Below are 72,089 nucleotides of genomic sequence, written 5' to 3'. Positions count from 1 at the left end.
TGTTCTATAATTAATTGTGGTGGTAATTAGGACCTTTTAGTAATTGTTATTGTACAGGTTCGGCACCTGTCAAAACCAACACCACGTGAGATGCATGCGATGCATGCCAGAATCTAGGGGCATTTTAGTTCAAGCTGTCATCCATTCAGTAAAAAGGAATACAAATCAGTTTAACTTAATTGTTGCCTTTTACCATTCTCTCTCCCTCTACCGCAAGTGGTTAGAAGCTCCTGCATTTCGTCGACCATCAGCACCAGTGCACATCTCTTGAAGCTTCCGTTGGGAAATTACAGGTATCCAACCGAATCCTCTTTCCCGTAAATGAGCTGCGTAGAGAAACTAATCAAGGATAGTTGTGTGTTAGGCATCGGTTGTAGTTTGATTAGCAATCATCCTCCTAGCAGCAGCTATATATTGATTCAAACATGTGAATTGGTAGTCCCTTTACGATTTGAAGTGCCTGACTGGGTTCTCCACTTCACGCTGTGAAAAGCAAATGATTTTCATCTCTTTTGAAGATCAAATACTATATCAGATACTTGCGAGATCCTCCCTTTTTCTCCTTTTTTTTTTGGGGTGGGTTCCAATTAGTTGTCTATTGCACCACCACGCTGTAAAAATGCACTCCTGAGGCCTTTTGTCCACTCATCACTTGATAGTTTCTGGGAGTATCACAATCTCGGATGATACAGCAGATATGAACTTGATGCACCCTTCTTACCAAGGAAAATTTGGCTCAAGTGTTTATAAATGTTAATAATCAATCCCTTTCACCCAGAGTTAACCTAATGGTGGCTCTCGATGCTAAATTGGAAATTCCTTTTGGATGAGAAAACAAAGAAGAAAAAGAATCAATTATCTGCAACCAAATGGAACAAAAAACTTGACTAGAAGCTCTTCAGCTGCCATGGAGATTTTCTTCCTAAAGCTTTTTGTTGGAGAAGAAATCCCTTTTTACCGAATAGAAAACTGTTGGACAGACTAAAATGCCCTTCATATTTCAGCATACGTTTCATGGGGTGTTATTTTCCGTCAATCTTAACGACCGAACTTGACAGAAGGTCCAAAATTTTGCACTTTCAATAGATCGAGGGCCAAAGATTTACACTTAACTGTTGGGGGACCAAAAGTTCACTCGACTAACAGTTAGAGGGTTATTAAGACTTTTTTCCCATCAAAATAAAATTACACTGTAGCACTTGGAATCCTTCAAAATCCGTTTGCATCTTTTCTTCTTCGGTTTCACTTCCAGCTCCCAAACATAAAAAAAAATGCAACTTTCTCTTCTTTTTTGCTGAAATCTTAACTTCCAAATGCACTACATCTGAAAATGTGACTTGAGATTATAATGCCTAGTAATATTGGAAAACGTGACTTGATCACGTTTCAATGAAATCTGAAAATGTGACTTGAAATTATAATGCCTAGTAATATTGGAGGGTTCAGCCCACATGAGCCTCGTGAATTGCTGGTTGGCTGCTTGAGTTGGATGATTGGAGTCAAAAAACAAAGAGTCTTGTGGATTGTCACGTAGCTGCAGTTGCGAGCTCTTCGAAAATGGCCACTGCCGCAGCGTGCACTCCTCGCTGCTTTAAAATTTTTTTATTTGACTAATAATAATTCACATGCTTTGCACTTGGATATATTTTTTAAAAATATAAAACCTTTAATATATTAAATTTTTGTACAAAACTTTGATTGTTACATAATATAAATTAAAAAACTATATAATGAACAAAAGTAAGCAATTAATAATTGTACAAAATGTTTGTTATGTACAAAACAATTAAAAGTTTATTATGTATTTTACAGTTATAAAAACTCTGAAAATGAAAGATTATCATATTTAAACTAAGTTGTTGGTATAATATTGACTAAGAAACCGTATAATAAACAAAATTAAGCTATTGCTAGTTGTAGAAAATGTTTATTATATACAAAACAATTAAAAGTTTATTGAACTCAGAAGTTGCAAGATTATCACATCTAAATTAAGTTGTTGCATATTTTATTTGGATTGTGACAATAAGAAGAGGAAAATTTATGTGTTCTATCAAAATCTAAGCACAATACATTCTAAATATTATGATTTGGATACAACAAATTTTTATTAATTTCAGTAGTTGTAAACCTTTTCTGTTAATATTGACTAAGAAATCATATAATAAACAAAATTAGCAATTGCTAGTTGTAAAAAATGTTTATTATATACTGTTGGGATACATGCGTAGACCAAACGACTATTGAGGCATCAAGCATACAATAATTTAATGAGAAACAAGTTATAAGCATAAAAGATAAACACATATAATATTGAATATAATTCGACTCCATTATTGAATCTACGTCCATGTAGAAAAATCCGTTCTTTATTATGTGAGAAAAACTCTATACAAAAATATAATTTAAATCCAAATCCAACTCTTGTATATTATTTCTCATTTTTCAAGAACCCTTTTTTTTATCCTATGTATAAGGCTACATGTCACTATTTGTGTGTTACTTTGTAGTATGCCAATTTTCTCTATTTATAAACTACATTACTTGGCCAATATCCGAATAATAATAGGAAATAACTACTAACTTCTAATCTCATATGGAATAGGAAATAATTTCTAATTCTTAAATTCATACAAATAGAAAATTTTTTTGCTACAATTTCAAGTAACTAAAATCAATTAAGAAACTAGTTACTTTCACACAAAACAAAAAACATGCCTAAAAGAAATTAAACCAATTTTCTAACAAATCTCCATCTTGATGAATATTTCTTTTAGTAACCATTTGCCTTCAACTGCTAAATCTTATGGTACCGAATTACACATCCGAAACAATATAGTCCTAACATCCAATTGATTCAATTAGCAAATGAGCATGTATAGTTATCTTGAATCCATGAATCTAACTTTCAATTGATTCGCGAGAAGGTGTCTCAATTCACCATCTCTCTTCGTAGATTTCTTCTCATCTCCATTTGCAACTCAAGATTTCCTTTTCTAAGTTTTGTTTCTAACTATTGAGGTAACCAAGTGATAAAACCACCGTATTTCTTTCCATCCTTAGAACTATCTCGCCATGTGTAATTTTTAAAACTCCACTTACAATGAAAAGCTCGTAACTATCAGAGTCTTCTGGCAATTGAAAATTAGATTTCTTTGCTTCTTTGGGACATGTGTCACACCACTCAAAGAACATAATCCGAATCTAACAACCATTCGGTATTAAGTATCAATCGTTTGGAGTTGAGAGAAAGTCTCCACCAATTCATACTCAAAATCGATATTGGACTCCACCTTTTTTCTTGACTCTTGAATCACTTGCCTAAATTTATACGATCAAAGATCTCCATGCCTTTTGGTTTCCCTTTCTTCACCATCAATGTTTCTTCCTTAACCCATTTAATAAATGGATATTATTAGATGATCTATTAATAAATGAGTATTATTGGGCAATTCATTTATATCCATATCTAAAATTTTAAAATACCCATATTCATCTATTCATGAGCGGGTATAGGTAAATTTAGCTAGATAGTTTTGTTTGCCACCTATAGTTTTGCAATAACTGTTGACATTAGTTTTTTACCATGCAACCACCTACTTTTGCTAATGTAAATAATGCTTTTGTCTACGGCTCTTTGTCTGAATTTTCTATTGTATAATGACCGATTTTTGGTAATATACTAAACCATCACTTTTCCATCATCAAATTTGCACACACCCACTCGTAACTCCACATACACAACTAACAATTTCACCAAAAATTGGGTACCTTCATGTATTGCATGAGACCCGAATAAACTAGTATTGACTTAGTGTGTGAATTGTAGAAGAAACTTGGGGTTCAAATCTGGCATCAATTTTCCTTGATATGCTATATATAGTTGGTGTCTTGCATTTTTGTCATCCTAGCTTGGAAAATGATTTCAATTGATGTTAAAATGCCTCCTTTCGATAAAACGGAAGGGTGCTAATGGTCAGTATAGAGCTGCGTTTGCCTTTCTTTTATCCACGTGGAAACAAAACACAATATAGTATTTGGTCTTTCAAGAAAAACGAAAGAAAATACTATCATCAGATTGTAAATGATAGATTTCAAGTGTTGATACTTTCTATCAAATAAATGAATCCATAAGTATTCCAAGTTTAGATGTGTTGTGTTTACTATATTTTTATGTTTCTCTATCACTATAATTTTATGGATATTTCATCTTTAAAATCATTACTTAGGTGTGTTTTTGTGATTGGACGAGTAGAAAGCACTTGTGGTAAAAATAATGTAAAAAGAGATCAATTAGCAGGAATATGTTCAATCCGAGAAGTTAGCAGCTAATAGGCACTATAATGGGAGCCAAACACAACACCTGTTTGAAGTTGAAGCTGATTTTTGTCAAATTAACGGGTTAAGCTATGATGGGTTCCGTCTTACAATCTAACTCAAGACTCAATATGGTCTGCACGAACTATTCCTAATTTAAGTGGACTACTTGATTCTATCCTAAAAATCCTCATCAAGAGGCCCCTATAAACACATGAAGCAAGAGCCGTCAAGGGAAGAAGCAACAGCTTTTCTATGTAATTTTTCATTTCCTAGAATAAGCATAGTATAGTTTAGGAATTAGTTTCTTTATTCACTTATGAACATCTCTTTTGCTCTTGCAATGACAATGTCTTGCTAGTTCCTTTATTCAAACCAAGGATAGAAGTGCTGACTCCTAGTATTGTGGAACCGGTTTTAGTACTTAAAATGACAATAACGGATCACAATTTGATGAGAACATGAAGATTTGGATTCCCTTTAAGTTCAAAGAAATTTGTTTGATGGTTGATGGTGCAATCGGGCTCAAGAATCATTGAAAATCCGAACTTGTATCATGACTATTTCTTGTTATTTATTTAATTAAGTTTTTAGCAATAATTGTTAGTTAATTAGAGTTAGTCTTGAGTTATTTTTGAGTCCTTAATAAGGGGAATAAAGGCTAAGGTCATGTTGACCATAGTTAAACCAATTTGAGTTAGTTAATTGGCTATTCTAGTTGAGTTAGAGTTTTAGCAAAGTAGTTAATTACTTCTAAATTTGTTTAGAAAATTGTGTCAAGTTTAGAAGGCAAGTCAAATAAGGAAACTTGTATTGTTTCCAAGTTAGATTAGGTTTTTGAGTCTTGTAAGGCTATTAATAACCAAACTTATGATATTTTCAGTAGTAAGACAATTATGAATAAAATTTGAGAATTTTCTCTTTCTTGTTCCTTTGGGAACGTTCCTTGATACAAAGTGAATCATGTCTCTTTCGTTCAAATTTTGATTTATCAATTCAAGACCACGTTGAATTGTGGCGCCATTCTATCAACAAATCTTTGTTCGCTAATTCGTTAGGTTATGGGTTGAAATTAAAATTCAATGTTCACACCTCCAAGGTTAGAGGGGTCAAGTTTTCTCCATCTTTTGTATCTATAACCTAATCAAAATAGATCCTTCCGTTGCCTGATCGATTCGATTTCTTCTCGAGCGGTCCTTGGAGAATCGAGTTCGCATCATCTGGTATCAGAGTTTCGGCTCTTGATCTAGGTTGATATTCTTTTCTTTTCTTGTTTTCTCCTTTATTCTTCAACCAAACCCTTCCCAATTTAAAAAAAAATTGTCACCTTAGGGTTTGAATTTCCACCGATTCATTTGTGTCGTTGTTCTAGTTGATTCCTTAGTTCCTTGTTGAGTCTCCAATCGTATCTTGTTTTGTGTCGCATTTTGTTTCGTTATTTGTCAAAATTTGTTCGTAGTAACTTGTATTGAGTCGTCAAAAAAAAATTCGGGGGTACTATTTATCAGTATTGTAGCAGTACTGTTCATCCAAAATTTTTTTTCCATACCTTGTGTTTGTTTCTTATTGTTCTTGCTTCTTGTAGTTGACTTAGTAATTTCTTGAAGTTCTTGGATTGCATTGGTGAGTTCTTGAAAAAATCTTGAAATTTTGAAAACCCTAAAAGTCACCCTCTTGAATCTTGAAGTGCAGCTACCTTGTTTTCTTGAATTGGCAAATTAGAAAAAAAAAGAAGAAAGAAGGGGAAAAAAAAGGCAGCCTTGCGTTGGATTTGGAAACTAAGAGGGATTTGGAATCTTGGGCCTGTTTGGAACCTCAAGTTTTTAGCAAGTTTGTATAATACTAGTTTTTTAACAACTTTTGCTACAAGAACCCCAAAAAACTTATCAAAGTTTTTAACCTACACACTTCAAAATAATACACAAAAAACTTTCTCTTCAACTTTTCTTCTTTTTCCTTCCGAGAAAATTGCACAAATCGTCTCTCACATATTAACGATGTGAAAATTTAGTCCCTCAGAACGAAAACGAGCATTTTTAGTCTATTACAAACACAAAATGATCAATTTTAGTCCCTGTTAGCTTTTCCGTGTGAATTCTTGACGGATCCAGTCATGGGAACATCACGTGACCAACTTTTGAGGGACAAAAAGGGCAAGTCACTCAGATGTTGATCAAAATGTAGAGGACCAGTATCTTTCTTCCTTGAAAGCACACAGATTAGAAACAAAAAAATGAGGGACCAAAGATAAACCAAATGCTTTCAATCGAAACCAAATCCAATCGCAAATCCAGTAGCAAACAAAGGTGACGAAGCAAATCAGTGATCGAAGAAGATATACTTGATAATGAGTAGAGAGGACGACCATCAAATCCCGGATTATGGTGAGTATCTCTGAACCCTAGGATACGGTGTTTGTTAATCGATTGAAAAATATGTTTTAATACAGTGAATAAAGTAATAATAATCGTGATTAGTACATGTAAGAAGTGTTATTATATGTTTATTAGGGTTGCTGAAATGGTTTTTATACATGCTAGTAGCTGTGGTCCCTCATGTGTGTTGTCGTTTTTGGATCTTTTTCTGTGTTGGTTGGGTCGTTTTCTGTGTTGGGTCCTTTTCTTTATTTTGTTGGTTGATGATTGTCGCCTAAATGGTTGGCAGGCAATAGTAATCTATTTTCAATTAGGATCCACTATGGAGGCGAATTCACTGATTTGCCGACCAAAAAATATGTTGGGGGGCAAGTCAAGATTGTTGACTATTGTAATCTAGATATGTGGTCAATTTGTACTTTAAATAGGATAGCAGAAAAGTTAGGTTTTGCTGAGTTTATTACGAGTTACTATTACGTAAGGCTAAGGATGACAATGGAAGATAGGTTAATTTATGTTTTGTGTGAAGATGTTGCTCAAGATTTAGCTAGAAATGGAGTAAAATATGGGATGGTTGATGTATTTGTTGTGCACCGTAAGCTGTACTGCATTAGTGGTTGTGAACCTGATCCATATAAGGGAAGCACAGATGACGTTGCAAAAAACCAGCAAGGGTCTCATAGTGTAGAAGAAATAGTGTTGACAAATATTCCAGCTAGTCAAACTCAAGCTGAGAGTGAAGTTGTTGACAGAGATACTACAAATCTTGGAGCTGATGGGCACAAGAATGCAGCAGATCCAGGTCTAGAGAACTTGCATTGTACTGCAGAAACAACGGAAACAAACTTGGACCTGCAGAATAAAGGGACATGTGATCATGAAAATGTGGCTGAATTAGGAGGGGAGAATATAGCTTCATCTGGCAATTCAAGAAAGGAAAAAACAACGAAGGTGACAGTGGCAAGTAAAAAAACACCAACCAAAACAGCAAGTAAAAGAACACCACCAAAAGCAGCAACTAGGAAGCAAGGGACAAAGAAGAGAAGTAACAAGAACACATGTGCTGAAAATAAGGAGGAATCAAGTGAAGACGATGGGTTTATTGATAATGATTATCAATTTAGTGATGAGGAGCACATAGTGCAACAAGTCGACTCAGAAAAGCTGAGTGGGACAAAATTGAGAGAAACAGTGGATCCACTAAGGGGACAAGCAGTCAACCTGAAATGGTGGGAGCTGAATTTGATGAAGATGCTACTAAATCAGAAGATTTTGATAGTGCCTGCGATTCAGAAGAAGAGAAAATGCAGCCAAGTCAGAGGGTCAAGTATCCAAGGTTCAATTCTAATACGGACATGCAAGACCCCAAATTTCAGGTTGGTCAGACATTTACTTCAAAAAAGCTATTCATCAAGGCATGTAAGAGCCATGGGGTGGCTCATGGAAGAAAAATAAAGTTCAGCAAAAATGATGCCAGGAGAGTTACAACATATTGCAAAGACTGCAGTTGAAAAGTTTCCACTGCAATTATGCCTGACAAAATGACATTTCAAGTGAAAAGCATGCGAGTTGGACATACATGTGGGAGAACCTTCGATCATGGACTTGCAAACTCTACATTTCTAGTTGAAAGATACTAAAAGAAGCTCTCCTTTATTCCTGATATAAAGGTAAGTAATGTAAAAGATAAGGTAAAAAATGACATGACTGTTAACCTCTCTAGATGGCAAGCATATAGGACAAAGAAAAAGACAAAGAAACTGATTGAAGGAGATTAAGCAGATCAATATAATAAGCTGTGGAACTACTGTAGAGAGATCAAAAGGGCAAACCCCGGATCAAATGTGTTCATGACTGTAACTGAAGATGATAAGGGAGAGGATAGGTTTGAGAGATTATATATGTGCCTTTCAGCATGCAAGAAAGGTTTTCTAGCTAGTTGTCGGCCTATTATTGGATTAGATGGTTGTCATTTAAGAGATCCTTATAAAGGTGTTTTACTTGCAGCAGTAAGAATCGACCCAAATGATCAGTTATACCCTATTGCATTTGCTGTGGTTGAAGTTGAAAATAAGCTTACTTGGAAGTGGTTTGTAACTGAATTGGTGTCTGACCTTGACATAAAGGATGAGGACAAATGGACCTTTATGACTAATAAGCAGAAGGTGAACTACTAAGCTGATTTTTATGTGGCTATATGTTTTGTCAATTTTTTAATGCAAAGCTGTCGTTTAATAATCATGTTATGTTTTATTCTTGAAGGGGTTGATCCAAACTTTACATGAGATTCTTCCAGATGTGGAGTATAGAATGTGTGTACGACACATGTACAACAATTTCAAGAAACAACATAGTGGATTGGCACTGAAGGATAGAATTTGGTCGCTTGCAAAAGCACCCTACAAGAATCTGTTTGTTGCATTGATGGAGGCTTTAAGGGTTTTCGATGAAGGGGCCTTTAAATGGTCAGTTGCTAATACAACACCTACTCATTGGGCTAGAACATACTTCCGCACTTCTCCTAAGTGTGACATTTTGTTAAACAACCTCTACGAGAGTTTTAATTCTAGCATTTTAGAAGCATGAGAGAGGCCCATACTTGGCATGTTGGAAACTATTAGACTATATTTAATGACTAGAATGGAGACCAAAAGGGAGTGGATGAGAACGTATAGTGGAAGTGTGTGCCCAAAAATTTTAAAGAAACTTAAAAAAGTAAAAAATGCAGCAAGTAGTTGTATAGCTACACCCTCGGGTGACTGGTTTTATGAGGTGAGGTGCGTGTATGGGGATAGATACTCTGTTAATTTGGCTAGTAGGACATGTAGTTGTAGGAGGTGGGAACTTAATGGCATTCCTTGCTCCCATGCAATGAGTGCTATTGCATTGACAAATGAACCTCCAGAGAGTTTTGTGCATGAATGTTACTCCAAGGAGGCATATATGAGGGCATATGAGCCTATCATATATTCTCTTAATGGTGAGCACCTATGGAAAGATTTGAAAAAGGGGCCTGTACTACCCCCCGAGCATATCAAGCTTCCAGGTAGGCCAAAGAAAGTTCGAAGGAGAGAGCCTGATGAGCCCCCAGCTTCAACAAGTGGTCGAGGGCAACTTAAAAAGCTGTCTAGAGCTGGGTTGGAGTATAAATGCCGAAAGTGCAAAAAATTAGGCCACAACAGCAGAAAGTGTCCAGAAAATGCAGATGCAACAAATGGCAATGGAAGAGCAGTCGAAAGTACACACGTCACTGTTAATCCATATGAGCAGGAAGCTACACAACAAAGAGCTACTGCAAACACATATGAGGCAGCAAGTGGTCCACGAAATGAAGAGCTTCAGCCACAAGAAGAAGAAAGTGTATACCAGCCTCAATTTTCTACTGTTGGTACAGACGCAAGTACTTGTTTCACAACTGAAGCAATGGGTGGAACAAGTGCTTGCTTGACTGATGAGGTTCTACTTGATCTCATTAATCAAATACCTGGTCAACCGGCAAAGAGTCAGCCATCTACTCAACCACCCAAAGCCGAGACTGGCCCCTCTCCAGTTAACACTCTTTCTCTTTGTACCAATTCAGTTTGTAGATTTATTGGGTTATTAACTAATGTTAGTTGTTTTTTCCTTACTTCTTGATCATGGTTAGGTAAGAAAGTGAAGTACAGATGTGGGGTATGTCGAAAATTCGGACACACTCAAAGTAATTGTGACTCTACCCTGGATGCTCTTTATAGAAGGGCCCCTTATGAACCACGTGGTTTGGCTGTATGTTCTATTTGTTGCCTAACCTTTAAACTTCACATTTTTTATTGTATCCGGTAGTCTTTTTCTCATAGTTGATTTTTCATTTTTTATGTTCAGAGACATAAGAATGCAAGAGCTGCTGCAAAGAAGGCTTGAATTATTCTGATACAAAGAAAGCTGCTGCTGCATAATCAGGGCCCTCATGTCGTTTTGTGTCGTTCACTTTTAAGTTTTTGGGAACAATTATGTGATGGAATTATATCCTGTTTTTGGGAACAATCACAGCTGCATAACTACTTTTTAGTTTTTGGGAACAATTATGTCCTGTTTTGCTGGTTCAGTTTTTGTTATTACAGCAATGGAATGATCTCAGGAGACTAAGTTCAACTTTTGACTTGTATTTTATGAAAGACATGGATTGATGGGAAGTAATTGTTGGGTAATTATGTGACCTGTTTTGCTGGTTCAGTTTTTGCTGTATTTTATTGGGACCTGTTTTGTTGGTTCAGTTTTGTTGGGTAATTATGTGACTTGTTTTGCTGGTTCAGTTTTTGTTGTCTTTTATTGGGACTTGTTTTGCTGGTTCAGTTTTGTTATGAATTATGTGACGGTTTTTGGTTCAGTTTTGTTGGAAAATGATCTCAGGAGACTTTGTTCAATTTTTGACTTGTATTTTATGAAAGACATGGACAAATGCAAGTAATTGTTGGGTAATTATGTCACCTATTTTGCTGGCTCAGTTTTTGTTACAGCAATGGACTTGGTTTTTTAATGTTCATGCTTAGTTTTCCAATGAATTCTGAAGTAATTCTATGAGCAATTTTACTAAAGCTTGAATCCACATTATCAACATTGCATTATGTAAAGTGCTATTTTAGTTTGATTGGAAGATGTTTCAATTTAATTAGTCGATGCATTTTATTAATAAGATCTCAAATGTTGGCGACTGACCAATTGTGTTTAAAAAACACCTTTTGACATTATTAAGCTAGCCCTTTAGAAGTGCTTTATGCAATGACTAAATTGGGATTGACCAAGTTAATACAGGGAGAAAATTTTTTGTAATTGTATAACTAAAGTCCAGATTTTATGTTCAGAAATTATCTATCGATAAAAAGGACTATCTTTATAAGGCACAACAATTAGGAAATAATCACTAAAAGTCTAAAAATAATGATGACAAAGCAATAAAAGTAATCAATTTGGATAACACATGCAACATTGCAAACAAGTTCGTTCTCAGGAGATTGCTAAACACAACATTATATTCCAATTGGGATTGACCAAGTTAATACAGGGAGAAAATTTTTTGTAATTGTATAACTAAAGTCCAGATTTTATGTTCAGAAATTATCTATCAATAAAAAGGACTATCTTTATAAGGCACAACAATAAGGAAATAATCACTAATGGTCTAAAATAATGCTGATAAAGCAATAAAAGTAATCAATTTGGACAACACATGCAACATTGCAAACAAGTTCGTTCTCAGGAGATTGCTAAACACAGCATTATATTCCAATGCTACTTTAACAATACATTCGTTAGTTATCTAAATCCCTTACATTATCTTCATACATTACCTAATAGCTACTACGCCAGAGGCCCCTAATACACAACCTAGACAAACATATGCAACCAGTGCCAAATTACTCTTTCCAAAGCCATTGATACATTACAGTAACAATGGCCATGAATAGTATCAGATTCATTCTGCGCTCTTTGTGTTTTCTTTTCTCCACATCAGTCTCCAAATCTTTCACCTTCTTTGTTAACCTCCGTGTGTGCCTCATCAGTTTAGCGCACCTCTCACAGCCACTTGTTTCATGCCACTTGAAGTACCCACAGCCGCCTCTTCCATTATTATGCTGGTCATGGAGAACCATTTTGTTCAACTTAAGAGCTCAGATTCTCCAAAAAAGGAAAACAAAATATTGTGAAGCAAAGACTTACTTCATGATAGGCACATCCATAGAATTTCTTTACTAGGTTCTCAGCTGTCCACGAAGTCTTCACTGTGGCTGGTATACCGCAGCTACAGTTTGGTGGTTCTCCCATGGCAGCTTGCAAGAAATTTAGGGATTTGGAGTTGTGTGAAGGAAGAAAGATAATGGTCCTCTACATTTTGGTCAACATCTGAGTGACTTGCCCTTTTTGTCCCTCAAAAGTTGGTCACGTGATGTTCCCATGACTGGGTCCGTCAAGAATTCACACGGAAAAACTAACAGGGACCAAAATTGATCATTTTTTGTTTGTAATAGACTAAAAATGCTCATTTTCGTTCTGAGGGACTAAATTTTCACATCGTTAATATATGAGGGATGATTTGTGCAATTTTCCCTTTCCTCCCCAACCCACCCCACCACGTTCTCCATCGCTGGCCACCACCTCCACCACCGCTTCCGGCGCCAATCACTATTCCGGTTGTTATTGCCAGTCTTCCTCTTTTTTTTTTCTCTCCCTCTCCCTTACCCCCTTTCCTCATTTCCCCTCCCCGTTTGACCGATCTGTTGGTGTATGTCTCTTTTTTCCTTTTTTTTTCTTTCTCCCTCCCCCCTTCCCTCTGCCTCCCCCGCCACCTTCCCCCTCCCGCTAGTTGCGATCTGGTCGCGCAGAAAATGCCCTATGGGCGGGGGCTGCTGACTGACTGGGAGTTTACTTTCTTTTGGGCATTTTTCTAGGAGAAATCGTGAGTATCTTTTATTGATAGGGTTCCCACCCAAGCATCGAACAAAGCAGCTTCAAGTGAGAGGTGCCAGGGGAAAGGAGAGGGAAAGGGAGGGGAAGAGGGCAGAAGTGCCCGGGGAGAGGGAAGGGAGAGGTGCCAAGGGAGAGAAAAAGAGAGGCAGAGAGGGAGAGGGAGGAAAAGGCAGAGGTGCTGGGGGAGGAGGAAGGGAGAGGTGCGGAGGGAGAGAAAAAGAGGGGCAGAGGGGCAACTGATGCAGCGGGAGGAAGGAAGAAAGGTGCCAGGGGAGGGGGAAGGGAGAAGAAGAAGAAAGAAAAGAAAAGAAAAAAGTTTTTTCAACCTAAAAAAGTTTTTCAACCAAAAAATTTTTCTTACAACTTCTACAGTAATCTACAGTAAAGTTTTAGACAAACATCCAAAAAACTCACCTTTCAAACGGGGCCCTTGTTTCCAAATTCTTGATTTCTAATTCTTGTTAAGGTTGGCTCATATTATCAGCTGCCAAAATCCAAAAATACACTTAGAAAAACTTCTTAAAATAGCAATTTGTTTTCCAAAAGTGAATCCAAGACACAACCAAATTGAACTTCCAAATTCTAGCCAAGTACAATTGGGTGAAGATATTAAAGCTATTCTTTGACAAATGGAGCATATGCAATGGTTCGTGTTGATAATCAAGTTGAGTTGGTGACATGCTTCTTGGATTGCATATATCAAGACATTCTCCGAGTTACTCCTTTGTAAGCAAGTACTCGATTTGAGGACAAATCATGTTTCAAGGAGAGGGGAATGATGAGAACATGAAGATTTGGATTCCCTTCAAATTTAAGGAAATTCATTTGATGGTTGATGATGCAATAGGCTCAAGAGTCATTGAAGATCCGAACTTATGTCATAACTATTTCTTGTTATTTATTTAATTAAGTTTTCAGCAATAATTGTTAGTTAATTAGAGTTAGTCTTGAGTTATTTTTGAGTCCTTAATAAGGGGAATAAAGGCTAAGGTCATGTTGACCATAGTTAAGCCAATTTGAATTAGTTAATTTGTTATTCTAGTTGAGTTAGAGTTTTAGGAAAGTAGTTAATTGCTTCCAAATTTGTTTAGAAAATTCAAAATTGTGTCAAGTTTAGAAGCTAAGTCAAATACAGAAAGTTGTATTGTTTCCAACTTAGATTAGGTTTTTGAGTCTTGTAAGGTTATAAATGGCCAAACTTATGATATTTTCAGTAGTAAGACAATTATGAATAAAATTTGAAAGTTTTCTTTTTTTTGTTCCTTTGAGAACGTTCCTTGATACAAAGTGAGTCATGTCTTCTTTGTTCAAATTTTGGCTTATCAATTCAAGACCATGTTGAATTGTGGCGCCATTCTACCAACAAATCTTTGTTCGCTAAATCGTTAAGTTGTGGGTTTAGACTAAATTCAAGGTTCACAGCTCGGGGGTTAGAGGGCAAGATTTTTCCATGTTTTGTATCCATAACCTGATCAATATAGATCCTTCCGCTGTCTAATCGATTCGATTTTTTCTCGAGCAGTCTTTGGAGAATTGAGTTCGCATCATAATTAGTATTTTGACATGAATATGACATATATAGAGAATAATTCACGACTTACTCTACGACACATGCATAAACACAAAATAGAGATCAAGGAATTACAGATAGTTAATTAAAATTTGGAAAGATCAAATTGGTTTCACAATACTAGGATTCAACACTTCTATCCTTGCATTGAATAAAGGAACTAGCAAGACATTATCATTGCAAGTGCAAGAGAGATGTTCATCAGTGAATAAAGAAACTAGTTCCTAAACTATACTACGCTTATTCTAGGAAACAAAAAATTGCGGAGAAAAGTTTATTGCTTTTTCTCTTGACGGCTCCCTTTGATGGCTCTTGATACACTTATTTATAATGCCCCCTCAAGTAGTGTTTTTATGGTGGAATCAAGTAGTCCACTTAAAATTAGGGATAGTTTGTTTAGACCATATCAAGTCTTGAGTTGGGTTGTGAGACGGGTACCCGTCATAACTTGTTAATTTGACAAAAATCAGTTTCAAGCCTGAATGGGTCTTGTGTTTGGCCCCTATTATAGCACCCACTAGCCGTTGACTTCTCGGAATCAACATTTTTCTACTAATTAATTTCTTTTTGCATCATTTTTACCACAAGTGCCTTCTACCCTGTCCAATTACAAAAACACACCCAACCATTTTAAAGATGAAACATGCATAAATCATAGTGATAGAGGAACATAAAAATATATCAAACACAACACATCAAGCTTTCCCAAACTAAATCTTGCACGTCCTCGAGCAAACTCAATTAGAAAGTCTAAAATCAAATCCAAATGACTAACTCACTCAACTCACTCAACTCACTCAACTTAACAATCAAAGTACCAAATGCCAAAACACAACATTGAGTGGCATATCGTACAATCAAGAACCTCTTAACACAATAAATACACCTCACACAGAGTCAACCTAAGTGATAGAATGCACAAATTAAGCCTCACAACCTCAAACATATGCAATAATCACACAAAGAGGGCAAAATTTCACTCAAGTTCATTACATAAAAGTGCACTAACATAAAATTGCAAAGAATCTAATCCTTAATCTCCCTAAAACATGCATAACATGAACTATAAGGACATTAAATTTGGGTACAAGAAGTCAAAATTTAAGGTAAAATTATAGAAAATCTAATGCCAATAATCCTTAGAACTAATAGAGCATCTTAGTAATCCTCTACCAAAGATGCTCTCCCTCCCCTTTGCTGAGAAGATTGAATAAATCACTCTTTAAAACTTTTCACAACCCAACCAGCATATCCTTTCCAACATGGAATCATTCTTCCACCCTAAACCTTTTCGATTGACAACACAATACGACAACTCCAGTAACATCAAGGGAATAACAACAATGATGAAAAATTCATTTCTAATTTTTTTAATTTCCATTTTTTAATTTTTTGCCAAATTTTTTCTTTTTTCTTTTTTGGTTTTTTCATTTTTTTTGGGAATCCATATCAACTTTAAACAGAATTCCCTTGATTTAAAGCACCACAATCTTACCCATCATCTCAACATAATTTGCCTTCAATAACAAAACTCAACTTAACCAACACATCCCAAACCCTCAATGTAATAATGCTCTACCAGTTACTAAAGATATGAAAGATTAGAAAGTTAAAATTGATGAAAGGTAAACACAAATAGAGAACCAAAAGACAGGGTCACATGGCTTAACAAGTTAAATTAAGGGTCAAAACAATGAGTTGGCATATTTAATCAAGTCAAAATGGCTAAACGAAGATGGCCTTAACCACCTTCATACATGGATATTCCAAGACAACTTGGGGAAAATGCTAAGCAAGTCCTAGAACAACAAATTTATGAATGAGATCACATAACAAAAAAGAATAGATTGACAAAGAAACTCAATCTTCAGGCCCAAAAACTCACAAGGGTATCATCTATCATACTAGGCCAACTCCATACAAGAAACATCCACTGCATCAATTAATTCAATATTGCAAATACACCACCTCAATATTTTATTCAGTATTAGACATAATTACTACACTATTATGACAACTAAAACAAAACAAATAAAGAACATAAACAATGCAACTAAAGGATATAGCAAACTTCACCAAACATCCCTCTTACACCTAAAGTAAACATTGTCCTCAATGATCAAGGCAAAGAAAACGGTAACTCCCTCGAGGGAATGTGAAGAGGCATGGCCATGAGAAGATGAAGTTAGAAAACCACACCAATGAAGAAACCTAATAAAGACAAGAATAAAAACAAAGGACATAAGTAACTCCACCAGAAATTCCTTAATAAAGAAATGAAATGGAAAGAAAGATAAAAAGAAAGAAAGAAAAAAAATTCATGGTTGAGAAGGAGGCTGCCACCATTGACCCCACTCATCAAATCAAGTCTCCAAATGTTGCAGTCATGCATCAAAAGTAATTACGCGCTCCTCTAAATGATGCAAAGCTTGACTATCAGCTTGAACATCAAGACACAAATCTTGCAACATGGCTAGCATGGCATGAGTCGATGTTGAAGAAACACCAAAGTTGCTACCAAGAACATGAGATCGAGTACTAGAAGCTATTTTAGCATCATCTCTGAATTCATTAAGATCATCTGAATCAGTAGAAGAAACCCACCTAGTTGTCAATAATCATCCTAGAATGACATCCACGCTTTTATTTGGTCCTAAAGAATAGTAATTTGTATTTCTCCGAACGCAACCAACAAGTTCATAGTTGAGTTTAGCAAGTGTGGTTATAGAAACATGCTCTGCAAATAAGACATTATGTACTCTTCCCCTATGAGATCCACGTCGCATGCTCAAAAAATACAAGTAAGAACACGAGCATGATCAAATGCCCTCAATTTTTTATTAGTTCTAATAGTATCCCGCATTCCCCAAATGATGACACAAGCAAATGGAATACCATTCATAGGAGGACCAAATTTTTGCTCTATCTTATCAATGAAGTATATATCACTAAAGCAAAGGGCATTCTTGTTATTCTTCTTAGGCAAGACATTATGACAAAGGAAATAAAGAAAAAGGCATCTCTTAACATTGAGAAGCTTTGCCAAATAGACCTCACGACCAATCTTCCCAGTGTGACTAAGGCCGAGCCTAGTTCACATCATTCATAGCAAAATATCTTTTCATTGCAAAATTATGGCGAATGTTAGATACTTGCAACCAATTAGTTAAGCGATCCTAAGTAACCTCTATTCGAACACCTTTTACATAACTTACAATAGAATGAGATTCTCAAGATTGCTTGTCAATAATATTAGCATAAAACTATTGAACTAGTTGAGAATAATAAACAAAAGGCAAACCTAGAATAAGTTCCCATCCAAAGGAGTGAAAAGATTCACTAATATGGAAATTTGCCTCAACTTCATGGCCTAGAGTCTTTTCTGCCATCACTTTATTACCAATGTGGGTTTGATACCATTGTGCATATTCCACATTTGAGAATCAAAATTTGTCAAATTGAGGATCTCAATTACCCTTAACTCTCTTAGGTAGAACAGGTGTATCACTAAATTTCCTACTTCTTGGAGGCATGTTGCAAGTAAAGCTAAACAACCACAAGTGCTCAAATAAGCAAAACAAACAAATTAGATGATTGACAAATTTACTCAAATAATATCATCATCAAGTCAAACTAGGTGAAAATAATGAATTAAATCCGCTAAAACAACAATAATAGCACCATCCAGCTGGGAAGAATCACCAAAAAAAGTAGTAAAAATTTGTTCAAAAATTCTTTCAAAAAATCAACATATACTACATGAAGAACACCTAGTTGCAATTTTGTTTGAAGTAAGATACCAATGATTAAAAAGCCAAAGTTTAATGCAAACTTACTCTCCTTGATAAACCCAGCAAAAGCTCCAAATTAGTTGGTGAGATTGATGTCCATGCACAACAATTGAAGAGTTCGGGTTGGCCATTCAAAGCTTGTCTTTATCTTTCTTGCTTCTTGAAAAATTCCTAAGATGCAAGTTGGTAGTGACTTGAAAGAGAAGAGCAGCACAAAAGAGATTGAAAATTGGAGAAACGTGGAGACCCTTGGAGTTTAATCCTTAGAAAGCCTTGAAGTTTGAGGAAAGGAAAGAAAACTACTAAGTAATGTGGAGTTAGAAGTAGAATCGTGGAGTTGTATAAGAAACAAAAGCTAACAAGGAAGAGGAAAAAAAAATTAGCAAGAAGTAGGACCAAGTGATTCTTCTAAAGTTATCTATGATGGGTGCCCAACTTAAGACCCATTCCAAAGCCCATCATATACTGTTAGTCTAGACCTTTTTGTTTCATGTCAAGCACCAATCAACTAGCCAAATATAAGGCTATTTAAATACTCTAACGATTGCTTTATCCGATTTAACAACTGGCACCTGACATAGCCAAATCTTTTCAATTCTATTCCATTGATGTCCTGCAACCAAATAACATAATAAAAATATAACAATTATTAAGAGAAATGCCAAATAAATTGTCTCAAGTAAATGACTAAAACATCAAAAGTTTGAGTTGCCTCCCAACAAGTGTCTTTGGTTAATGTTGTTGGCTTGTCATGGCCATTGGTTACTCAGTCATAGTAAACTGGCTCCATCAATTGCAACTCTTCCACTATTTGCTCCTCGAACCCATCATAAAAATGTTTCAATCTATGATCATTCACTTTAAACACTTGATTTGTTTCCAACCTTTTTATTTCAGCTGCACCAAAAGGAAAAACTTTTGTAATCTCAAATAGATGAATCCAACATGAATGCAACTTACCTGGCATAAGCTTGAACCTTGAATTATATAGCAATGCTTTTTGTCCCTCCACAAAAGATTTCCTCAGAATCATTTTGTTATATAGCAATACTAGTATAAACTTGCATTACCATAAGCTTCAACTTGGATCTCCTCTAGCTCTTATAGCTTCAATTTTCTCGCTTCACCAATTCTTTGTAAATCCAAATTACATTTCCTTATTGCCCAATATGACCACATTTTTTAAAAACTAACTTATAAGGAGACATCCCTATAGGAGTCTTATAAGTTGCTCTATAGACCCATAATATATCTTTCAAACATGAACTGCAGTCCTTTCTTGTAGGGTTAACAGTCTTCTCCAAAAAATTCTTAATCTCATGGTTGGAGACTTCATCTTGTCAATTTGTCTGTGAGTGGTATGTAGTATAATTCTTGTGAAAAACTCCATTTTTCTTCACTAATGCCTCCATCATATGATTGCAAAAATGAGATCCTTGGTCACTTATTATAGCCTTGGGTACATCAAACCTAATGAAAATGTTAGATTTAAGAAAGTCTACAACCACTTTATAATCATCAGTCCTAGTGAGTTTGGCTTTCATCCCCTTCGATCCATAATTGACTATCAATAAATGTATATAAATCCAATAGACGAAGGAAAAGGACCCATAGAATCCATTCTCCAAATATCAAAAATTTCATAAACAATCATAGATGTTTGAAACATTTCATTCCTTTGGAAAAAATTTCCTATCCTTTGACAAGATCCACAACTTTTATAAAATTCATAAGCATCCCGAAATAAGGTAAGCTGAATAAAATCCATTATTTAATGCTTTCCTAGCAGTTTGTTTAGGATCAAATTGACCTCCACAAGCATATTGATGATAGAATTTAAGAATAGAACAAAATTCTAACTAAGAAATGCATCTTCTAACAACTTGATCAGAGCAACAATGCCATGAATACAGTTCATCCCACACCTAGTATCTTGACTTACTCTTAAACTTATCTCTTTGAGCTTTTTTAAAACGACATAGCACTTGATTAGTGACCAAATAATTGATCGATGTCCACATACCAGGGTCTATAACTTACATCTCAAACAATTGTTCATCAGAAAAAGACTCTTGAATTAGTATAGAATCCTCCTCCTTAATAATTCTGCTCAAATGATCAGCTATATAATTTTCTGCTCCGTTCTTATCCAATCTCCAGGTTAAACTTTTGAACGACTAGAATCCATTTGATAAGCCTTGACTTCGCTTCTTTCTTTGCTAGAAGGTATTTCAAGACTGCATAATCACAATAAACAGTCACTTTAGATCCAAGTAAATAAGATCAAATATTATCTAAAGCAAAAACTATGGCCAAGAGTTCTTTTTCAGTCTTAGTGTAATTGCACTGCTTAGATTAAGAGTCTTAGAAGTGTAATGCATAACATAAGCCTACTTTCCAACTTGTCGCCATAACACTACTCCATTGCATAATTGTTGGCATCATATATGATCTCGAATGGCAAATTCTAATTAGGCCTAAATAATTAGTGCAGAAGTCAACAAACTTTTCAACTTATCAAACGCCTCTTTACATTCATCATCAAAGTTGAATAGCACATCTTGCTATAGCAACTTACACATTGGCAACACAACCTTTGAAAAATCTTTGATGCACCTGAAATAAAACCCTGCATGGCCAAGAAAAAATGGACTTCTTCGCACATTTGCAGGGTAAGTTAAGTTCTTGACCAAATCTATTTTGACCTTATCTACTTCTATCCCCTTAGTAGATACTCCATGTCCTAACACTACACGTTACTCAACCACAAAGTGACATTATTCATAATGTAAAACTAAATTAGTTTCAATGGACCTGACAAGGACACTTGCCAATTTGTCTAAACAATGATCAAATGAATCGCTATATATTGTAAAATTGTCCATGAACACCTTAATGCACTTTTCAATAAAATCGAAAACTATGCTTATCATACACCGTTGGAAGGTAGCAGGTGCATTGCATAGCCCAAATAGCATCTGTCAATATGCAAATGTTTCAAATGGATAAATAAATGTTGTCTTCTCTTGGTCCTTTAGCATAATCACAATCTAGTTGTATCCTGAGTAGCAATCAAGAAAATAGTAAAAAGCTTTATTAACTAATCGTTCTAATAATTGATAATGAAATGTAAAGTGAAATGATCCTTCCTGTTCATAGCATTGAGTTTTCAATAATCAATGCATACCCTCCAATTATTAAGGACTCGAATTGGTATCCATTCATCATTTTGATTTTTTACCACTGTCACTCGAATTTTCTTGGGTACCGCCTATTATGGACTCATCCACTTGCTATCAAATATTGGATATATTATTCATGCACATAGCAAATTAATTATTTTCTTCTTCACTATCTCCATCATTACGGGATTAAATCTTCTCTAAGCTTCTTGAACAAGTTTTGATCCTTCTTCTAACAAAATCCTGTGCATACAAATAGAAGGGCTAATCCCTTTTATATCAGCAACTATCCATCCAATTACTATTTTATGACCCTGTAATATTCAGATCAGTTTCTCATCCTACACCCTTATCGATGTGTTAGATATAATCGCTGGCAATGTTTCACCCTCTCCCAAATAAGCAAATATAAGATGAGTTATAAGGGACTTAAGCTCTAGCACTGGTGCCTGCACCATAGAAGGTAATAATCTTGTGTAAGAATTTACGTCTATTTGCTTAAGATCATACCTATCTAACATTAGAGGCAAAGAGTACAAAGCACTAATAAACTCATCAATTTCATCGTTAAGCTGCAAACACTCACTATTGCACCGTAAACCATTATTAATAACCACTTTTAATGCATCTCTCCTACTGACATCAAAAGTTTGTTGAGTTAAGTCATCTATAATGTCAACAGAGAGAACAAAATTATAATCAACTGGATATTTTATGGTGTCAAAAATATTTAAATTTAACAATTTCACCATCAAAATTCTTGGTTAGTATACCATTGGACATATCAATTTTTGACTTGGTTATTTTCAAAAATGGTCTTCCAAGTAATATAGGTGTTGGACTTGATTTTTGTCATTCTTTATATTCACTATGTAAAAATTAGTTGAAAAAATCAACCCTTCAACCTGCACAAGAACATCTTCTAATACCGCATTCCAGTTATTCATTAGATCTATCTGCCAACAAAATAGTAACTGCAGTATCTTTTAAAGGATTCAAATTCAAAGAAGAATAGATTGACAAAGACATGACACTGACAGATGCTCCTAGGTCTAAAATAGCTTATTTAATTCAAGCATTACCAATAGTACAAGAAATTGTGAATATACTTGAGTCCTTGCACTTTGGAGGCAACTTCTTTTGGATCATGGCAGAGACATTATTGTTGACAATCACCTATTCATTCCCCTTGAACTTCCTCTTTGTAGTACACAAATCTTTGAAAAATTTTGCATACCTTGAAATATGCTTAATCACCTCAAGTAATTGGATGTTCAATTTCACCTTGCAGATGATATCTAAAACTTCTTGTTCCTTCACATCATTATTAGACTTTGCCAATCTACTGAGAAAGGGTGGAGGAATAATGACGTTAGGTTTAAAAACCTCAACCTTTCTTTTGTTGCTTACTTTTCAAACCTCCATTTTTCATTCAACTCAATTTACTTAACCTTTGATTGTGAATTTGATTCATCTAATGGCTTTAACTGCTTTCCACTTCTTAAAGTCACAGTACTTGCATTTTCCCTTAGATTCAAAATGAGTTGAGACCAAAAATTTCTAGAATTTTGAGCTCTCAATTTAGCTACAGATGTGGCCAATTAGTTTATTTGAGTCTTCAAACCTTGAATGCTTGCCTAGTTTGAACGTTGGAATTGCATTGTTTCATGCTTAAATTGCATCATTTCTTTCTTAAATTCTGCAGTTGAATTAGCTATTGTCTTCACCATATCCTCCAAAGACGAGCTTGCACTAGGAGCTAGATTATTCAAAATTCATGGCTAAATTGTTTGTTGATGCTGTGGTTGTGGGAGCCTGTATGAACCTTGAGTTTGTCAACCACTATAACTAAAATTGGGGTGATCTCTCCACCCCAAATTATAAGTATTTGAGTATGGATCGAATCTCCTTTGAGATGGACCTTGCATCCCCTAATTACCTGAACTTGCTCTTGCTTGTCCTCCTGAAGTGTTAGACACATGTATGTAGGATGTGTTGCTGAAGAATAGACTCCACAAATCCTTGTCAATTCTGTGTTCCCGACACCGAATTGATGGAACATTGATGCCAGTTTCAGAATTTGTCTTTGTAACTCTAAAGTACTAATTTCATTAACATGCCCTACTTGGTGGATTGCTCGACCTCCAAATTGTCAAGAATTTTTAGTGATATTAGAAATTAATATTCTAACCTCTTGCGGTGTCTTATCTACCAAAGTTCCACCACTTGTAGCATTAATTATATTCCTTTCCACTTCCAATAATCCTTCGTAGAAATACTGAATCAATATTTGTTTACTTATTTGATGGTAAGGGCAATTGTTACACAACTTTTTAAAATGCTTCCATTAATCATAGAGAGTTTTTCCATCAAATTGATGAATACCACAAATTTCGTTTCTTATATTTACAGTTCTTGATGTTGGAAAGTACTTCTGTAAGAACTGCTTCTTCATGGCATTCCAAGTGGTGATTGACTTGAAAGGTAAATCATACAACTAATCCTTTGTTGCATCTCTCAATGAAAAATGGAAAAACCCTCAACTTCACTTGATCTTCAGACACTCCTTGAGGTCTGAAAATTGCACAAATTATGTGAAACTCCTTCAGGTGCTTATGAGGATCCTCTCCAAATAATCCATGGTAGGTAGGCAATAGCTGAATAAATCCAGACTTCAACTCAAATTTTGTATTAGCATCCAAAGGTGGATACTCAATACACAATGATTGATGATTAATATCGGGAGTTGATAATTCCTTCAGAGTCGGGTTAGCATTAGCCATTATTTCTTCTGTCTCACTGTTCCAATTGTTAATCTCTAATTCCACAACTATATGGATATCTGATGATGAATCCTTGGATAACTGAGATTGAATTATCTTTTGCTTCCTTTGCCTTTTCGCTGCCTTCTCTATTTTAGATCAAATTTCAAATCTCCTGAGTTAGAAGATTGGGTCATAAACCCGAAAAAACTGTAAATAACCAAAGTATTTAAATCAGCAACAAAATTTAACAAAAACTAACAAATAAAAAAAGGAATAAGACCATTCCCGAGCAACGGTGCCAAAATTTTGGGCACTTTTCGTAAGTGTCAAAAATTATTTACTGAATTGCTAGAGCTATAGTATTGGGAGTCTAGATTGAACCCACAGGGAACAATGAAACTTTTTATTTTTCAAACTTGAATCAATGAAATGTAGTGAAAGAAATAAAAAGGAAACAAAATTAAGAAAGTAATGTTAAAAGTAAATAATATAATCAATAAATGAAAGTCAAGCCAAGAACATGAAGGGTTCTACGTTGATTGATCATTAACTCTTAAAGGTTTATCTCTTAATTAATCATTCGGCCTAAGTTACCTTGGACGTCTGTAGTAACTGACAAATTCTCTAAATTTAATAATTAGAATGACGTACTCTAGTTGTATTCATATTATCAAATATCTAGGTATTGACGCAATTTCAAATTAATTTGATAATAGTTTTAGAAACTAAGAATCAACTGAAATTGATGACAATCATCTAATTAACACTACAATTCCCCCTAAGGATTCATAAAAGGGGACAACCAATTACTAGCCTATTTGTCATATGAAATACTAAACATAACAATTACGGATCATAATTAGTATTTTGGCATGAACATGATACATGTAAAGAATAATTCATAACTTACTCTACTGAGTTCCCATTCTGTGTCCACTTGGTTAGTTGAGAAAAGAAGGGAGAATGTATCCAATGAAGCACTTGAGGCTGCTCTGTTGCTCTTTACATGAAGTTTTGTTTGTTTTTGGTCTTGTCACATTTTTTTGGCCGGAATTTCAGGGGATTCAGCAAGTTTAGCAGCATAGACTATGTCAAATGGAAGCAAGAGAATCGTATTGCTCCAGATGGTGTTAATGCCAAGGTTTGTTGCTGTTATCTTTGTTTGATTTAGAGCTGTCTTTGGTTGTATTGCTATTCTTTGATTGTATTCTTGGCTTTTGGTTGTAAGGCTAGTGCTAACTTGGTTTTGTTCAAATCTTGCAGCTTCTTGGTTGCCACGGACCATTGGCTAACCGTCAATTTGGAAGAGCGTTTTTACAAGCAACTTTTTAGTTTACTTCATTAGCATTTTGTCTCTAGCACTGTTGGATCATGTACACCTATTGGATAGCATAACTTAGATAGTTCATAATAATTCTTCAACATTGCAAAAGATAGCAGTAGTCGTTACTATAACTTTGTGCAAGTAAATGGTCAGTGACTATTTTTCCTTATTTCACTAACATCCTCTCACTTTTTTTAATTTATTTTTTGTATTAGTTTTCATTATTTCACTAATATAACTTGCACACTTACCTCAGGGCATTTATGTGAACAAATTTCCCTCTCTTTCCTAAAAACACTTTTTTATGTTCAGTTTTGATATCATGGGCTGATTTTGTTACAAAATCCTAAACTTCAAGGGAGGTCAAGTAATTGTGGAAACCTCAGGGGAGATCAATGAAATTGTTAGAAACCTCAGGGAGGTTTCTGAAAATTATCCCTAGATTTAATGCTCACGGGTAAATTTCTGAATTGTTTTATTGGGTTTCAAGGTTTTCGATTTATTTCTGTCGGCCAATTGTGTTTGATCAGGCAATGGACAGCAACAGTTGGAGGGCGCCTCAAAGACAGATGGCTCAGGGTCCGCATCAAGGTGGTCAAGTAGGCGGCAGTGGAGAAGTATCGGCTGTCCCAAATGCAGCTCCGCCGGCTACTATTGACAGCGGCGATTGGAGGACTCAACTCCAAGCAGATTATCGTCAAAGAATCGTTAATAAGATGTAACCCCTCGTTTTCTTTTTGCTTTGTCTCTTTACTTTGGATTATATATGTATGCAATTTTTTAAAAATTTTTTAGATTGATATCTGGTTTGGAAACTGGTAAAAAAAAATTTTTCTGGACTTTCTTGAAGGCTCTTACCTGGGTTAAAATTGTGATTTTTCTTATTTAATGTAATACTAGAAAAATGTATTATTTGTTTAGTTGGTGTTGATAATTTTTTTTTACAGTATGAATAATTAATTTCATTGGATGTGGGAGACTAATATGTTTGAGATTCTGGATGATTTTATGGTATTATTGGGAATGGAGTTGAGGAAGAATTGGAAGCTTCTTGGAGCTTCCAATGCTTCATGGGCTCTGTCTTATTCCAGAGGAAGTGTATTTTACTGCAATATGTCGTTTGGATAATGTGTTGTATGTGTGGAATTCTTATATTTGTTGCACTACTACATCTTTTACCGAGAATGTGTAGCTTTGAACTTATCTTTGCCAGAATTTTCCTCTTCTGATTTTTCAAATGCATGGATTCCGTTGAAGGACTCCTTGGTGAGATTAGAAAATACCGACTTGAGAGAGTTAATATGATGAAGAATGAAATCCTCGTGTCTTTGTGTTTCAAGTTATATACATGGAGTTGAAAAAAGTTTCAAGAATGAAATCCTCATGTCTTTGTGTTTCAAGACCAAGCTCTCTTCTGCCTTTCCTCCTTCACTTCTTCCACTTCTTGTTACACTTCCTCTTTTAATTCACACGCTACTTCTACAGTACTTTTATGCCTTTCCTGATTAACACAATTTTTTTTTTGGGTAGCCATGATGTTGAAAACTGAAATTTAGAAGACTGTGCATTTAATATTGTTTCTAAACTCTTGTAGGTTTACATGCTATTGGCTTTCCTTTATTGACTTTAAGATGCTTTTTTTCCGAAGTTGATTTTGCATGGTAGTATGCAACTGTGGAGCTGGTTTATGATTTTGTTTCCTGTTGTTGACGTACTTCTGTAAGGTCGTAAGCAGCTTTTAGTTTAATGTTCAGATGTGCTCACATGTGCAGAATGGAGATTTTGAAGAGGCATCTGCCATTCGCTGGAGAAGAGGGACTGCGAGAACTTAAGAAAATTGCTGTGAGGTTTGAGGAAAAGATTTATAGTGCAGCAACTAGCCAGGTAGCCATGCAATTCTGCGGCATGTTATGGTCTTAATGTATCACTTGCATCCTTTTTCCATTGATCCTGCATGGAATTTTGCTGTTGGTCCATTTTATTAAGTTACTCTTGTTTCTTGTTATTTGGTTATTAATTTTTTCTTCTGGACATGATTTATTTTTTGCAGTCAGATTATTTGAGAAAGATATCATTGAAGATGCTGACAATGGAAACTAAATCCCAAAATCCCATGGCTAATCCTCTACAAGCTAATGCTGCCAATGCAAGCAAAAATCCTCCAGACCAAGGTATTTGGATGGCATATTCACTTTCTTGGATTGTGGTATTGATCCCCTCAACTTTTTGATCTGTCATCTTTCTTTTTTGAATGTAATAGGAGTTGGTGCTGCTAATGTTCTCTGATATTTGCCTGTGCTGATGCCTTGTTACTTTTTGCTTCATGGCTAATCAGTAGCTTTCATGACCTATGATGTTTTTGTGCCATACTTAGATGAATTAATTATGAACTTTTGGATCCAGTGGCATTGTTGTTTCTACGAAGTTTAAAAGATGTTGTCTTCAGTGGGCAGGCATGGATATTTGTGAGGAACTGACGGAACTATATGAATAGCTATCTTACCTGTATTAACAAAACCCAATGTGCCATGCGGTCCAAGTGCATCTATGTTTTGGTCTTGCAAAAGGTTGCTAGCTTGACTAGCCATATAAAATTGTCATGTGGTCTATCAAAACAACAGTAAATGATTTCCAGAATTTCTCTCAGGCTTTAATCAGCTCACTTTGGAAAATAGGAAGACTATTTTAGAGTTACGTTACATGGACTTGGCTAGTGTCTGGGTGCGGTTGCATGTTGAAGTGTCAGATTTCCGTATTTGAAAATTACAGGATCCAGGGATATTTGCCCAATTTTGGGTACAGGTGTGTGGTTGCATCTCTTATACTCATTTACATAAGATATTTAAACACAAATCATTCTAAAATATCCAAAACTTGTTTAAAGTATATGCTAAGAAAAAGATTAATTAGATGTGCGATTAAATTGAAAGGAAACATAAGCAACAACATATTTAAGTAGGAGGGGATGAATTATTATTGAAAAGGGAAAAATTGCAGAAGCTTTGAGTTACTTATTCATTAATTAAAGTTGAAATAGTGGGGCAAAGTAGATATTGTTGTCAAACCCTATCTCTATCTTAGTCATTCTGTACTGCCGTCACATCAAAACAGAGCGCCTCTTTTCAATTTATCATAGCCTCTCTTACTCTCAGATGCCACGATTTCACATCGTCCTCCAACGAAAGAAGCCACCCTTATGTCTGAAGTGAAAATACACCACGGGATGTGCGTATTTTTCTTTGGAAACTTGAGTGGCTTTGGCTTTCCCCTCTTTTCTCCTCCCTCCACAGAACCACCCTTCTTCCTTTTCCATTCTCTTCCCATCTCATGAGACTTCTTGCCCATCTCTCCTCCTTGGCCATCAACATCGCATCACAACAGTTGACATACCCAAAAGCTTTTGACTGTGTCAGGTGCATATCCCGTCCTGCCCGGGGTGAATGAAGTTTCCAGGTAACTAACACAATAGTATCTTATTTAGGAGTCTCCAGCCAAGCATGTTTAGCAGGAATTTTGGTATCATGCGTTCAGTTGTTCCTTTTTTGTTTTTGATAGGCATTTTGGTAAGTTGGCTCTTTTTCCGTAGGATTTTATATTTTGTGTTTAGTACTTCAGCATCTTGTCTTAGAGTCAGATTGGGAAATCTTGTAAGATTTGACTCTAATTAATTGTATGATTGAAGGATATTATCCCATATGAGAAATAAGAGTTAAATCTAGTCAACATATTACTGACTCAACTTCATGTAAGCTCATCTGTTCTTTGGTGTCTTTTGAAGTTTATGAGATGCAATCTAGCTTTCTTATGATGCCAAATAGTTAGCAGTGGTACCTGGAGTTTCGTTATCAATATCTTCTTTTATCCAGAATACTGTTTTATCTGATGTCCACACAATCAATGTTTAATTGCTGTTTTTGCACATCCTGATCTTCAGAGAGTATTGCCAAAAATCCAGTGGCATACTAATCTCTCTCTCTCATATGATCTTATTGTCTTAATTGGATCTAAATGGGTGATTCAAAATCCACTCACTTTGCACCCACTAATTAAGCTTGCTTGGATTTGTCAGTATCTTTCGAGGCCTGCCTTAATTTCTTGGTTGCTTTAATGGTTGAGTCATGATATTTATCCTTTTTCCTTATTTAATTTGGTGCATATTGAGTTTCGTAGTGTATTATGCTAGTGTGACCAACTTGTAAAGTGTGTGTAATAAATTTGGTAGACAAGGAGTTTTTTGCAAAGGGGATTGTATGACAAAAAGTGTTAATAGTTAATTGGAGGAGCACAAGATATATTAGTGACTAGAGACAAAAGAGAGACACCGAGATAGGCATGAAACCATGCTTCGCCAAGTGTTGACAATCTAATAAACCATTTGACCAAGAGAAGTCTTGTATTTATCTTCCAATTTAGCACCAAAACCCTTCTTTTTTCTTCTTGTTGGCCGAAAATAGAGAGAGAAAAGGGAGAGAAAAAACACCTCAAGTTCTAGCTTGATTGTTGCTTGATTAGTGAGAACACCAATGAGAAATCCTAATCTACTACATAGATCTTTGAAGCAAGTGCGGAAGGAAGCCTTTGGTGAAGTTTTTGAAGAAAGGAAGCTCTTGATTTGCTTTCCATCTTGGGGTTTGAGGTAAAAGTGCTAGGAACCATATCTTTCTTCTTTTATCTTGAAATTTATCCGATATATGTAGTGATAAAAGCTAAAAGGAGGATGTTTATGGAAGATTTCATGTTTTTGTCAAGTTTTATTGAAATTTCTAGTTTTGGTTCAAGATATATTTAGTTTAGTTTAGAACTTTATATATGTGAAATATTAATGGATTTGGTTGCCAAAAAGATGTTTCATACACCTAATGAGATGTTATCTTGATTGATAGTGGTTTTGCCATGCAAATAGGGTTGAAACTTTGATGGTTAACTTGAGGAATTTGGGGCTATGTTGCTGCAAATTCTTTCTTGGTTGGTCAAGTGAAAGAGTGAGAGTTGCGGTGTAAATTAAGGGTGGTTTTGACCTACTTTTCTTGAGTTACTTGCAAACACCTTGATTTTCACATATAGTTGGTTTCGAGCTAAAGCAAAACGATTTAAGAGGCAGAAAATGTTGTTTGCCCTAAAAATGTTTATAGTTGTAAGTGTCCAGTTTTAAACTCGAGATTTTTATCACTCTTCTTCAAAAAATTGTGTCTACACTTAATATATTTTTGCTCCATATATGCTGTGCCTATGGTAGCGAGCTACACTTACGTAGTTTTTCCATTGATTTTCACAAGTACAAGGTGTGATTTTTGAATAGCTATGGTGGAAGTTTGATTTCTTGTTATATTTTATCTAATCACAGATTTTGAGAGTGGCCAGGAAGTAGAGTCTGAGCTTGTCATTGATAGACCTTAATTAGTTGGTGAGTGTACCAATTGCATGGTAAAACTTGCTACTTGCTTGAAATGCTCTTTTGATATGAATGAGCAATACTTGACATGAAATTGTGATTGAGTGAATGTTATTACTATGCTTTTAACTTGTTTTGGTTAGGCAAGTGTGTACTTATCGCACTTGCCCTAACTGGACTAAATTGCTGTGCACTATTTGCAAATGAATTGATGTTCATGTGCATAACTTGAAAGTAACTGCCTGGGATCCCAAATCCCTAGGTTAGTTAGTTGAATCGAACCAGTAAGAACTTGGTTGAGGAGATTGACGAACCATGGATACTGTTTGTTGTTTATTTCACTGAATTCGATCCATTGGACTCGGTATACTCGAGTGTTACTTCTACTATTATTTTTGGAGTTCGAGCCCAGGAGGGGATTGATCAGTGGATGGAGATGGGAGATAAGTAGTGCTCTACTAGATTTGTTACTATATTCCCATGGTTGACGGAGTGTCAACAGATTCTGTTCAAACTACTGTCGATCTAGTTCGCAAGAGCAAACTGTATCCTTATGCGTGAAAGTGTTAATTGTTTATCTGAATTGTTTATTTGAAATATTAATGACTTATCTTGTGAATGTTTACTTTCTTCGCTTTAAGATTGTGATATATGTAACTGCCAACTTGCTATTTCATTTCCATGTTGTCTTGATATCTTGCTTGGTGATAACTCACCCCATGAGTTTGTTTTCTTTATAGGGGGCAAGAACATGGGCGTGTGAGTTGGAGAAGGTTGGCGCTTTGGTCTAGGTCCCTCGTCTTTTGTTCTAGTGTTCTCTTCTAGTTTTAGCGGTTTGACTTGAACTTGAATCTCTTATTATATTATGGGTCTGTATGGGAATTTGATGACCATGAATGTATATATCTAAATTTCGAATTTGCTATTGCTTTTATTATCGAGATTCTTGTATTGTATTGGGACTTGTACGTGAGACCTAGCGAGAGTTGGTGGATGGTTTGCCAAACATTAGGGTACGCCCTAGGGGAGAGGTGGGGTCGTCACATCTCTCAAAATCGCAAGTATTCAATTAAACTCTTTAAGAACTTTACCAATATAAGTGCATAATATAAACTCTTAACATATTTTCTCGATTAGGCTAAATATGTTTATTTATCAAATGCACGCTTCTCAATTTGATACAAATCCAAAGATCATGTATATGGTGATCAAACACAAACACGTAACTAAATCAAAATATCTAAATCATAACAAAAGACAAGAAATTAAACTCAAAAAACTAATCAAAATTCCTTCATAAAAATGTTAATCTTAGAAATATATTTAGTTCAACATAATTCAAAAATTAAAACCATGAATTCAAGAGTTGCTACAAAGATTAGAAAAAAAAAGAGTAAGAAACCTCTTAATTGCTCATTCCAGTCCTCTCCTTGTGCACTCCTTAATTCTCCATGTTTGATTTTGATTTCTCAAAAATAAACTATCAAAAGATGTTAGAACTAAGTTAGGCTAATATTTTTCTGCTCCTTAAAAATGATCTAGAACACCCTTATTTATAGTTTCTTAAAGTAGTATCTCAAACGAGGTTGGATTAGGTTTATTGGAGTTGAAAAACAATATTTCTACGCATTTGGTCTTCACACCGGAGTTTCTCTGCTCCTAACATCTCCTAAATGAAGGGGCTCGATTACTCAATTTTTCACTATTTAAAAATCACATAATCATCACTATCACCACCTTGTGATGCGAAAATTGAAATTTACTAAATAAAGACCCCTTGTTATTCGGCAATGACAACCAGGGGAGTATAGCTCAACTCAACAAAATAAGCATATAAGCACAAATAATTTAGAATACAAAATCCTATTTCATATCTCAATAATATAGAGAATTAAGATTAATAATTAGTCCCAATCCACAAGAAAATTGCTAGAAAAACATTTACAACACCTAAAAAAGTTATCCAAAAATTGAAAAAGTTTCAAAATACCAAATATTCACCAAAATTTTTTTTGAGACGATACTATTTGACTTAAACATATTCATAAATATAATGCTTTAACAATAATAATACTCGAAATATAAGCCATTGCCTATCGGAGAATCAACAAAAATTTGAAAAATTTTAACCAAAAATTCAAAAGTTTCACTTCATCTATTTACCCCTAACTAACTCCCCCACATTTAAAACAACATTGTCCTCAATATTGGAGAAGAAAAAAAAAAAAAAACTATAAGCATAAAGAGAGATGAAAGTAAAACTTCCCTGATAACATGAAGTACCAAAGATGAAGTAGAGTAAGAGGGAAATTGCCAGTTACCATCAAATAGCTAAACCCGTAGTGACATCTTGCCAAAATAAAAGAATAAACACTATAAATAGGAGTTAAACACACCACCAAATAGGCCAAACTAGAAAGGAATAAAATTCTAATGAAACAAACACCACCACTAATCCCCAAAAATAAAGAAAATATTAAATAAAATTTTTAAAAAAAAAGTCGGGTTGCCTCCCGAGAAGTGCTAAGTTTAACGTTTTCGGCTAGATGGGCCAAATGCAATTATGATGGATGAAGTGGCTAAAATAATTTCATTCCATTTAGCGCATGCACATGGGATTTTTGATACCATTGATCCTTAAAAGATCGTTTTCGAACCGCTGAAGAGGAATATTTGGCCCGGGCATCAACTCCAAGTCTATCTTTGTAACATACTTTTCACCAGTTAAATTGTCAATAGCATCAAGATACGAATAAGATTCATAAGAAGGGTAATTTAGAAGTTCAAAAATATTAAATTATTCCTTTTCTTACCGACCCTTAGAGTCAATATTCCTTCTAATAAGTTTATATTAGCCCCTTCCATGGATAAAAATCCTCTAACAAGAATAATAGACATAGAAATATCTTCTTCCATTTCAAAAATAAGAAAATCTAAAGGAAAATAAAATTTATCGGCTTTAACCAACAGATCATCTACAATGCCAACAGGATGAGACACTGAATGATAAACCAGTTGTAGAATCACATGTGTAGGCATAAGGTTGGCAAACTTTAATTTCCTAAATAAGGGTATAGGTGTTAGATTAACACTGACCCAAGATTACATAAGCATTTATCAACAAATATATTTTCAAATTGACAAGACACAATAAAACTCCCTGGATGCGTTATCTTAACAGGAAGATGATTTTGAACCACCGTACTACACTCTTCAGTGAATGACATCATTGCAAAGTCCTCCAACTTCTTAGTAGACACCACTCTGTTCAAGAACTTTGCATACACAGGTATATTAGCAAGAACTTTAGAAAATCACTTGAAATTTGTAGAGCATTTCCACCAAATTTTGATATTGCTCGTTAATTGCCTTTTTTTGTAGCCTTTGAGGGAAGGAGATGGGCGGCACATAAGGTTTCACTTTAGGCACCTTCATATGTTGATTATCTTCTAAACTCCTTCTACTAGAACCATTTCCCGCATCTCTAGCTCTTTCACTTTCATTAGCAATTCCACTCTCATCTTGCTTTTCATTTGGTTTAGCCTTAGACTTAATGATGGGATCATCCAATACTTTGCCAGAACAAAGAGTCACAACCATAGTAGTTTCCTTAAGGTTCAGTTCAGTATTGCTGGGCAATTTACTTGCTTCCTTCTCAGCTACTGCCTTTGCTAGCTGATCAACTTGCCTCTTAAGATTTTGAATTGATGTTTGTTGAGATTGTACAAGATGATTAGTTTGATCCATCTTTTGGTCCACCTTTTGCATATATTGCTACATCAACTCTTTAGGGTTGGGCTTCTTTTCTTGAGTAGGTTGGAGAGGATATTGAGAGGTCGGCTGTTGATGTTGGAATCTAGTTGGTTCCAAAGAATTGACCCCTTGATTCTTCCAAGAAAGATTAGGATGGCTTCTCCATCTTTCACTATATGTATTGGAAAAAGGATTATTCTTTGGCTAAATTTCTGTCCACCACATGCTCCAATGAAATTGACATCTTCAATCAAGTTAAGAGGCTCTCTATTATAGTAATCAACAGTAGAATGCCCATACATAGGACAATAAGCACATGGTTCTGGAGATTGAGTTACCCAATGTAATAGCAATTGTATTTGATGACTCATCTCAGCAACCCGTGAATCCAAATCCCGTGGCATATTCATTTCATGTACTCCTACTCTTTTACCCTGGATTGCCTTTCGCTGAGAGTTACTAGAGAGTAGCTCATAAACTCCAACCAATTCCTTTAGAATCTTATCCCTAATGTATCCTCAAGCTACAATATCTATCATATTCTGGGTTGTTAAGGTCAACCTATCATAAAAAATTGAGCTTGCGGTGCCAGAGAATATTGATGGTGAGGACATTAAGAGAGAAGTAGCTTAAAGTACTCCCATGCTTCATGAATTGGTTCACCTTCCATCTATGAAAATGTGCAATCTTGTTTGTTAAGTCAATGATCTTCTAAGATGAGTAGTATTTGGTCATAAAGATGTTATAAACATCTTTCCATGTCCTCAAAGATCCTTCAGGTAGATGAAATAGCTAAGACTTTGCATGATCCTTGAGACAATAAGAGAAGCACCTCATTCTTCGATTGAATTCTAACACACAATTCAATGGAAATGTTTGCACCATTGAATAAAATTTCCATACAAAAGAGAGTGAGTTTCATTAGCTAAGCCATGGAAAATAGGCAGCACACTAAAATGTACTATTTTAAGCCCATAATTTCTTACTTCTTCACTTAGCTTGATATAGTGCAGGGACGCTACAATAGCAGGACGTTGAATGTCTCGAAGATGAAGTCCTATAGGTGGAGCCTATGGTGATACCTCCCGTTGATTATTGCTATTACTTCTATTTCTTCTGTCATCTCGGATTCATCTAAACTACCAAACTCAGCTATCTCTAAGGCAATATGAAATCTAGTGACGATGGTTTCAAAGTCTGTTTTTGTAGACAAATTTGCTTCCTCAAATAATTTGCTATTCTCTCAACTTCCAAGTCAAATTCCAAGTCACCTTTTTGAGATTGAGTGATACACCAAGCACTTAAGCAAAAAAAAAAAATCAATACTAAAAGTGAAGAACTAAAAGTAAAATAAGATATAAAATAAAACAAAAGTAACTAAAGTAGAAAAATTAAGCATCGTCCCTGGCAACGGTGTCAAAAACTCGATTAACGAATTCTTGCAACTATACAGGGTCGACCATAGTAATAATTCACTAGGAGTATTCTAGGAGTTAAACCTACAGGGACGAGTTAATTTTCTACTTTTATTATCCTAACAAAAATAACAAAATTAAATTCGAAGGAGTTGTAATTTCTAACTAAGCAGTAAAATAATAATCAAATCAAATAAAGTAATTGTGAGAAAACAATAAATGCAAGTCTACGGTTCTAGGTTTTACCTAGAATTTGAGTTAGCTATTTAGTTAATTTCTTAACAAACCATGAACGTATCACATAATTATATTTTAGATTTTCTCTCGATACATCTAAAATGTGTTTAATTAAATTCTACATCTCTCTCGAGATCGCAAGTATTTAATTAAACTTTTTAAGAACTTTGGTGATATAAGTGCGTCATACAAACACTAACCTACTCTCGTAATTAGGTTAACTATGTTTATCTATCTAGTGCATAGCTGTATCTTGCTTATCAGTTTGATACAAATCCAAAGATCATGCTATCGTAATTAGACATAAACACGTAACTAAAATCAAGATAGATAAATCATAGCAAAAGACAAGAAATTAAACTAGAAAAATTAATCAAATTCCTTTATAAAAACCCTAACTCTAGAAATAAATTTAGTTCAACATAATTTGAAAATTAAAACTACGAATTCAATGAGTTGCTACAAAAGTAAGAAAAAGAGTAAGAAAACTTCTCAATTGCTTGCTCCAGTCCTCTCCTTGTGCACTCCTTGATTCTCTTAGATTGGATCCTGATTTCTCAAAAATAAACTATGAAAAGATGTCAAAACCAAACTAGGATAATGTTTTTTTTCCCCTTTAAAAATGACCCAGAACACCCCTATTTATAGTTTCTTAAAATAGTATCCTAAATGGGGTTAGATTGAGCTTATTGGAAATGAAAAACAGTGTTTCTATGCATGGCGATTAGCCAAATACCGACCCAAACTTTGATACTAGTTATTAACCCTCTGATGTGGGGACCAAATTGATAAATGGTGCTACTTATAACGGATCCATGAGCGGATCACTATGGATCCACGTATCTGCACGTGGATCCTATTTAAAGCAAAAAAACTCTATCAACAAGGCCAAATAAACTCCTATTTGAAACATGAAAATTGTAGCCTTTGCATTAGGTTTTTAATGCTACAAGAATCATATCATTTGGAGGTTTAGATGCTGAGATATGCTCAAAATACTGAGAAATGGTAAGAAGAGTATTGTAGTGAAACTATATTTCAATAATTTGGATTTTTGACTAAGAAAACGTGAGAACTAAACTTTAATGTCTCATAAGAATTGTACAACATTCTCTTAGTTTCAGAATTAATCAAGAACCATCTCGAGCCAAAATTTGTAGTTAAAGTTATTGCCAAAACTCTGAAACAAGTAAACTCTGCCAAACCCCTTCCTCTTCACGTTTTCTTTTTCCATTTCTTCATCGTGCCACATATTTTGTCTGCTTTCTCTTCAATTAAGTTCTTCACCTATTAGAACAATATAAGAGAAAAGTTAAGTAGTTTTCTTTGAATTAAAGCTCAAATAACATAGTTAACTAGTAACTTATACATATAAATTCACTAGAATTTATGCCCTATCACTTATTAATTATGTGCCTAAAAATATTCTAAGAAGATAAAATTGAAGAAAATAGGGAGATTGTAGTTACAAATATTGTGTAAAGATTGAAACAAAAAACAAAGATCCTCCTCAATCAAACAGTTTATTTTGATTTACTTGTGAAACGATATGATGAAATAAGCACATTTATGTTCTGTTTTTGGTGACCAACATCATACATATACATACATACATATATGTATATATATATATATACACACACATATATAACACTAGTTATGTCCATATACATTGCATGTGAGTATTAATTTTACTAAACGAAATTCAGCTGAGTCAGTCTTGACTCTTGATGTATGAGCGTCAAAAGGAAAAATTGTCTACTGGTGCATAATGTGCAACATTAAAATTGATTCCAAGGACTAAATGCAAATGAAATAATCAAAATTAGTTCAACAAATATAGTTAACTCTTGTTAGCAAATAATTGTCTATTAGTTCATTTACACTGAGTTTAGAATTATCTAAATCCAAATATTCATATATTTTATAAGTAAAAGGAAATTATACCGATTTACTTAAGTGCTTCATAAAACCTTTAGAAGTCTAAAGGGTATATAATAAACTTGAATTAATTATTGTATGAAAAATGCTTAAGTAATGAGATATCTTAACCTACATGAAAAACTGATAGACAACTACATGTAATTGTAACAACTATTTTAATGAACGAAAATTTTTTTTATTGAAAGAAGCATTGTACTAAAGAAATATTGTCATAGCTATGCAAAGGAAGATGACTACTTTATGCAAATTACATAAAGAAATTATGAAAACTAAAAGTAATTAATGTAATGAAAAAAAAGGAAAAAAAGTAAAGGTACTTAGTGCCAAAAAGATCTTATAATGGCATGCAATAGAAGATGACTACTTTATCTTCACTAAGATAGAAACATATTTTAGTAAAAGAACATAATAGAAGTACGAAACTGAAAGTACTTAGTCATGGCCATGTAGTAGTGGATGACTATTTTATCTTTGGGTAATCCACGTTTCATAATGGGCTGTAATGTAGTTGAGTAAGCTAAGTTTGATAATTTAAGGATCCAAGAGAACCAAGATTCTATTATGTAGAATTTATTCCATTATCTTAACCATTATTGGAGGATGAAATTTTTGTATTTCACTATGTATGGTTTCTTTCATGTTAGGGCTAACCCTAAGAAATTGACAAAAGGATTTTTGGTAACCCCAAAAGACAAATAACAAAATAAAAATACATAAAATAGGAATATAACAATTTACATGATTTGGTCAAATTGACCTATATCCACGAACGGAGGAGAAGCAAAATTTCACTATAAAGAAGAGAATTCAAAATGTTTTAGGAAGGTGTTTCTAGACCTAAAATACCTAATACTTGAAACATAAGAGAATCCAAAAATATCTTACTAAACAAAAGGTTTAATGACCAAAAGATCCATATAATTTACTAAAACTCTCGTGGTTTGGTGCACTTAATTCCATCACAGGCCCACTGTATGTATAGACAACTAAGAGAAAAATTCCGTTATACAAAAGACAATGTGGGACAAAACCATTTTAACAAATCTCCACCTTGGCGTGTCCCTAACATCGATAATAGCGAATCTGCTCCACCTTTTCTACATAACAATGAACAGCAGCCAAACCTAAGCATTGTTTGAACATGTAAACTGGAAGAGGTTTCGTGAAATGTCAGCAGAATTTTCCTTTGTACTGATTTTCTGAATAAGGACTTTTCTCTCAACAATAATATCTCGAATGAAATGAAATTTCATATCAATGTGTTTCGCCCTCTCATGATACATCTGGTCTTTAGTTAAATGAATAGCACTTTGACTATCATAGTAAATAGTAGTAACACCTTGATGCAAATTGAATTCGCCAAACAAACTCTTCAACCACAATATTTTTTTGATTGCCTCGGTCGCAACCATATATTCTACCTCCGTAGTAGATAAAGTTACAATAGATTGTAAAGTACTTTTTTAATTAATTGCATAACCACCAATATAGAATACATAACCTGAAAATGATATTCTCCTGTCAAGATCTCTGGCATAATCAGAGTCTACAAAATCAATCAAATTGTTATTATTTCTCCCAAATTCCAAACAATAGTTTGAAGTTCCTCGCAAGTATATGAGAATCAACTTTACAACCTATCAATATGTTTTTCCAGGGTAAGACGTATATCTACTACTCACACTAACTCTTGTGTGATATTTGGACAAGTACAAACTATTGCATACATAACACTGCCGACTGCATTAGAAATAGAGAACCCATATCATATACTCTTTCTCCTCAACTGACTGTGGTGATTAAGCAGTAGATAATCGAAAATGACTAGCAAGAGAAGTAGTCATAGATTTAGCATCTTTCATACCAAACTTCTCCAAAACTTCTTCAAGGTAATTTTCTTCAGTCAAGAATAACTTTCGAACTCCTCAATCTCTCTTGATCTCCATATCAAGAATTTCTTAACTGCTCTCAAATGTTTCATTTCAAATTCATTACTTAATTCCAATTTCAAAGTGTAAATTTCTGATAAACTCTTGGCAACAATAAGCATGTCATCAACATAAAGTAACAAATAAATAAAAGATTCATCATCTAATTTTCAGAAGTAAACACAACTATCACTTGAATAACCATGACCCAATATAAAAGTGTCAAACCTCTTATACCACTCTTTTTGAAACTGTTTCAATCCATATAAGGATCTCTTCAGCAAACAAACATGGTGTTCCTTTCTTTCAACTTCAAATCCGTGAAATTGTTTCATATAAAATTTCTCTTCAAGTTCACCATACAAGAAGGCTTTCTTAACATCAAACTGCTCCAACTTGAAATCATACATGGCAACTAAAGTAAACAAAATATGAATAGAGATATACTTAGTAATAGGTGAAAATATATCATTAAAATCAATATCTTATACCTGATTATAGTCATTTGCAACCAATCGTACTTTATACCTTGCATTTTCAACCTCTATAATATCTTTTTTTTTTCTTGAAAACCCATTTGCATCCAATAATTTTCTTATTTGTAGGCGAGTTCACAAGAATTCAAATTTCATTTCGATAGAGGGATTCAATTTCTTCATTAATCATAATCAACCACTTAGTAGAATCATTGTTGGCTTGTCAAACCAGCAAAACTAAAAGTTCGTACTCTAAAAATATGAATTCGAGCATAGCAGTGAATAGGGTCGCATCCACAGGAATTGAGTAATTTATTTCTTTGTGAAGCTAAAAAATAAAAGGGGGATTATGAGAAATTAACTAAATAACTCACTTGAATAAAAATAAAGACAGTAGCACAAAATTAAATAAAACTAAAGCAATAAAATGCGATACTCTAGTCGAAGGTCTAATCTCCACTTTGGTTTATTTAACTGATCATCGATGCAAAGGTGAAATCAATTATTCATAAATAAACTGGTTATGGTTGTCAACAAGTTCGACAACCTGCCTCTCCTTACTGTTTTGATAATCATAACACGCTCTGTGGTTATTTCTCTTGCCAATTAAGCAACCCTAAACAAGCTCTTAGGATTTAACCTATTGACAACATTAATAATTAGAAAAGCTACCAATTCTAACCAACAAACACACAATCTCGGTTCATTTAAATTAGATTATATATTTCCGTAATATAAATTCGAAAGTCTCTTCTACAATCAAATTATATCACGCACCACAAATACTAAAACCATTAAATAATTACGGAATTAATATTTTAGATGACAATAGACTATTTCGACAATTAAATATTGATCAGGTATTTAACTGTAGAAAATAATCATAATCATAAATGAACAGAGAATATATAAATACTCATAAATAATTGAAGCAAGCAAATCAAATTAGATCTCACAGTATTGTTGAACCAAAACTTCAATTATCCTTCAACTAGAAAGAAACTAACCGCTCCTCATGGTGGATTCACGGCCACAAAAAATACTAGGGTTTATTGGAGAGAAAAAGAGAAAAAGGCATGACAGACCCTGGCCGAAGGCTTCACCCTTTCTTATACTCCTACGAGACTAGTTTAATTCCAATGGACTAAGGAAAACGTCTCCTAAAAGGAAAAGACTTCATTTTATAGTCTTATTCCTACTTAAACTAATAAAATAATAAAAATTCAATAGGCTAATTACTTTCCAAATGGAATGCATCACTCCACAATTGATCAGAACTTCCAATTTGTGGCTAATGTAGCAACAAGGACACGACATTAGCAATCCCGTGGGTTGCGTCTTTCACTTGGTCATATCACGTGCCCACGTCTTATAGAATGTAGTCTTCTTAAAATTTCATATTTAACGCACCTTTTATTCTCTTTTCAGCACAAATTCCTAGAAACAACACCAAAAATCAAATATGAGTAAAATTTATCAATTAATACCATATTTTAGCAAAATAAAGGAAAAATTATTTACAAATTATGTGCATAATTAGCCATCTAACAATCATCACAAAAAACTACATCTGAATAGATAGTAGGCTCACCAACTAAATCAATTTCTTTTGCAATAAACAAAACACGTGCAATCAAATTTGTATATCATTGTGGTGGTTGAATATCCGTCCTTGGTCTATCTTTGGCTAAATATTCTTCTCCTTCTGAATTATTTTCATCAGTAAATTCAGATGCATCTACCAGCACTTATTGAATAAGAGACTAAAACTACCAATCTTAAGTTCCATCCGCTTCTGCATACTATCATCTACATGACAAAACTAGAAAACTCTTTCTTGAAAAATAACATAAAAAATTCATCAAAAGTAACATCTCTATTGATTATAAATTTTAAAAATTTGGGATCAGAACACTATAATCTGCATCCTTTCACCCAAGAAGCATACCTAAGAAAAATATACTTTTTAGTTCGGGACTCTAATTTTTCATTATTTATATGCATGTATGTTGGACACTTAAAAATTTTTATATCAGAATAATCAACATGAATACCTGACCAAATTTCTCAAGAGTTTTGAAATCAAGAACTGCGAAAGTACGGTTGATAATATAACAAATCATAAAGATCGCTTCTACCCAAAAGTTCTTTGTCAACCCTGCATTATAGATCATGCACCTTGCTCTCTCTAAAAGTATTCTCTTCATACGTTTGGTCAAGTCATTTTGTTGAGACGTCATCTTGACAGTGCGACGTCGAACAATTCTTTCATTCTTACAAAATTCATTAAATTCTCTTTCATAAAAATATCATGCCATTATCTGTTCTAAGCTATTTAATCTGTCTACCTATCCGTTTTTCAATCAAAACTTTTCATTGCTTGAAAATGAGGTAAACATCAGTTTTATGTTTAAAAAATAAACCCAAACTTTTTTTGAGTAATCATTAATGGGAGTTAATATATACCTGACACTACCCTTAGATGAAACACGAAATGAACCCCATAAATCTAAACAAATATAATTAAGAGTACCTTTCGTCTTATGAATTATTAGTGAACTGAAACTAACTCTTTTTTTGCTTCTCAAAGACACAGTATTTACAGAATTCCAATGACCTAGTACTCTAATCGCAAAAGAGTCTCTTTTTGCTCGGTATGCCCAGCCCTTTCTCGCTCATATGTCCTAAACGCATATGTCACAATTTGATAATGTCAGAATTAGATAAAGATGATGATGATAAAACTGTAACTGAACTTGTGAAGTAGATCTCTGTAAAACACATAAACTACAAAGTAGATCTCTGCCCCTAACAACCAGGCCTTCCCCCTGACTTCCATTAATTTTTTCAATAATATCCCTGTCTATCGACAGTAGAAGCACATGAAACTGAAGAAACCCTAGCTGCTCATGCAACCCTAGCGGAAGACGGCCGCTCCTTTGCTGATGTGCTGCGGAACCAGGCAGCTCCTTCCTCCTGCAAGATCAAAGCCGTTTCCTAGTTGCACGGAGAACCAGCAGTGCTGTTCTCGGATGCTGATGTCATGCTGCTAACTTCACCGTTCAAGCACACACTTGTTGGAAAATTTTCTTATAGGCAGCCAAACCTGGACATAATCCGTAAGTCCTTGCAACATATAGGCTTCAGATCGGATCTCAAAGTTGGTGTTCTAGACCCATGGCACGTGCTCCTTCGTTTCTCAGCAGAAGATGACTACCTGCGTAGCTGGCTAAGAAGGCGTTGGATAATTTCTGGCTTCCTACTCCACGTTTTCGGATGGACTCTAGATTTCAAGCTCGACAGCGAACCTTCGCACGCTCCGGTCTGGCTCTCCTTCGAATAGTTACCAGTCTATTTTTTTTTTGATAAATCCTCCCTATTCTCCATCGCAAGTGCGATTGGCACCCCCCTTAAGCTTGATACAGCCACTGCTACCCTATCTCGGCCAAGCGTTGCATGGGTATGCGTTGATTTGGACCTTCTGGGAGATCACTCGGATCTTATTTGGATAGGTGTTGGCAGCAGAGGTTTCTGGCAGAGGGTAGGCTATGATAATCTCCCTCCCTATTGCTCCGGATATCGTAAGCAAGGCCATACCGGCCCTAACTGCCAACACCTCTCGAAGCGCAAGGAGACCAACAGCACAGCGCATTTGGCTCTGGGTACTGCCGCCATGGGCGCCAGCACAAGAGGTGACTACCATTGTGGGTCAGGCAGCCATGGAGATGGACACCGCCTCCCTGGAGCCATGCACAGATGGTAACGGTGCGACTGAGGGATCTGAACAGGTCACTTCAGTATTACAGCTTATCGCTTCTGGTGCCCAGAATTCTGGTGTAGTGGTCGCAACAGCAGAGGCACCAACCAAGGTAGCCGCGGCCGTTGACAGCTCCTCCCTTGCGCTGGAGCCATGCACCGAAGGACATGCTGCTGCCGAAGAGTCAGCTCAGGCTATCCCAGACCCGGCCTTGCAGTCTGGTTCTCCCCTATGAATGGTGTCGCCTGCGCAAGCCTATGACAACAATGATCAAGCCAGTGGCATGGGAGGTGGCTAGGCAGAAATCGTGCATGATCTCCTCGTAGCCATCTCAACTGATCAGCTTAAGCGGGGGCATTTAGACGACATAGCTCTCACTCACCACAATAGGGGGGAAAGGGCATGCGGGCTACCTCTTGCTCGGACACTGAGAGAGAGGTAGCGCAACCCCTTACCGCTAACCGAGGCCTGCTAGTCGCCTCTCTCAGGGAGTTCAATGTCTCTTTAACCTAGTGACTTCCATCACTTGCTAAGGCGAAGACGGATTTGTTATCGTGGCCTTAAAGAAGTCCCGGAAGAAAATGTGCCACATTCAGCTTCCACGACATATTCTTACGAGGCAAGCTTCTAAAGCTGTTGGTCCTTTTTCCTCTACTCTTTCCAATGAATAGTTTTCTAATTTGAAATATAAAGGGGGCGGTAGGTAAATCTTCAGTCCGTCACCTGAAACATTTAGTTCGTATCCGCAACATTTCTGTCCTGGTTCTTCTTGAGCCGTTGGCAAAAACGGATCAGATAGAAGGTCTTCGTTCCAAAATTTCTTTTGACTTTAGTTTGTTCAATGTGTCTAACAAAATTTGGCTTCTATGGAGATCTAATTTTCACTTCACTGTTTTACGCAACTCTGAGCAATTGCTCCATGTTATGATGGCATATGACTCTTGGTCTAGTGTGGGGATTGCGACTTTTGTGTACGCCAAATGCACACGGGCGGAGCGTTGAGCACTGTGGTCCGACCAGGTATCCATAGCTAACGCAACCACAAGACCGTGGTTAGTGGGAGGGGATTTCAACATTATATCATCGGTTACGGAATATGTGAGGAGATCTGTCCAGGATCTTGGGGCTATTGCTGACTTCAATGAGGCAATACAAAGTTGCTCTCTCACAGAAGTATCCTTTTCGGGAAGCTCTGTCACTTTGACCGAGGTTAGAGCTGGTGCGCGAGTTTGGAAGTGACTGGACCGTGTACTAGTGAACCAATCCTAGCTTTACTCGCGGCCAATACAGCTGTCCAGCATCTCAGTCATACCACCTCGTATCACTCCCCCCTGCTACTCACCATTCGAAAAGATAGTGCTCGTGTCCCGAAGGTTTTTAAATTCCAAAATTTCTGGATATCTAGCAGCAATTTTCTCCAAGTGGTACGTGATAATTGGAACCTTCCTATTCAGGGGTACGGTATGTACTCCCTATCATATAAACTCAAGCGACTTAAAGGTTGTTTGAAGGATTGGAATAGACAGCATTTCGGAAATATTTTCCAAATGGTGAAACAACGAGAATTGGAAGTGCAGTAACGGGAGGCCGAATACGAAACCCAATAAATGGATGACGCTAGAAGTGCGCTGCATCGAGCCCAAGCCTAGCTCCTATCCAACCTAAGGAATAAAGAGGAATTTTGGCGGCAAAAGGCGAGAATTAAATGGGCCAAGGAGGGAGATCGCAATACTAGTTTTTTCCACGCCTCCATTCGAGACAAACGGGCCAAGCTCACCATCTATAGAATCAAGGACGAAACTGGGTCGTGGGTGGAAGCGGATGAGCAAATTGCTGCAATGGCCAAAAAATTCTTCAAGGACTCGTTAACTGCCAACGAACCAGTTGAGGTCGAAGAATTGTTACAGCATATTCCCGTCCTTGTGACTGGGGATCAAACTAACCAGTTATTGGGGGACGTGACCCTTTGAAGAAGTGAGACAGGTGGTGTTTGCTCTGGATGGCAATAGCGCTTCGGGTTCGGATGGTTTCTCTGGAACTTTCTTCACTCACTGTTGGGATATTATCATCGATGATGTCCTGCAGGCAACCAAAGACTTCATGGTGGGAACCCCAATCCCAAAGGGCATAAGTACCCTCATTGTCTTGATCCCGAAGAAATCGAACCCTTCCTCCTTCGCAAACTTTCGGCCTATTAGCTTGTGCACCGTCGCTAACAAGGTCTTTACCAAGGTTCTCGCTAACAGATTGCGAGTACTCTTGTAGGCTCTCATCTCGCCAGAGCAGTCCGCTTTTGTCCCAGGGCGAGACATAGCGGAAAACATCCTTTTTGCACAAGAGCTAGTTGGGTCCATCAATAGAAAAGCACGGGGCCATAACTGCATCCTCAAACTCGACATAATGAAGGCGTTTGACAGGGTTTCGTGATTTTTTCTCAAACAGCTCTTGGGGAAGTTCGATTTACACCCCAGGTTTGTTTGTTTCATAACAAATAACCTCTCCCAGAGTTGGTTCTCGGTTTTGGTGAACGGCAGTCCAAAGGGTTTCTTTCAGGCAACTCGGGGACTCAAACAGGGGGACCCTCTCTCTCCACTGCTATTTATTCTTGTCTTCGAGGCTTTTAGTTGAGGATTGACTAGGCAAGTGCAAGAGGGCAGCATCACCCCTTCGTTCTGCCACGGGGTTGTTTCCCCATTACGCATCTCTCCTTCACCGATGTCATGGTTGTTTTCACCAGGGGTGATCGGCGCTCCGTTACGAGATTGATGGCTTTTTTGGACACGTTTCAGAGAGGGTTAGGTCAGAAAGTCAATAAGCAGAAAATTTTCTTCATTATGCCTACACGGTGCAGAGTTGCTCATGTTCGCACGATCCAGCACATCACCGGCTTCAGGCACGGCTCGCTTCCTTTTTTGTATCTAGGCTGCAATCTCTATAATGGCCGCCGAAAAAAGGAATATTTCCAATACCTAATCGAGAAGCTGGCGGCTAAGCTTGTGGGGTGAAAGAAGAGGCTTCTCTCTCCAAGAGGGCATTTAGTCCTAATCCGGCATGTCCTCTCTTCCATTCCGTTGCATGTGTTGGCAGTCATGGATCCCCCAGTAGTAGTGCTCAAGAACTTCGACAAAATCATGGCAGACTTCTTCTGGGAGGAGTCCGACGAGGGCCCCCAGCGCCACTGGCGAGCTTAGCGGGAATTGTGTTATCCCACCGCTGAGGACGGACTAGGTTTGTGGAGTTTCCACGATGTCCAGGTGGCGTTTAGTTGCAAGCTTTGGTGGCGATACCGGAATGCGGAGTCGCTGTGGGCTAGGTTCATGCACTCTAAGTATGGCTCGGGCCAACTGCACGGCACCCCTTCACGGGTATGGAGGTGGATGCTCTCCATGCAGTCCACAGTTGATTGTTTTTTCAAGGACCTGGATTTCCAAGAGGGGAAATGAGTCTGGACCCTTACAGCGTCTAGGTGTTTTTCAACTTCCTCCACGTACGAAGCTACCAGAGGGGCACGAGCGACTCTCATGTCCAGGAAACTAATTTGGGATCGGCGCTTTCCCTGCAAGGTCTCCATCTTTATGTGGAAACTATTGAATGAGTATCTTCCGTTCCCCGAGACACTGCGCAAGATGGGTTTCCAGCTTCCCTCTAAGTGCTTTTTCTGCCCAAGCGAGGAAACACGTGATTATGTGTTATCAAATTGTCGATTTGCATCGGCTATTTGGGGATTCTATTCCCATGCCCTTAACCTCCCAGGGTTTTCATCGAATGGCATCCTGATGCGGTTACAACATTGGTGGTCCAATGCCTCACTTAACTCGGTGAAAGGGTTGTTGCTCATAATTTTGTCGTCTGTCATTTGCAGGGAGATTTGAAAGGTTTGAAACCACCTGTTCCATAATGGTGGCAACGCTTGTCCTATGCAAGTTTGTCGACACATTCAACTGTCGGTCTTGGCTATCTAGCAAGCGTTTCCCTTCGTACAGGCTACACCTGAGGACTCGACGCTAGTGACTCTAGGGTTGGCTTCCCGGCTCTCCCACCCCAAGCCAAAAATCCCTGTCTCGGTTATGTGGAAGTGTCCATCCCCAAGCACTGTCAAACTCAATGTGGATGGTTCGTCCCTAGGAAACTTTGGCTTCTCTGGCGGGGGTGGCGTGGTGCGGAGCCCATCGGGGGATGTTTTGTTTGGCTTTGCAATGTTTTTTGGTATTAGGACAAACATGGAGGCCGAGGCCCTAGCCCTTCTAGAGGGGATGCAGCTTTGTGCAAAGCGTGGCCTCACTGCAGTGGACATTGAAACGGATTCAAAAACCCGGTACTCATGTTGCAAGGCAAATCTCAAGTTCCTTGGAGGATATAGCGATCCATCTCTCGCATTCGACAATTGGCCCTGGGCAAGCAGTTCACCTTCACCCACGTCTTTAGGGAGGCCAATGCGGTGGCCGATGCCCTTGCAACCCTTGCAAGCGCTTCTCAGTGGTCCTCGGTCCTCTCAGCGACACAACTCCCCAGACATATCATAAGTTTAGTTGCTTTGGACAGAGCCCACGTTCCTTATATAAGGTTGGTCCACCCCCCTGACCGTGTAACGGAGTAACCCTCCCTCATCCCATTGTACTCTCCCCTTTTTTAAAGTGAAATAAGATCTCTTTTAAAAAAAAAAAATCCCTGTCTATCTGCTCCTTAGATTTTAATGCAGATTTAATTTTTCGATGTGAAATTGTTTCTTTTCCATAAATCATAGTATCATGAAAATATTTAAAAGACTAGAAAAGGGAATACAAAATTAACAGGGCTTGATCCTCATCATCAATTTTAGAATTTATATTCTCTAAATTCATGATAATGGAACCAAATTTACCAAGATGTGAGAGTATAGATGTACCTTCAGTCATGCGAAGTATATACAGATTTTACTTTAAATAAAGTCAATTCTCAATTGTCTTCTTCATGCACAAGACCTTAAACTTGTTTCACATAGTTTTTGCCGAAGTCTTAATGGCTACCTCTCATAAAATCTCGTCAGAGAGATTTAAAATAATACTGGACCTTACCTTCTTATCTATCTCAGCAAAATTTGCATCTGTCACACCCTTTATCTTTTTCTCAATTCCCTGTATTGCCAGATTAATTCCATCTTGAACCAAAATGGCCTCTATCTTGAGCTACCACATCCCAAAGTTGACATTCCTATCGAATTTCTTGGCAACAATTTTTGTTATTGTCATTGTTGTCACAAAATTCAAAATCTCTGAAGAAACTTTGATACTAATTTGTTAGCTCTGACCCCAGAAAATTGACGAAATGATTTTGGCATCCCAAAAGACAAATAATAAAATAAAAATAAATAAACAAGAACGCGGGATTGTTATCGAACATCTAATCGCATGATTAAATTTAGGAAAGATATGATGATTAAAACTATCTAGGGGTTTTGCTTTCAAATTGGTATCATCATGTATTTGCTTTATTTATAGAACATCCAATCACATGATTAAATTTAGGAAAGATATGAACATATAAGAACCAAACAAAAGTGGTTGACAATACATTTTTAGTATATCCTTGAATTATTAATTAGTTTAAGCTTATATCTGAATTGTTTTAGAATTGTTTGGTTCCATTATTTATTCTTGTTGTTCTATGTACCGTTATTAGTTACCAATTCTATTATTTACCATGTATATCTTAAGCCACGTTTTCATCTAAGAATAGTGATATAAAAATAAAAAATAATAATAATTAAGAATAGTGATATTTGGTTGGATGATATTTTGTAGTATAATTTTTGCATTTTTGTTGGCTTTCAATGGTAACTGATTATAGATTTTTTCTTCTACAGAAAGAAATATGTGTTGAGAAGCATCAAAATCTTTTACTCATGATTATCACTTCTTGATTAGTTGAAAAACCAATGAAATAAATCTTAGAAGTTGCAATGTAGATAAAACATGTTAATATGCAAAATTACTAAAAAAAATCATTTGGAAATCTAGTTTGGGACTAAAACTTGGACAGGATAATACACTGGATCCTTGGAACATAAAATGACAGCTCACATATTACTATAATAGATAACGAATGAAAGAAATCAAGCTTATAAAGGGACACATTATTAATCAACACATTGACTAAGGCTGCAGTATGTTTCCCAAGCATATCCAATTCAAACTCAACAGCGGAAAATTTAAGCACTTCAAATATTTATAAATTTATAGTTTAGACATATCTAATAATAGGAAATAAGATTGTTGTCGCTCTAGTTGATGGTGTGACAATAGTAAATATACCGTAAAGAATGTTCCTAGTATAGCAATGTTAAAAGATTTAAAATTTTTATGCCTAATTTTTTTCACTTGGAAAATATGCAGGTAAGTGATAAGTGCTTGTGTTGCATATTTGTATGTGGTTATTTATGTGTATTTTCATTCAAATTCAAGTCAAATAACTAGGTTTTTAGTTAAGTTTTGCATTTTATGGTTAAGTAAGAATACTTGCATTTCTACGGACTTAAGTGCAAAAATTCATTTTTTATAGGTTTTGATTGTTCAATCATCAAATGAAGGGAAGTGAGAAGATACTTGCCGGATTGTCGATGATTTGAAGTGGAAATCATGTGACATGAAGGACCAAAGGATGAAATGCAATCAAGAAACAAGAAGAAAAGCATTAGCAGCAATGATATATTTTGGTATATTAGCTATAACTTGAGCTACAAAACATGGATTGAGATAATTCTTAAACCAATTTAAAGTTAAGAAGAAGGACTACAATTCTTATGAGACATCAAAATTTAGTTCTCACATTTTCATTGCCAAAAGTCAAAATTACTGAAATACTTTTCTCTTACAATGCTTTCAGACCAGTCATTAATGTTTTGGCCATAACTTAGTCCCCAGCTATTGAAATGACTTGATTATTGAGCCATTGGGAATCTATTCCAAAGAGCTACAACTTTCATATTTCATAGAGAAAATTTCATATTAATCTAGGCCCAGATTTCAGGATGGATTGCAAGCAGAGAGCAAAGGTATAATGAAGAACAAAGCAAAATGAGGGATCCGTGGATCAATCCGAGGACTCGTAGATCTTCATAGAATGCTGTTTTTGAGATTTTCAAGGCAGAAATAGGGGAGCAATCTGACCAACAATCCATGTGCGTATTGTGGGTCGAATTCGTGTCAAAAAACCAATGCAACTTGCGCAATAATTGAGCTCTTTCTTCTTTCTATAAAAGGAGCTTTTTGAGAGCAATTTTTGCAAAGAAAAAGGGGGAGAAGAGCAACACCAAAATATAGATACTTAGTTTCTTAGTTTAGGCCGTACTAGTATAGGATTAGTTCAGAATTAGTGGGTTGTTCTTCCATTCTTCTATTGACTCAACAAGGAAGGAAAGGGAAGACACTTCTTCACTTCAAAATGTAGTCTTCACATTTCTTAGTTTTAGTTAATGTAGGATGATTTAGGTTAGTTAGTTCATTCTTTCTTGTGTATTAGTTAGATGAACTTAAAGTTAGAGATGAAGAAGGTAAGGAGGGAGCTCATGTGACAAGGGTTACTTTACCTTCCCAATTCTTTATCTTTTGTATTGATTTTAAGTTTAGTTAATGTACAAGTTTTGTATTTTCATTATGTCATTTTAAAGTTTATGCCTTGGGTTTGGGTTGAATTTTCTATGATTATATTGTATTGATTTTTTTATTATTTGATACTATTATTTTGAGCAAATTGTTTAGCACTTTTACTCCTCTAATCATGTTTAACTTAATACCATTAATTGTAATTATCTAAAAGTATTATTTTTTCAATGAAAATTGAAATTTAACACCAGTTTAAAAAAATGCTAAATCTACAGAGTACACTCACGAGAGTAGAAGTGCCTCGTTATAACTTTTGTGATGTTGTTCCATGCAATTTTATAACGGTAATGAATTTGTAACTAATTTCATAACTATGAGAGTAGATATGAATTAATTATAGGTATAGGTGATTTACTGTGAGAGCAGGTTTTCATGCATAAGAAAATTATGACATAACTAACCAAAATAGTAGTTCTCAATAATCCAAAAATTTGCGCTTATATGAGTAGTTAGCGATACTATGATCTAAGGAGCTTTTATTTGCTATTTTGTTACTTATTTTACCTTAGTTTATTTCTTTCAATATGTTGATTGTCTAAATAATAGAGAAATTTTAGTAGTACAGATAGTTGCCTATTCTTCCCTGTGAGTTTAACTCTTAATACCCTATACTTAATCATGACCTGTATATTTGCAGAAAATCGTGCGTAGGGTATTTAAAAATTTATAAATGTAAAACTTGACTTTGGATTGAGTTTAAATTTGTATGTATACCCCGTGTGGAAAGTTATTGGTGAGTAAAATTTATCATTCCATAATATTAGGTAATAATATTTTTATTTTTTTCTAATTTTATTCTCATTTCAGGTTTTGATCTAGAAAATAGGCTTTCCAGTAGTTGTAGATGAATCATTTTCAATGTTCAATAATAATCTTAATAAAAAGCTAAGGACATCAAATCAAACATGGGGTTTGTTTGGATACCCCAATTTTTCAAATAATATTTTGTTTATATCACAAATAAAATTTTCAATTCAACTTTTTATATTTCCAATCACCTTTTTATCTCACATATATCACTTCACAAAAAGTACTATAGTAATTATTTAAAATAACATTCTATCCAAACAGACCCACGGTTCAATGTTCAATAATAATCTTAATAAAAAGCTAAGGACATCAAATCAAACATGGGGTTTGTTTGGATACCCCAATTTTTCAAATAATATTTTGTTTATATCACAAATAAAATTTTCAATTCAACTTTTTATATTTCCAATCACCTTTTTATCTCACATATATCACTTCACAAAAAGTACTATAGTAATTATTTAAAATAACATTCTATCCAAACAGACCCACGGTTCTGACTAACACACTATAAATTTTTAGTCAAATCGCCTATCACACAATTACGATACTTAATCTTTTTGTATTAGTGTTTCTACGATAGATTATGCACATTAGTCCCCAACCTATGAAATCAGAAAAGTCATCAGATCATAAGTGTGAAAACCCGAGAAAATTTTTGTGTAAGCTTTGCATGTATTACTTTCATATCGCCGTTAGAAGTAATATATATAACAAATAATAGATTAATTAACTGTCTAGATTTAAATTTTACAAAAATTATATGAATCAAATAAATATATTGTATGCATATCGTAATTTGTGTGATTTGAATATATTATAGCTGAACAAGTTACATGTCTAGTTAATTTCCTATAAAATCAAATGTGTGAGAATCTACGAGATCAAGGAAATACAAATAAGTACAAATAAGGTTGGGAGTTAACGTGTGAATTAATAAAAATTGCAGCCTTAGTGAGCAAATGAATTAATGTTAAAAGACCTAACTAACCTTGAGCCTTGGTTAGAACTACCATGCAGCCGCGGGTTGTCTGAACCTTAGAAGTAGAAGCTGAGTGGGGAGCTTTGGAATTGTCATCACCGACTGAGGAGTTGAGTGATCAGCTTCTTTGGAGTTACCAACCGAGAGAGTGAGAAAGAGATCTCTGTATTTTTCTTCGGCAGCAACAACCGAGAGAGAAAACAGGGCATCAACCCGTTTCTTTCTTTCAAACACCAAAACTGAGAGCTAAAGTGAAGGATAGGAAGAGAAACCTTGTTAGTTTCATCACTAATTAGCTTCGATCGAGAGAAAGAGTGAAAGCTGCTGCAATTTTGAGGAACCGAAGCTAAAAGAAACTGGAGCAGTCAACAATTGTTGAATTCTAAAGGAAAAGAGATAAAAAATTCTGTAATAATCCTTTATTTATTAAGTATAAGTGAATACATAAGCTGCATGTTGAGGAAACCTCTGATTTGAGACCGCATAGCTGCTGGACTGAAACCTGTAGGAACCGAGAGCTTACATGCTGAGTTGCAGCTTGTCATCGGTGTAAATGGAAACTAATGTAAGAAATGCATGCAATATGGTTATGTCAGGTATTATAAGGGGGTTTAATTGAAGAAACTTGGGGAAAGTTTGAATTTGAGTTAAGACCGTAGGAAGAAACCTGCTAGAATCTTTCCAGCTTCATCTGAGAGCAAGAAATGATGAAGTACCAGTTTCTTTTTTTTGCGAATTTTGGTTCTAAAATTCTGTACTAAGCTGTAATATATCGTATAGTACTTTGATTTCTTCATGCATGAAAGATTTGAACATAAACTGAAGAGATTATTGGAGAAAATTTGTGTTAAACTGGTTGCTGTTAGAATTTTGAAAACATGGCCGAGGGGAGGGGGAGATTAGGACCTGGAGCAGCTTTGCTTTTCGATTTCCCTTGGCTGTAAACTTTATATCCCTGTTGAAGGTATTCTGTGGCTTGATAACCAACCCTTATTTGACGAAGAAAGCTGAAGAAATCTGTTGAGAGAGAGCCGAGAGGGAGAAATAAACGTAGGATCAGTTTTTCTTTCAAACTCCACGCTATAAACTTTCATATCTGATATTTAAAGCCACTCTGTAGTTTAACACTTGTATTTGGCATGATAAGCTGGAGTTAAAACTGAAGAAATTGTGGAGAAAATGTTGTATATTAAACTACTACACTGCTGAAAGCTTTAGTTGTTCAATGCCATAGCTGCTGACAGATTTTGTGCATGGCTTTTGGTTGAATAATTTGCTGAAACTAGGTGCTATTTGCCTTGGGTTATGCTGGACCAAATGTACATTAAGTATTTAGAGCTTTAAGCGAGTAAAAGAATAGAGTTTTTGCCGAAAGCTTGAAGTAATATTGCTGAAATTATGTTGAATGGTTGAAATGGTAATGAGTTAAGACTTATATGATGTTTTAGAAACTCTAAGGTAATTTGTTATGGCTATATACATGAAATGGCTCCTAATCACTTAAATTGGTTTTCATAGTATTTTAGAGATTACAAAACTTCAGAGGTCAGGGTTGTGGAACAAAATTTAATTCAGAAACAACCTAGAGTTTAGTTAGTTTTAAAAGGAAAAATGGAGTATCTATAAGCCATAATTAATATTGGATTAAGAAAGCGTATTGGTTTGAACGTTATACAAGTTTATAAACTTGAAGATATGTATGTTTCATGGTTTAAAAATAATAAAATCAATAAGTTTCGAAAATAAATGATGAATAAATATTGAGAATGTTATATTTGTATTTTAAGGTCAAACTTGATTTTAATAAGTTTAAAGGTCAAACTTGATTTTAATAAGTTTAAATAACAGAATAATAAATTATCATCTACAAATTATATATTTACTTTGAAATTATTAACTTATACCAGGAAGTAGCCGTGAACCAGGGAACCAACTCGAGACTCAAGAGTAGTCGTTTGAATCCTTGGTGAGTGTTGTCGAAAGTATATGCTTAACTGGCTATGTTTCTTTAAATGAATTTATATGAAATGTGCTTGTTTTGAGTATTGCTAGTGATTTATTGCGATGTGTATATCAATGGTCCCTCGTCTTTTAAGTCAGGAGTGTACTTTATCGCACTCAACTTAGTTGAACTCGAAGGTTGATTATTGATTGAATGATACTGTAAATGTGCATGAATGTAAGCCTTTGGCTGAACTGGACCCCAAAACCCTCTGTTCAACAGACTATTCAAGCCAGCAAGGGGTTTGGTCGGATAGAACGGTAGTTTTGGGTAAATGTTTTGGTATACTCGAGTACTACCTGGAAGTTGGGAGATTACTGAACTGATTGTTGAATATAGGGGATTGTTTATTGTTTCGAAGTACATAAGGGGTTGAATTGGCAGAGTGAATGCAATGATATTGAAATGATTGTCTCGTGACTCTGAAATGATAGTTCAATGACATTGAAATGACTTCCAGGTGGAGTGCGTATCCTTTTGAATGTGATTGTCCAATGAAATGTGCACCGTTTGTTTAATTGCAATGATTTAAGTGTTATTAACTGTTACTTGCTCGGCAAACCTCATTGAGTTTTATGTCAACCTTTTAACTTTGTTTTCCTTATAGGAATTGGTGGTCAGGGTTTGAACGAGGAATCTTAGAAACTTGGCGTGAAGACTTTTGTATTGTGCACCCCTTTAGTATTTTAGTAAGGGTTGAAGCTTTTGTGTTAAACTAGGTATCGTATAAGACTTGAACGGTTGACTTATGTTTTATCATATGTTTTCTCTGAAGTTAATGTAAATATTAGTGAGAGTTATTTAACTGTTATCTCTGAAATTAATGTGATAATAGTGAGCCCTGACGAAAGATAAGTAGACGATCCGCTAACTTTTAGGGTACGCCCTAGAAGGAAGTGGGACCATCACAATAAGTGTGTTAACCACTGTTCTAACTAAAACACTATTAGTTTTCCGTCAAACTCACCTTGCATTTAGGGGGATCTCACAACAATACAAATTAACACAAATTTCTATTAAAAAAAAAACTAAAAGGTATTTTTTTGGTATACCCGCATCTGGTGTTATCTAAATTTCAAAATCCATCTAAGAGAGTACACTATTTTATAATTTCTAAAAATTAGGTAATCTTGCTCATAATCTATATTTTGATTCTTTGGTTAAATTCTATTATGATTCTTCTTTGCATAGTAGTAGTGTTTATTAGGGTATTATTCTTTGCCCTTCCAATTGCTTAACCAAAATAATCGTATAATCCTTGGAACAAACTTGGACATAATCATACATAATCAAGTTTGGAATCAAGTTTTAATCATACATATAATTATAACTGAAATTGGCACAAACTTGGACACAGTCATACATATGATGATTTGAAATCAACTTTTGGAATAAAATTTGAAAATAAGTGGATTTAGTCTTCATATTTTGTTGTTGTTTTCTTGATATAACGTGGATTTGATGTCCTGTTTGTATTTTCACATATAATAGTTTTTGTGGTTTTGAATTTTCTAAGAAATAGGTAATCTAATTCACTTAGAACTTAACCACTTAGTTTAGATTGGACAACTAAACTTTATTTTTAGTCATTATGAAAAACCAAAGGACTTCACTTGGAGAAGGACGTTTTTCAATAAGTAGGATTCTGGCATCAATAGTGTTTTAGACATTCAAGAATAAGTGAGGGTGTATTAAGTGTTACGGAAAAAAAAAGGAAGAAACACGATATATGTGTGTGTGTGTGTGAACGGATGCTTTGTTTTATTTTGAAGTAAAAACAAACATACAAGTCGCAGACGGCCCCTTAGCAATGAACTTCAATCTTAAGTAGAAAAGGTTACAATGAAAGACGAGAAACTGAGTCGAGATTATAAGGCCCAGTAATATTGTAGGGTCCAGCCCAGATGAGCTTTGCAGATAGCTGGTTGGCCGCTGGAGTTGGATGATTGGAGTCAAAGATGAAATAATCTCGTGGATTGTCACATAGCTCGTAATCTTTTATTCCCATCTTCCCTCCGCAGCTATCGGCTCCCCGAAGAGGACCACTGCCGCAGCATGCACTCTTAACCTCTTTAAAGCCTTTCATGTAATTAAACCAAAGTGCAAAAACGGAAACTCATTGTTAGTTACTCCAGCATTCAATGCAGGTTTGGTAGAAAAGTTTGTTACTCCACCATCATGATGACCATTATCCGAAAACCATTGCTGCCCTCTTCGTCTTCAGTGATTCACTCATTAATCCCGGAAATAACAACTACGTCAACGCAAGTAGAGATTTCCATATGGCGGTTTGGTAGAAAAGTTTAGTGGCACACAAGGGCGACATGTAACCTTATATATGCGGTGAGAGAGGTTCTTGGGAGATGAGAAATAATATTAAAAAATTAGATTTGGATTCAAGTTGTATTCTTATATGAAATTTTTCTCTCATAATAAAGAATAGGTTTTCTCTTAGTAGACATGGGTTCAATGGTGGAGTCGAATTATGTTAGATCTTGTATACCGTTTATCTTTTATACTTGTGACTTGTTTATTATTAAATTGTTGTATTCCCGATATTTCAATAGTCGTGTATTTCGTAATTGGATCACAACAACTAGTATCAGAGCGGGGTACGTGTTGGTTACTGGTTGACTATTGAAATCAAGTGGGTTAGTTACTATTACCAGTTGAATAATTTAATGGGTGATATCTTTGCTTCAAGAGTTTAGTAAGAAGCATTGAAGGTGAAAATTGAGAAGTCAAAAAGCATAGAGATACTTGACAATGACTTTAAGCAAGTGATTCAAGGGTCAAAAAAAAGATGGAACCCAATATCTTTTTTAGACATGAACTGATGGAGATATTCTCACAACTCCATTGGTTGATACTTCATCCTAGATGGTGAGATTCTGATCATGTTCTTTAGGTGGTATGACATGTGTTTTAAAGAAATAAAGGAATCTAATTTTCAAATGCCAGAAGACCTTGATGGCTACGAATTTTACGTTGCAGGTGCTGTTTTGAAAACCACATATAGCAAGACAGTCTTGAAAATGGGATGAATATGATGATTTATCCACTTGGTTGCCTCAATAGTTCGAAATAGAGCTAACTGAAAGAGATCTCGATGTTACAAGTACTAGGGAGAAGAAATTCTGTGTAAGGAGATGGTGAGTTGAAACATCTTCTCACGAGTCAACAAGGTATTAAACTTGGGATAATTACACACATTCATTTGTCGACTGAATCAATTGAGTGTCAAAACTATATTGATTCAGATTTATAGTTCAATACTATATTATTTGGTAGTTGAAGTCAAATGGTTGCTAAAAAAAATATTCACTAAGATCGAGATTTGTTAGAAAATTGGTTTAATTTCTTTTAGACGCGTTTCTTATTTTGTATGAAAGTGGTTTTAATTCTTTAGGTAGTAAAAAATGAATTTCGTATTTGTATGAGTTTAGAAATTAGATGTTATTTCCTATTTTGTATAGGATTAGGGATTAGCAGCTATTTTGCTATTTTCTATTATTACTTGAGTATTGACCAAGTAATACAGCTCATAAATAGGTGTGGATTGCCATACTATAAAGTGACACACAAGAGCAACATGTAGCCTTATAGATGGGGTAAGAGAAATTCTTGGAAGGTGAAAGATGATACACAAGAGTTGGGTTTAGGTTTAGATTATATTCTTGTGTAGAGTTTCGCTCATAATAAATAACAGATTTTTTCTCCGTGGACGTAGGTTTAGTGATAAAGTTGAATTATATTAAATCTTATGTGTCATTTATCTTTCATGCTTGTGACTTATTTATCATTAAATTTGTGTATTCTTAATGTCTCAATAGTCATGTATTCCGTATTTGGATCCCAATATGATAGAATTTCAATTGTTTCTAATTTCTACCAAATAAATGAATCCATAAGTATTCCAAGTGTTAGCGAAAAAAAACTGCATAGAGTGAAACTAATTTTAATATGTATAAAAATATATGGAAAGAGGAGGAGAATAAACAAATAACCAAATACTCAATAATTTTATTAACTCAAACTTAACAATAATAATATCAAGTTGTAGTCTTTCGCTTGTGACAACTCACAAATATCAAGTTAAAGACTTTCGCACTATCTCACAACTCAACTCAATGAACTCTTCAAGATTCAATTCAACTCTTCAAATACTAATTACTAAACTAGTATTATTTATAGACCGTAAAACTTCTTAAACAAACACAATTGTAAATAGAAATTTACTTGGAACTAATTTGAAATTTCCTAAATTAATATGGAAACTAAATAAACATGACACCAAAACAAGAAACTAAAAGAATTAGAAAACTAAATACTAAAATTGCTTTCATTGATTCCCTTTCTTAAACCAAACTCTTCATTGTGGTCACCTCCAATGTCATCTCAATCTTCAATCTCTAAGAAAATTCAATTGCAGTAAAATACAACATTCAATCCAAACCTATGATTGGTCATCAACTTCATCTTCATGCATGCTAGTGGACAAAACTTGTACTTCTCAAATAATTTTTGGCTTGATCACTCGTCAAATGCAAACATATTCATCCATGCTTCATTTCATACTCCATAATTTATTTCAACCATGTCATCCAGACAACAACAATACAAAATCAAAATTTCCATTACCAAAGATTTCAACATCACCATATTTTTTATTTAATCTGTCCTCTTGAACAATCCCATCCATTAAAACAATGTCACAATTTCAACTAAATCGTCTACTCCATAATTGATATTAACTAATTGAACTATTTGATTTTTTCTTCAAATAAGTCATCAAGAATTTCTACCTCATCACAATCTTCAATCACAGCTTCCATATCACCAATGATTTCACTTTCATTTTCAATCATGTGTGAAATTTCTTTTTGAGCCACAAATTCGTCATCTTTAAATACACCCACAACTTCTGCAATTTCCTTTTTCTTTGCCTCATGAAAAGTTCTTTTTCTTCTTCCTTGACACCAATTTCTCCACCATGACCACAATAAGAATTCATCAAAATTTTTCAACCCTTCTTTGTTGTCTTTGCATGTATGAATTTTCTAAGTACATCTGTCTGAACTTGGATATTGAGATAGTGAAACATCTCGTGATCCAACTATCTGTTGCTCTCTAACTGTTTAACTACATTGCTCAATAATTTCATGCTTTCTACAGGTTCTATGAACCTTGTTTGGACAATATTCCAACTCCAATAGCTTGAAAAAAATGTCTTCATTATTCAACCCCAAATCTCAAAATCATTTTTGCAATTGAAGATAAAAATGCCACAACATGGTAAATCGTACGGATCCATACTTCAATTTTCTGAAACAAGCCCTAAGATCAAAACCTAGAGTTCTAATACCACTTGATATGTGACAGCCCAACCTCTCCCTAGGGCGAACCTTAAGAATTAGAGAACTGTTTGCCCAACTCTCGTCGGGACTCAGTTAATTAATGAACCAGCAACCCAAGAAAACTAATAAAATATTTTGGAAGTAAAGGTTACAAACCATAATGGAAATATAATCATCACGCCAACTTTCCAAACTTAGAACATAGAGCTAAATGTCAAACTTACAATTCCAAACTTAATTTACATCAAAAGTGCCAAACTTACAAATTTAAACTTACAAGAGTCAAAAATAAAGTCTTCTAAAGAAAAGGATTACAACCTAAAATACAAGTTTAAGATAGAATTTAAGGCTACGCAAGTTCTTGACAACAGTCCTATCACAGATCTGTTAAGGAAAACAAAAGAGAGTGGGGTGAGCTAAACACCAGTGAGGTTCCAAATAAACATTTAGGCACATACTCAATTAGAAGCATAATATAAACAAGTAAACACCGTATAATACTGGAACAATTTAATCGCAATTCAATTCAAGGATACGGGTGGCTTCCAAAAGCCAAATCCACTTAAACTTTATCGTATCAAGAATCTGTTGACCCTCTGTCAACGTATGCATTTAAAAAATATAATATTCGTAGAATACCACTTTCTTCAAATTCCATCCACCAGTCAACTCCCTTACCGGACCCGAACATCTCAAATAGTATAATTAGGTAATACTCAAGTATACCAGTTTTCGAATTTCGGTAAATAGTCTCCAGGGTTTATTGGCCTTCTCGACCAAGCCCTCATTGGCTCGATACAACCGACTCACCTACGAGGTTGGGTATCCAAAATAGTCACAGTAATCGATGGGATATCACCCAAAGATGTATAGTCAAATATAGAAAAATCGCATTTTAAATTATCAGTATACAAAGTCTCAGTAGAATCGAAGGAGGTCGCGTGTGATAAAGTACACGCTCATCTCGAGTTTGTCAAATCCAATGTTCAGATCAAACAATCACAGACCAAGTATGCAAATATCTCACATAGACAGGTAACAGGCAGTGGAACATTCACCTGTTAAGAAATGTAGAGTTTGTCCGTTAAGTCCTGTGGTTACCCTCACCTTCGTTTCCCAATTCTAAGGCAACGAGTGAAAGTCGTTAATATTCTAGATTCATTTTGCAACCTAAACGTAAGTTCATTAGGTGACCAAGTGAGTCATTAATTGACTCAATTTACCATGCAAGTTAGACAAAAAAATGTAGGAAAAGGTCATAAGAAAAATGAGTTTGACAAGTGCAAGAAAGTTGAGTAAAAGGAAAATCTCATTCAAGTTCAAAAGTGTTTTCTAGGGTATAACAATCACGTGCGCGCAGTCTCGAGAAAATGACCATATCTCATTGTAGAAAAGTCAGAATCGCGCGCTGTTGGTGGCGTTGGAAACTAGATTCGAAGGGCTTTCAAACGGTATAAAATGCAAACTCTAGTTGCTCTTTATCAATACCAAAAGTCCGGGGAAATTGACTGATTTTCCTGTTCTGATCAACTCAGGACTTTAACAAAATCATCCTAACCTCATTCATTTTGACTCAAATTCATCCAATTCAATCTCCTAGAGTTAATATACAAGAGGTCAAGTTATATAGCACTATTTAAGCTTAAAATTCAACACATAAAATGATAAAATGAACCAAGGCAATCCGACCAGCATGGAAGAACAAAACAGTCCGCTACCTTGCCAAATCAACCAATTTACTTGCTCTATTTCACCTCACTTCATACACAAGTTTAAACCAATGTTTAGCCAATTTTTTTAAGCTTAATTAAGGTTCAATAAGTCACAAAGATCAAGGGAAAAACCTCCAATCCATGGCCGGCCAGCAAGGAGGAAAAGAGAGCAGTCCCAAGTTCACCTTCACCACCAAATTCCATCCTTTCATTATTTTTAATTTAACCAACATTCCAAGAGTTATTTCTAACTTTAAGAGGGTTCTTAACATGCTAATACATCAAGGAAAATCACAAATAAAGTTTAGGCAAAGAATCAAACACATGGCATGCCATACATCCAAACTTACTTCCACTTACTTAACTCAAAGAATTTAACCACAAACAACATCGACCCAACTTCTAGTTTATCATCAATATCTTAAACACTTGATATTAAATAATAAAGATAGGGTTTAAGGATCAATTACCTCTCTTAAATGAAGTTTGAACCACCCAAAAGTCCACCAAAGCAAAAATTCCAAACTTGAATCATAAGCAAGTCTTGAAGATAGTTTACTCAAACTAACTAAGATTCCTTCTCCTTTGGTTTATCCTCAAAATCCAAGTTAAGGTTTCAAGCAAGAAAACGAATTTTTCTTCTTCTCTCTTTGGAGCTCAAGAGGGCCGGCCAATAAGGAGAAAAAATGGAGCCAAAAAGGTTTAAATTGCTAATTTTCTTGGTCAATTTGTTTGAGTGGTTGGGACATTGACACTTGGCCCAATCTTGGTCATTCCTTCCCTTAAACTTTGCCAAATAATGTTTCTTCCTTCCAAGTGTTTCAAATGTCTAAATAGCACCCTTAAACTTTCACATAAGATTTCAAACACAATTAAAAGGGTATTTGGTCCTAGTGCATATAGTGAAATAAAATGATGCCAATTCAAGGAGATGTTACAATTCATGTAGAAAGGCAATGCAATGCAATGTAAGGAAATGTTATAATTTATTTAGTGTTAGGGCAATACAAGTGATTTAGGAGAACTCGTATTTTTAAATGAGGGTTCTCACATGTTAACACAAAAAAAAATGTACACATCGGAAGGGATTTTAACACATATAAAAATATGTGGGAAGAGGAACATGATAAACAAATAACAAAATACTCAACAATTTTATTAATTCAAAACTCAACAATAACAATATCAAATCATAGCCTTTCGCTTACGACAACTCGCAAATATCAATTTAGAGACTGTCCCTCTATCTCACAACTCAACTCAATGAACTTTTCAAGACTCAAATCAACTCTTTAAATAACAATGTACTAGATTAGCAATATTTATAGACTCTAAAACTTTCTAAATAAAAATAATTATAAATCGAAACTTATTTTGGAACTGGCTTGAGATTTTCTAAATTAATATAGAAACTAAAGGAATAGGACACCAAAACAAGAAACTGAAAGAATTAGAAAACTAAATACTAAGATAGTTTGGTTTAATTTCCAGGCTAGAGTATAAGGAGAATCAACTGTGTATCGAGATTTGATGATGGAAAAGAGAATGCTTTTGGATATCATATCAGTAGAATTTGGATTTATCGAAGCGAAGGGCTATTCCACTTTTTTGTTATTCTTGTTTTTCGGATATTTGGACTATGGATCATTTTAAAGATTTAGAGAAAAAGATGATAATGGTCATTAATGTCCCAAGTTGGAACAAACAGGGTATAATCAATGACAATCTATTAATTACTAATCCAATCAAACAATTTTGCATTGCTCGATGGACAAAACGCTTAGATTCGAAGGGAAAAGACAACAAATTACTCATGGCTAAAGTTCAAAATGTCAAAATTAAGACGCCTTGAATTCAAATCCCTTTTCTTCTTCTTATTTCTTAGATTTCATTTTTCTCTTTTTCAAAAAATTAAAAAAATACTCAAAGAATATAAAGATACCTAAGAAAATGTGACAAGAATAAAACATATATAAAAACCAGAAGAAGATATTTGAGAAAGCATCAAAATAATCAAGGGATGCTGAAGTGTCTTCTTCATTAATTGCAAGTGCCCGAAGCTTGGTCAGCAAATCAATAAAGAGAATTGACGTTCCCTTTTTATTTATCAATGTGGAAAAGAAGCAAAACGTTTTTTTTTTTTAAATGAAAAGAAGCAAAACGTTAGATATCAATATCATTATTCAAAGCAATAATATGTACATTTCCATAGGTAGTAGAATTGGTCATGGACAATGACTTGGCATAAAAAAAACAAAGCAGCCACCGTAGCGTAGCATTTGGCTTCAAAGGGATTGAAGATACTACCATAGGTAGAATTGGTCAAAGACGTGTCATAGGGAGAATTGGATTCAACGGTAAGGGAATAAGTACAAATGGAGATTCTGACACGTTTTATTTACACCTAAAAACTAGGGATAATTTCATAAACCTTCTCTGAGATTTTATGAAATATCACCTAGCTCCCTTGAGGTTTTCAAAATCTCACTTAGCACTCCTTAAATTGACATTTTAGTAACATTGGAAGCCCTTCTAACCAAAAGTAATATTAAAAAAATGCATGTTTGAGGAGAGAGATTATTTTAGTGCCTTTAATACCCTTAGACTATAAAAAATGAACATTTTACAAATCAAGGAAAAAAAGTACTAAATTGGAACTATCTTAAAAGTGAGGAGATGAAAATTAATAAAATTTTATGTTACAACCAATAGTCACTTCTACAGTATGAAGAGATAGTAAAAGAAAATATTATTTTTTAAACTATTTCTACAAATAAAATATTTGATAGCGTTGAAGGTAATTAACATGTAAAATCATACATTTGAGCAAAAAAAACTTAGTAATAAATGAAATTCAACTTCAATATCATACAAAAAATTTACTCAAAATAGACGGACTTTTTTTATGGGTGTAAAATATGAAATTTTTATTATAGAAAAAGTCAAAATTTGAAAAACTATTTAGAGTTTCAATTACTTTATTTCTTTTGCACTCTACATGAATGGGAATAAATAAATAAATAAATAAAGTTGTGAAACACCAAAACAGAAAAAAAATAAAAAGAACCTGTAACTATTCTTCTCCAAATGCATTGAATATTTCATTGATTGAATCCTATATTTCATTGACATTTGTAATTTAATTATACATACGTATATATATATATATATATATATATATATATATGTATGTATGTACGTATGTTTGTATAGACATTGTTAAAGAAAAGTAGAAATTTAGAGAAAGAAAAACAAGTTCAGAAAATTTAAATATGAGGGTATTATTGACAATTCATCATCTTTGGTATTAATATATGGCCCTTGATGATCTTGATCCCTGTCTTTTGATGTTTATAAAATAATTGGATATTACTAATCTCTTTTCAATAAGAAATCTTTTCAGTTTTGAAGCAATTTGATTCAAAGAACAAAAGCAAATTGATAGAAGATAAAGGTTGTCGAAAGCTGTCGGATGCTTACAAAATCAATACTGGATGTCCGATAAACAGGGCAGATCATGTCGAACGTAGATCATTCTCACCGGACGTCCGATAGAATTGAGATAATCCTTCAAACTCTCTGTCTGCTATCGGACGCAAGCATCGGAAGTACCGGACGTCCGATAGAATCTTTCAAACTCTCTGTCTGCTATCGGAGGCAAGCACCGAGAGTACCGGATGTCTGATAGAATCTTTCAAACTCTCTGTTTGCTATCAGATGCAAGTAACGGTAGTGCCGGACGTCCAATACTCCTAACGGCTAGTTGACTCTTCAACTACCTTCTATCCGTTGGAAGTATTAATAAAACACTTTCTTGGTCTTATATAAATAGAGTATGGTCAGAAATTTCAAACAACTTTTGCACATTAAAAATACAAAAGATATAGAATAGTTTTAGTGAGAAAACACTCTCCAAGAAAGATTTGTAGTTTTGGTGGTGTGAAATTCATTGTAAACTCTTCATTTGTGAGTAAATACTTCAATAGTGTAACTCTGTGAGAGTTGTTCTGATGGACAGTAAAATTTTCTAACTTAACCGAGTGGAACTTAGGACAAAGAAAAAGTGAGTCTTCCTTTGTACACAAGATTGGTTGTATTTCATCAACTTTTTTTTTTTTTTTTTTAGGTGTGTCCCGCAGGGAGTGGACCCCGCAGACTATTCACCACCCTCAGCAACTTGCTGGCAGCAAAGTTCGAACCAGGGACCTGAGGCTCCATCTTCAGCAACCTCAACCACCAGACCAAGCCCCTGAGGGCATCAACTTGAAGAAACTTGTTTGAATTGATTTTCAAGTTCAAGAGGAGTTTAGCAATCAATTGGTTTGCAATTTTTTTTTCATTTAATTATTGTTATGTTGTGATTCTTAAATTACTTATCTCTTTTACTTCTCTCCAGTGATATTGTTCATTCATTGATTGATTTATTGTGTGATCACTTAGAAAAGAGGGTAAATTTCATATTGAACAAAAAGTGTCCATAACTTGATTAGTTTTTTAATAAATCTAATTCACCCCCCTCTTAAGTTGTCTTCTGACCTAACAATTGGTATCAGAATTTGGTCTTCTAGAGATTAAACTCAATCAACTTAGAAGTAAAAATGACAACCAATAATATCATATTTTTTGAAAGACAATCTGTAACTAGACCTCCTATGTTTAATGGATCAAACTATGTGAGTTGGAAAGAAAGTATGATTATTTTCTTGCAATCGATTGACATTGAATTGTGATTTATTATTAATGAAAATCCATATGATGACTCAATACTAGATGAAAATACTCATAGATCCAAATCAAAAATAAGAAATAAATTGACTGCAGAGGATAGAGTTCATCTCACCTTAAATGCAAAAGTTATGAATGTGTTATATAGTGTTTTAAATTCAAATGAATCTATTAGAATCAAAAACTATAAATCTACTAAAGAGATTTGGGACAAATTGAGAGAAATTCATGAAACCAGTGAAAATGTTAGAGAAAAAAAAATCTATCTTGATTACTAAATATGAGTCGTTTAAGATGAAATCTCATGAAAATATTGATAAAATGTATTGTACATTCAATGATCTTATTAATAATTTAGAGGTTCTAGAAAAGAAATACTTTTTAGGAGAGAAAAATAGATAAATTTTGAATGTCTTGTCTAAAGATTAGGAGAGTAAAGTGATTGCTATTGAAGAGGCAAAAGATTTGAATTCAATACCGATTGAACCTCTTATAAACTCTCTAACATCTTATGAGTTGAAACTTAAGGCCAAGGTACAAGAAGAAGAAGAAGATGCAAAAGCAAAAAGGAGTATTGTTCTAAAAGCATTTCAAGATAAAGATGACTCGGTTTCACTGAATGATGATTTACTCTCATCACAAAAATTTCAAGAGAATCCTCAACTAAAGGAGGTTCAAAAGAGGAGGACCTAACAATTCAGATTCTAATCAATTGAACAATGCAAGAAACAAAGAAAAATATGAGACCAACAAAAAGTAAGATGACAAATACTATGAATGCGATCTATTTGGATACTACATGAGTGAGTGTCCAATGAAGAAGAAGAAAGAAGGGAAAGCTGAAAGAAAATCAAGATTCAACAATTTTCAATTCACATGTAATGAGTGCAACTCCGATGATGAAATTGAAGAGAAAGAAAAATCTGTTCAATTGACTTTTATGGCTATTGGAGATGATGAGATAACAATTTGTAACCCTCAACTTGATAGTGATGATGAAACTGATGATAATTTTAAACCTTTCATTGAAAAATTGCATGAAAACTTGAAAGAATCTTATACTAAAAACAAGGAATTAAAACAAAAAATTAACTTTCTTGTTCAGGACAATGCACATTTTTTTCAGGAAAATAAAAAGCTGAAAACTGAAAATGATTATTTGAAAAAGGGTGAGATTGATTTACAAAATGAGTTTGATAGAAAAACAAGACTTTGTGAAATGTTCAAAAAAGAACAAAATGATTTGAAAAGAAGAATGGATAATTTAAATTACTCCAACATAAAAAATAAGACTGTTTTCAAGGAAATGAATAAAAAACTTATCTTGGCACTCATGAGAAGAAATTAAATTTTGGTGCAAATAAATTTACTATTTATAAGAGAAGACAAGTAAGATTTATTAAATCTGTTCATGTAAATAACTCTTTGATTATGTGTAATTTTTGTTATAAAAAATGTCACATGAAAAGTGATTGCTATGTGAGAAAAAACATGAAAAAAGGCATGAAATGCATGTGGATAGTTAGACATGATGCTAATTCTCAAGAACCCAAAAATTAAAGGGTATCAAATATTAGTTCTTGAACTCTTGAGTAGATGAACTTGGTGAACATCATTAAGGAATCAAAGTGGTTCGTAGATAGTGGATGCTCAAGACACATGACTGGTCAAACTTAAGCCAAAATCAAGTGGCAAAGTGACATTTGGAGATGATATGAAACTTAAAACAATTGGAGTAGGAGATGTTAGCAAGAATGATGAGATTTTTATTCATAATGTTCTTTTGATTGATAATTTGAGTTATAACTTGCTAAGTATTAGTCAATTATGTGATAGAAATTTGTTTGTTTTATACAAAAAGTATGAGTGTTTAGTTATTGATTTAAAATTTAACATCATTTTCAAAGGAAAAAGATTCAATGATATCTATGTTATGATTTTTGAAAATATTAATCTCTCTAACTTTCAATGTCTTAAAGTTTCAAATGAAAATTCTTGATTTTGGTATAGAAGATTTTGTCATTTCAATATATTTTTGTTAAAAGAAATTTTCAAAAAAAAGATCTTGTTAGAGATTTGTCAAAAATTAAGTTTGAAAAAGATAAAATTTGTGATACTTGTCAATTTGAAAAATAAATCAAAATATCTTTTAAACCCAAAAATATGTGCTTCTACTTCAAAATCATTAGAGATTTTACATCTTAATTTGTTCGGTCCTACACAAATTGCTAGATTGGATGGTAAGAGATATTATCCAGTGATTATTGATGATTACTCTAAATACACTTGGATGATTTTTCTTGCTCATAAAAATGATACTTTAAAAAATTTTGTTTCCCTATTTGCAAAAGTTCAAAATCTATTTGGTTTGAATATTGTTATCTTTTGGTTTCAAAAATTCTTAACCAATTGGTTGTTCTCTTTTGGTGTTATTTTTCTGTTATTGACTGATGATGGTTGCAGCTGTTATTATTTTTTTTATGGCAATTACTCTCTAATTTTATGATAACAAAAAGGGAGAGAATAATGATGATCTAATGATATTCTGATGATTTTAATAGTTTTGGTGTTTTGGCTGAGTAAGGGATGCAATATGTAATGGGGAGTTATTCTGATGTAAGGGAAGTTATTTTGGATGTTTTAGCTAAGTAAGGGATGCAATGTGTAAGGAGGAGATGCTATGAGATTGGTATTTTTTTATCATCATCCATTGTTTTGTCATCATAAAAAAGGAAGAGAATAATGATCTTGATCCCTGTCTTTTGATGTTTACAAAACAATTGGATATTACTAATCTCTTTTCAATAAGAAGTCTTTTCAGTTTTGAAACAATTTGATTCAAAGAACAAGAGCAAATTGATAGAAGATAGAGGTTGTCAAAAGCTGTCGAACGCTCACAAAATCAATACTGGACGTCCGATAAACAGGGCAGATCATATTGGACGCAGAACATTCTCATCGGACGTCCGATAGAATTAAGATAATCGTTCAAACTCTCTGTCTGCTATCAGACGTAAGTATCGTAAGTACCGGACGTTCGATAGAATCCTTCAAACTCGGACGCAAGCATCAGAAGTACCAAAAGTCCGATAGAATCTTTTAAATTCTCTATCTGCTATCGGACGCAAGCAACGGTAGTACCGGACGTCCGATACTTCCAACGGCTAATTGACTCTTCAGCTACCTTCTATCCATTGGAAGCATTAAAGAAGTACTTTTTTGGTCTCATATAAATAGAGTATGGTCAGAAATTTCAAACAACTTTTACACATTGAAGATACAAAAGATATAAAGTAGTTTTAGTGTGAAAACACTCTCCAAGAAAGATTTGTAATCTTGGTGGTAGGAAATTTATTGTAAACTTTTCATTTGTAAGTGAATACTTCAATAGTATAACTTTATGAGGGTTGTCTTGAGGGACAGTAAAACTTCCTAACTTGACTGAGTGGAGGTTAGGGTAAGGAGGAAGTGAGTCTTCCTTTGTACATAAGATTAATTGTATTTCATCAACTTGAAAAAACTTATTTGAATTGATCTTTAAGTTCAAGAGGAGGTTGGCAGTCAATTGGTTTGCAATTCCTTTCTTCTCATTTACTTATTATTATGTTGTGATTCTTAAATTGTTTATCTCTTCTATTTCTCTCAAGTGATATTGTTCATTCATTGATTAATTTATTATGTGATCATTTAGAAAAGAGGATAAATTTCATATTGAACAAAAAGTGTCCATAGTTTGATTAGTTTTTTAATAAAGCTAATTCACCCCCTCCCTCTTAGGTTGTTTTGGGGCCTAACAGCCCTACTATCACTTCAAGGGTGTTAAGTGAGATTTTAAAAAGTTTAGGGGAGCTAGGTGATATAACCTCAAAGGAGGTTTCTGAAATTATCCCTAAAAAATAACATGAATCTTCCACCTTTAGAATTCCAAGGCTTTTGTCACTGTCATTAACAGAAAATTTTGGACCAAGATATCTTCTACAAGTCTGGTGATTCACGGCTTAAATTTGGATTGATAGTGAATCAAATTTTATAAATAGCCCAATTCCGCTCTGATGCACAGGCTAAAGCTTAGAAAAATTCCCTTTTTTGAGTCAATTTCCTATTCTGCTTTTTAGTATGAAAACTTCTTTCCTTTTTCAAATCTATTATTATTATTATCATCATCATCATCATTACTATCATTATCTGGAT

At 34.8% G+C, this 72,089-nt stretch overlaps 2 protein-coding genes, 2 non-coding genes and 1 pseudogene across 7 annotated transcripts; 4 read left to right on the top strand and 1 right to left on the bottom strand.

Annotated features, from left to right (window-relative positions):
* The first annotated feature begins 23,979 nt into the window (after positions 1 to 23,979).
* LOC113728374 (small nucleolar RNA R71) lies at positions 23,980 to 24,086 on the top strand. Its single transcript, XR_003458096.1, has one exon. It is a non-coding gene; the product is annotated as a small nucleolar RNA R71 (small nucleolar RNA).
* Positions 24,087 to 24,915: 829 nt separating this feature from the next.
* Positions 24,916 to 25,776, top strand: LOC113724551 (large ribosomal subunit protein uL16-like; annotated as a pseudogene).
* Positions 25,777 to 26,235: 459 nt separating this feature from the next.
* LOC113727527 (mediator of RNA polymerase II transcription subunit 15a) lies at positions 26,236 to 32,094 on the top strand. Of its 4 annotated transcripts, XR_003457842.2 has the most exons (6): positions 26,236 to 26,486; positions 27,541 to 27,652; positions 27,819 to 27,939; positions 30,318 to 30,404; positions 31,113 to 31,172; positions 31,901 to 32,094. XR_003457842.2 is itself a non-coding variant. In XM_027251751.2 (5 exons), exons 1-4 carry the CDS (start codon positions 26,302 to 26,304, stop codon positions 31,163 to 31,165), a joined length of 471 nt encoding a protein of 156 aa, XP_027107552.1. In that variant the 5' UTR covers positions 26,236 to 26,301; the 3' UTR covers positions 31,166 to 31,172; positions 31,901 to 32,094. The 4 variants fall into 4 exon arrangements, 2 of the variants coding, with proteins under 2 accessions (XP_027107552.1, XP_027107553.1); XR_011839574.1 differs by lacking the exon at positions 31,113 to 31,172; XM_027251751.2 differs by lacking the exon at positions 30,318 to 30,404.
* Positions 32,095 to 33,759: 1,665 nt separating this feature from the next.
* On the bottom strand, positions 33,760 to 34,907 carry LOC113724550 (uncharacterized). Its single transcript, XM_027247441.1, has 4 exons — positions 34,530 to 34,907; positions 34,267 to 34,435; positions 33,978 to 34,159; positions 33,760 to 33,873 (listed from the first exon to the last, which is right to left on the bottom strand). The coding sequence occupies exons 1-4, from the start codon at positions 34,905 to 34,907 to the stop codon at positions 33,760 to 33,762; spliced, it is 843 nt and encodes a 280-aa protein (XP_027103242.1).
* Positions 34,908 to 35,509: 602 nt separating this feature from the next.
* LOC113728287 (small nucleolar RNA R71) lies at positions 35,510 to 35,615 on the top strand. Its single transcript, XR_003458016.1, has one exon. It is a non-coding gene; the product is annotated as a small nucleolar RNA R71 (small nucleolar RNA).
* Positions 35,616 to 72,089: the final 36,474 nt, after the last annotated feature.

The sequence above is a fragment of the Coffea arabica genome, chromosome 2c (assembly GCF_036785885.1).
Source record: "Coffea arabica cultivar ET-39 chromosome 2c, Coffea Arabica ET-39 HiFi, whole genome shotgun sequence".
Taxonomy (NCBI): Eukaryota; Viridiplantae; Streptophyta; class Magnoliopsida; order Gentianales; family Rubiaceae; genus Coffea; species Coffea arabica.
The sequence above is the reverse complement of the archived record's forward strand: the minus strand, read 5'-3'. Positions and strand labels throughout refer to the sequence as shown.

Bases quoted from the DNA above. Each gene is read 5' to 3' on its own strand.
- LOC113727527 (XM_027251751.2), top strand. From the start codon at position 26,302: ATGGACAGCAACAGTTGGAGGGCGCCTCAAAGACAGATGGCTCAGGGT. The intron at 26,487-27,540 runs GTAACCCCTCGT...TCACATGTGCAG, and splicing joins CAAAGAATCGTTAATAAGAT to AATGGAGATTTTGAAGAGGC. The intron at 27,940-31,112 runs GTATTTGGATGG...ATCTAATCACAG, and splicing joins CAAAAATCCTCCAGACCAAG to ATTTTGAGAGTGGCCAGGAA.
- LOC113724550 (XM_027247441.1), bottom strand. From the start codon at position 34,907: ATGGATCAAACTAATCATCTTGTACAATCTCAACAAACATCAATTCAA. The intron at 34,160-34,266 runs GTAATCTTGGGT...TTTATCATTCAG, and splicing joins ATTTGTTGATAAATGCTTAT to TGTCTCATCCTGTTGGCATT. The intron at 33,874-33,977 runs GTCGGTAAGAAA...ACTGGTGAAAAG, and splicing joins AAGGAATATTGACTCTAAGG to TATGTTACAAAGATAGACTT.